Source organism: Trematomus bernacchii, unplaced genomic scaffold (assembly GCF_902827165.1).
Source record: "Trematomus bernacchii unplaced genomic scaffold, fTreBer1.1, whole genome shotgun sequence".
Taxonomy (NCBI): domain Eukaryota; kingdom Metazoa; phylum Chordata; class Actinopteri; order Perciformes; family Nototheniidae; genus Trematomus; species Trematomus bernacchii.
In genome coordinates, this window is record NW_022987588.1 from 6,325,208 (window position 1) to 6,384,199 (window position 58,992).

A 58,992-nucleotide genomic window follows, 5' to 3' on the forward strand; every position below is an offset into this window, starting at 1 on the left:
CACACAAGGGGACGGGTAATAACCGGAAAAGCATGACATGGGCCCTTTAAGATCGATATTCAAAAATACAGATTCAAAAGTTGAAGCGTTTGTTTTAACAGTTTGCAAGAGCGCAGGTACTTGCTTTCAAGCAGAACATGGGAAAACAAACTTTGCGGGAGTGTTTACGTGTTCGGCGTAATGACGTACAACGTCCTCGACAACTTCTGTAGTCCTATTCAGCCACTTGTTAACAACCATCGTTTTTCAGACACGTAAACTCTTCAAACATCACCAGTGGGGTCACTGCTGATGTATTTAATGTCGCAGAACAAAACGTGATCCGTCTCTTACATTTGTGTCAACCACAGACCTTATTTCCAGCTATTTTCCTAAATCCTATGGAGAAATCCCATTGGCTCTGAGACGAGGGAACCCCGTAGTAGTAGAATGCTAACTCACTTCCGGGTTTTAGGACTCGTCACTGCACCACTCTATACATACCTGCTAAACCCTCAATTCATTAAAGGGTCCTGTTAGAAATTAAAATCAATGTTTTATGGCATGATTTAGTCTAAAACATACCGTCAGTTTAAAAGCAGTCTTATGAAGAACTCATTGATTTCAGTATTGTGTTCACACCTTAAAAGGTGTGAAAGGAGGGATTGTTAGAAATTAAAATCAATATTCAATGACGTAATTTAGCGTAAACACATAGTAAGCTTTAAAAACTGTTTTATTCTGAAAACAGTTCAGAGTAAAGTTTATTTTGAAAAGCTGTATCTAAGACGTTGACAACAATGACGACTTCCTGTGAAGATCGAGGTGGGCGGCCCCCTATGTCACAGCCCCCAGAGAGGAGGAGCGAAGGAAAACGGGAGTGAGTGAGTTTATACATAAACACACTTATTCACAAACAAACTTGAATTGACTTGATAAATACGTAAAGACCAAAAGATTTATTAGCCATGAATTAATAAATTGGTAAATTAAAATAGTAATAAAGAGGAAACTGTTAAAGTAAAATGAGGAATTAATCCTAAAACACACTGAGGGTACTGTGAGATAAAGGGGTAGACATGATGGAAATATTCACCACACTTTACACTATAAGCAGTGAGTGTTTTGGGATTTAGGAGTACAGAGTAGAACATATTTTTCAATCTTTCCATCATGGAAACGAATTATTCCCTAAGAGATTTTATTCATGGGTGAATTTGGTAGAGATCTAATGTGTTACAATATTGATCTGCAGCTAAAGGGATAGTTTTAGAGACCACTCTATAAGAACAGACAAATCTGTGTTAGTTGGACAATGTTAAAGGGAGAGCTAATACCAAGCCAAATATAGTATCCCAATCTAAAGTATTGTTTTCGCCATTGTAGCATAGTTATTACCATAGGAGAACTGTTAAGGTGGAAATAACATTTGTTTGTCCAAGATGTAGAGTTTTATAGGACACTGGGCAAAGAGCGATTGCAAATTTAATTTTGGAAAAAGCAATATAATTGGGAGTAATACATGCGGGGCCTTGGATCACTCATTGCAATGATGCATATTTTTGACAACCCATATCGTTTAGGGAGAAGGGGTCACTCAACCCACCCAGCAGTTGTTTAAATCTTACTTGTAGCTTCACAGGGAGCGCACGGCACCAAATTATGAGTTTAAAAGACAAGCGCCACCACCTCCTAATGGTCATCCATTTAATCAAGGATGACCTGAAATTTAGAGATGTTATTTAAAGTAGAAACATATCCGCCATAAGTGAAAATTCCTAAATTGAACTACAAACCATTGACATGCTCGGACACCCAAGGTTCCACACACTGTTAAAGGGGTTAGCATAGTTCTTTAAGTAGACTAGAATTGAAGATAAATTAGTATAATGAGTTATTGATATTCCACCGGTTTTCACACCATTTAAGGAACTTTATCACTGCATTAGAACAGACCACCCAAAGGTAATGAAGTAGGAACCATAAGTGATGAAATTCTCCAATTGTTGTAACTGACCAAAATCTTCTCCCAGAAATGACTGTCTGAAATGCCGTATCCCAGAGTAGATGTTTGATGGTATCATGGAACTAAAACCTTGTATGCAGTCTTGCTACAGGATTAGACTGGGACCTGTGCACTTGTACAGCCAGTGATGTTCTATATATGCAGTACCAATGACAGTGGGGCAGTTAATCAACATGGCGTAACACCCCAAAAAACCTGTAGGGCTAAGAGACCAGTCAAAGGAGGGAGTTTAGGCTCCACAGTGTACAAGGATAGCATAGGGGTGCCCAGGGGAGTGCTAGATGTTGGAGTTGCATTCCATGTACCCGCACCCTAACTTACCGATTGATCACCACGGCCTTTTCTAAGAGAACATATTATTTTCATACTTTAAAAAGTATGAAAGGGGGGCGGGTACATTTCTCATAAGGGAACAGTTTCAATTGCTAGCAGAACAAGACGACTCAACCCATATACAGATATTGATGAAAATGAAGACAGTGTGTAAATGATGTTAAATGATATGGATGATAAATGATGAGATTGTTCAAAGAATGTCCAAATCATGTGATATTTCAAATGATGAAATCATTAGAATGAAGAACCAGCTACAAAGTGGTATTACTTTCCACTATTCCAAAAAGGTTTCTAACTTTTATGTTTTATACTGTTATTAGTGATGCGATCTTTAAATAGTATGTTTTTATACTTCGTAAAACAAGTGCCTTAACACTGAATGTGGTATGGGAACGGTTTCTGTGAAAGGAGGGAGTAAGAAATGTTCTAATACCACAAGTTGCTGCTATTTTAAAAAGTGATATTGAATGTTAAAACTAAAAGTTATGCACAAGGGAAAACTTTTACACCAGAAGACCAACCAATGTATTGTTTGTATTTTTGATGACGGTTATTTGAACCATTCCATTTTGATAGTATGTTTTTGATATGAGTTATGTACTATGCAAAGTTCAGATGAAGAACTCATTGATTTCAGTATTGTGTTCACACCTTAAAAGGTGTGAAAGGAGGGATTGTTAGAAATTAAAATCAATGTTTTATGGCATGATTTAGTCTAAAACATACCGTCAGTTTAAAAGCAGTCTTATGAAGAACTCATTGATTTCAGTATTGTGTTCACACCTTAAAAGGTGTGAAAGGAGTGATTGTTAGAAATTAAAATCAATATTCAATGATGTAATTTAGCGTAAACACATAGTAAGCTTTAAAAACTGTTTTATTCTGAAAACAGTTCAGAGTAAAGTTTATTTTGAAAAGCTGTATCTAAAGACGTTGACAACAATGACGACTTCCTGTGAAGATCGAGGTGGGCGGCCCCCTATGTCACAGCCCCCAGAGAGGAGGAGCGAAGGAGAGATGCAGGCGGGAGAATCAACGTGTGCTCGCTCTCTTCCCTTGGTACCAGCTGCGAGACAACACCGGCTTTGTCTCCCAACTACCCTTTGTTTGTTTCACTACCACGCTGCTTAAATTAAAGTAACCAATTTGAACCCTTTCAGAGACTCATTTGTCTCTTAATCTTTAAAGGGCCCATGTCATGGCCATTTCCACTGATCATAATTACATTGTTGAGGTATACTAAAATAGATTTATACTGTGCAATTTTCCAAACTCACATTGGTTTCGCATACAGCATCTCTGTCAAGCATGTGTATTCAGCAGTATTCACTTTCTCCACTAAACGACTCGTTGGAGCTCTTGCCCCCCCCTCCCTGTGAGCCTAGTGTGCTCCGATTGGTCAGCTCGGCCACTCGTTCTGATTAGTCAACCACCAGAGAGGCTGCGCCCATGTCAGTGCTTTTCCCGGCTGCTCTCAGCGTAACATCAGTCTTATCATGGCGTCGGTACAGCGGTATATTTTATATACATATATATTTTTAACTGTTGTTATAGAAGAGTGTGACGGCCCCAGGGCCTTTGTCTTACGATGGGGTGGAGCTGAAGAAGCTAATCAGCACGATCACGGACACCTCCGGACACTACGGCCCCAGTCTCTCTCCAAAGCGGCTGCAGGAAGACTAACTCTGCGATCCTCTCAACCACCTATCTTTGCATTTACCACAATAAATGTGCCGTGGTTTTGTAAACTCGTGTATGTCTCCTTGTCTTTCCGTTGTGGCCTACGAGCCGCTCATAACAAAGAGTAAGTTATTTTTACCCGTTATAAACTACTACTGTTTGATGAGAAATCAAATCATGGTTTGCTATATATGAATTCAGGGAAGAAAGGATAGGCCTACTAAGTATTTCCATTAAACTTTATTTTTAGAAATGTACAAAATGAACATAAATATACATATATACACGGTATATCATCCATTCCTCCTCCTCTTGCCTGCGCACAGCCGGTGCGGTGCGGTGCCTTTTAGCACGACGCCTCAGTAGTAGTAGAATCCCTTCCCCGTCATGGATTGTCCGCCAGGATCTGGCTGGACGAAATCAAATGCAAATCACAAAATATTAGAGAAACTTAGTTGTTTTAGATTCGTTAGTAGTAGTTGTGTAATGAACAGCTTGCCTGCTAATATGCTAACCTAGCTTTGTTTACCTTGGTAGCTAACACGATATGAACGTTAGCTTGGAGGAAAGGCAACTATAATGCAGTGTAATAAAACTACTATGAACAAAAGCTAGTGGTTCATATTAGGCTAGCAATAACGTGTTTATAATTGCAATCGTATACGGGTATTCTGCTACCATACAATGTAACTTGCATGAATACATTGTTTTGCGCTAGCATACAGCTAGCCTCGTTAGCTACATGCAGTATATGTACGGTCACAATGTACGGTAAACCGGAGTATACTGTATGAGTATTCCGTGTGTGTGACTGCAGACATTCTCCTGCCATGACAAACATGTAAGGCCATCTGCTGACATTGTAGTTGATATATTTAAACGCTAGCAACGTAGCATCACAAAAATGTTTTTCTGACCAAAACTAGCTCAAGCTCCGTGTGTTAGATCGCTACGCCAGCTATAATGTAATTACGTTTCGCGACTGACCGGCAAATCACCCGCAGTATACTGTCAATAGGTATTTTGTGTGTGAATGCAGACATTCTCCTGCTATGAGATACATGTATGCAAGGCCATCTGCTGATATTAGAGTTGATATATGGAAACTCTAGCAACTTAGTTAGCACAGTTAGCACTGTGTCAATGGCTTAGCAGTCCAACACAGTTTACACATTTAAACAGTCTTGTTTGATAAATACACAAATAACAATGCAAACTTACAGGTTGTATACCCAGATCTTCCCCTGCTCCAAACGGTCCAAACAAGCTGTGCATATCCGGCCTCAAACTGGGCAATGTTTTTGGAAGCTTTCGTCTGTGAAATGCCGGTTCATCGAACCTCTGGAGGAGGAACACGCCGCTGCTGGTGTGGCCATAGCTCTTCGGGATTGGTCCATTTCGTTCCGGGTACCGCATGACATCAGGCGGTACCCGGAAGAATCAAATGGGCAGTGACGTATCTCCAACGAGGCGTTTTGGGGAGGTATTTTCTGTGTTAGAGTTTTACTCGCTACAGGGTGTACTTTGAGGGTTTTGACTCTGCACACCGTTTACATGCATAAAAACCTTCATAACACACAAGGGGACGGGTAATAACCGGAAAAGCATGACATGGGAGCTTTAAACTTCTTCCTGGACGCGAGAAAATCAGCACACATCAACAGTCCCTATTATGTTTGTGGGGTTTTCCCTTTCCTGTAGTGTGTTATATAGGTTGTTGTGCATGTAAATGGTCTGCAAAGGCTAAAATCCTTTTTATTAAACTGCAGTATTACTGAACCCCTGTCTCTGACCCACATGTATCTGGTCAGCATGTTGCTTTGTTCCCAGGTTACGACAATGATTAAAAGCCTCCTGTGCCCATTTTCACTTTTTCTTTGCACCATGCCAAAGGGATGTGATGTGCGTCTATATATGACACAGCAAATCTTCAGTCATTTAGCCGGGTGTTGTATTCCCATGCCGCTAAGTCTCCGTGGAGATTCGTGGGATGTTTCAACCCCCACAGTCACCACACACTTTATTTAGAGGCTGCAGTTTGTTTTTTCTCTTTGTTCCTTTTACCCATGTATGTAGACACCAACACATACACAGATATAATGGTCTACTTTCCTTTGAACCAGTTGGATGTTACTGTGACATAGGAAAGCACACAGCATTTAACAGGTGGAGAGTCTCAAAAAGTAGAGCATAAATTATCCATATAATGGATATATGATAGCGCTAATATAATATAATAATGATATTGATATTTTAATGTTCAAGATGATTGAAAACCTCTCTTTTACACTCCCAACGTGGGTTTGGTGATTCAATTTTGGGTTAATTTATTTTATAGCAATCTGTTTTAGGAACTGGGTGGGACTCCATGCACATTTTTAGGAGTTTGTTCCTGTGCTAAATTGTTAACTACCATTTGTATCCCCTTTGTATGACGCCTCATTGTCTATAGTCCCACTAAAAGCCCAGTCTTAATAACTTCTATTTGTTTTTCACGTGGTCCCATCACTTAGAGGGGCTGAAGTCTCATCTGACCTCACTTATCTGGACAACAACTGGGCCCCTCTGTCTCAGGCTGCATTTATCTTACTAATTCTGTCCGTTGCAAATCAAGGGCAGCTGTCATGGTGGCACTCTGGCAGCTAGCACCAAACCTCATGTCCCAGAATACAGATCCAAAAGATTCAGGCGCTGGTGGAAGACCAAAGCTGGTGATGTGGTGGCAGCTGAGGGCCAACTGTGCCTAAAAGCACCACTTTGTAATGCCGCTGGGCTTTTATTATTCAGCTACTCTGACCACAAAGTCCATTAGGTTTGGTGAAAGAGTTGTTTTACTTGTGTTGTGTCGGAAAGATTTTAACACGATTTGTTTTCAAATGTGTAAAACAAGCCAAATGAGTTTGCTGACATGAATAGTTCAGTAATCATTTATTAGAAATATGTCTGTTTTAATGCACGATGCCATGATAATCTATAGGCATAATGCTGTGTGAAAATATTTAAACATTATTAAGCATTTTACTGTATAATGACTTAAAGGGGCCCTATTGTGATTTTTTGATTTTCCCTTTCAAAGTCAACTTTAATGTCAATCTTTCAGTTTGTGTGTACAGACAGAGAGATCGAAATAACATTTCCAACAATCCCGAATACAAAAATACAAATATACAAATATGTATACAAATATCACACCACCCCCTGTCTGAAACGCCTCCATGTGACATCACTAAGCGCTTCTATTGTCTAGCGCTCCAATAACTTGTACGTGATAGGCTAAGGGGGCGGGACATCTCTAAGAGGTTGACCAATCACAACAGAGCCGGCCAGCTAACCAATCAGAGCAGACTGGGCTCTGGTTTCAGACAGAGGGTGAAAAGAGGTGCTGCAGCACATGCAGTATGAGAAAAATAAAGAGCTTTTTGAACATTAAAGCCTGTAAACATGTCACAGTAGAGGCACAACATACACATATGAACCTGAAAATCAGCATCATAGGGCCCTTTAAGTCAAATCCTAATACTTCACGATTAATGGTAATTTGACTTTTTTCATAATCATATCATCAGTCAACGTTATAATATATAACAATGTGGTTACAAGTTACTCTGGTCATTGTGTGATTTGAAAGAATTTTAAATGAACTAAATATCAAATGAAGCACACTAATACAATGATCAATGATTTATATAACGAATTAAGATAACATAAATTGTTTCCAAATGTATTTATTGCAGGGTTGTTTTATTGGACCACATTCTCTTGGTATATTCGATAACGTTTAATAACTGATAACAGTGTGTTAAAAAAATTCAAATGTATTCCCAAGATTAAATCAGTTAATTCAATAATTTGTCTAAGGGTTAAGATAGACATGACTTATTTCCCTAACTTTTTATTTTCAGATCTTTTGTCCTCAGCATTACTCCCACTAAAAAAGGTTGGGAGATAAGAAGGTACATTTCATCTTGCAAATCTCCAACCATGTGTGTGATTCACATTTCCCTGGGCCTGCAGACCTCAGACTAACAAACATAGCACAGGAGCCGCCGGTTCATCACGTACATCACCACCCTCAAACAGGTGCTCTTAAGGATGGCGCCTTTCTGCCAAAATAAACATTTAGTTTCATCAGCGTAACTATAGCTCAGCTGTGGGCTCCCAGCAGTCATTCAGTGGGATGGGAATACGAGGAGCGTGGATCTAAAATGGAAGACATCCTGGTTATAGCTGTGGCAGATAAAGTGTTGACAAGTGCTACTCAGCCTTGATTAAAAGTCAAGCTCTCCTCAGGCTTAACAGAGGTTGGAGAGGTTTCAGATAATGTTGCACTTTTACCACAGCGTTGAATCTTCTATACAGCATGTCGCACAGATGTCAAGTCATTTTATGGGAAATGAAAATCAACCATAAAATCGAATTATGCCTGTTATGACTGTATGTGCAACTCAGCTCTTTCCAATTAGCCTTGGGTCAGCTGGGTTTAAAAGAAAACGTTAATGTAATAAGCATGAGCTTGAAATTCCTCGACTAAATACTTTGTAATCAAATTGAATTATTGAAGTATGAAAGTCGGGTGAGAGTAGAAGAATTGGGTGAAACGTGCACCCGTAGGTTGACTATTTAATTACACTTGTGTCATATAGGTCAGGGTACAAATGATGGTAACAGTTTTTAACTTCTCTGCAGGGATGCTCTGCCCCCTGGTGATAGCAGAGCCAAATATATTTTTGTTTTTTTTAAATATTTTACTCTAGAATTAGAAGTTTTGTTTCAAACTCTGTTCTAGCATTTACATTTTTTGGACCCCAAAATCTAAGAGGAGTATCAAAAAATACTTTCCTTTTTCAGTGTAGGAATAAAGATTAAACATGTGGAGGCGCTGTGGAACAAGGAACAATAAAATGATATGCATTAGTGTAGCTTTCCCAACTTATAAAGGGATCGGCTTATCACTCTGAAATAGAGAGATTTGTGCAGTGGTGTGATTTTAACCATCTTGTGCTGAATGTGAAGAAGACTGAGGAGATGGTGTGGGACCCAAAGGCAGTGGGTGACCTTAGGCCGGTGGTTATCCACAATGAACCCATAGCTCAGGTCAGCTCCTATAAGTACCTTGGTGTTCAGATACACTCAGCTGGAAGGTGCATGTTGAAGGTCTGTGCTCTAGACTTCAACAGCGATTGTATTTTCTGCGTAGACTCCGGGCTTACGGAGTTGAGCAGAAGTTCATGTTACTGTTCTATCATGCAGTGTTGGAGAGCATCATAAGGTATGGTATCACTGCTTGGTATGGTAACTTGACAGTGCAGTCAAAGTCACATATCGCTCGCCTGGTACAGACTGCTATGAAAATTATTGGGGTTAAAAAACATCCATCTCTCCAAAACATATATGAGCAGTCCATTATTAGACAGGCACAAAAAATGGTGTCTGATCCCACCACATACTCATTCCTACCTATGTCCACTAAGCTTCTTAACATTCACATGTAATGAAATGAAAGGAAATTTACTTTTTAAATGTTGACCATGAGGGTTGTGCAATAGGTCGCCATTATCAGTATGTGCGTCTGTGTATTGTGTTTGTGCAAACGGTGTATGAGTGATGATATGTGTATGTATTTTAATGTTTACTATGTTTGTATATGTACATGTATGTGGAACTGCAGGATGGAGACCAGAACAAATGTCCTTACGGGGACAATAAAGTATATCATATCGTATTTGCACATATTGCACATGATAGACATTATTTAAATACATGGTTACAAAATTATGTAATACTATGGTTTTAAGTTCTTCATTTTCAGTTTTTTTCTCATGATAAACATTGGAAAAATTAGACAAATATAAAGTTTGATAAGAAACCATTTGTATTTAATTTAATACATGTATGACTTGATTGAGTAAACACCATGGTAAAAACAGACAATATATTCTTTAACTAAATGACCTCTTAAGAAGCCCTACTTACTGTTTTTCGTGGTTTTAACTTGTTATGAGATGTATTTCATTAAATGGATACAATTCCAAGTTAAAAACTGACAATATATTCAAGACAGTTTTCAACAAAAGAGGCCATCTGTGAATGATTTTTTTAGGTCTGAGATTAAAGTCAGATCCAAAAACTTGATATGGCCGTTATCCTCTATCATAGTTTAGTTTTTTTTGGTTGATTCCTTCATTAAACCTTTATGCCATCTGTAATGTCTGAATGTGTTTGACATGATAGATGACACATCATGATAAAAAAACTGAAATGTTGGCTTCCATAGACTATAAATAAATAAATATATTTATAAATAAATAAAATAATACATAAATAAATAAATGTGGAAATAAATACAGGAATAAATAAATACAAGAATAAATAAATAAATATGGAAATAAATAAATGAATGTATAAATAAATAAATAAATACAAGCTGAGAATGAAACAGTACACAAATTATTATATATATTTAATATATTTCTACATTTACGTTCACTTACATTTATTTATTTATGTATTTCTGTGTCCGTATGCTAATGAGGTGGGCGGTCCTAACCTCAGTCTGAAGCAGGATTGGTCAATTGTTAGAGCCAGGCAGAAGCAAGTGATTCGCCACATCTGTACATCCTGTACACACCAGGGGTGTCCAAACCTTTTTCACCGAGGGCCACATACAGAAAAATATACGAAGGGCTGGGCCACTTATAGAGGTGAGGTATATCGCCTCGTAAGTTAAGTTATAAGTTAGCAAAATGTAGGTCAATTAGGCTTGATACATAAATAAAAAACAGCCTTCATCACAGCTCTCTATAGGGTTTCATTTATCTTCTTGGCAGCTCATCCCTTAAAACAGAAGCCTCAGAGTGATTATAATAAGGAGAAACAGGAAGGGTGTATTTCAAGCTTGTTGTGTAAATAAGTCATTGGGATTTTTTTTGTTCAACTAAGATTTGTTAGAAAATGTTTTCAACATGAATTGACTGAATTTATTTAAAAAGTGGTCTTATAAACACATGAATACTACTGTGTAATATATTTTTACATATTTAAGAAGTAAGAAAAGCACAAGTTTCATTTGTGGGCCATATTTCATTGTACTTTTTGAATTTGCTGAGGGCCTATTCTCCCACTTCCTTGTCTTTACCGTAAAGCCCCCCCAGAGGGAGACACAGTCAGAGTAACTGGAAGACTGATTGATTGATTGATTGAAAAGTTTATTAACAGCTTGTATATTGGGTACAGTACAGTACAGCTCAAAACATACAATTGTTAAGGGGATGCAGACCAGAGAAAGACTTTCGTCTTGTTTACATCAGGGTCCCCCATTTCCAATTCATCATATCATTTAAGACATATAAGACATATTTGACATACAGATGGCTTATTTACAATTTACATACAGGTGGTTTTTTACATACAGATGGCTTATTTACAATTTTCATTTTAGATTTCGTTCTAATACATCCTAACCGGACATTTAAGACATACCAAGTCTACAGATATACAGTTAGTAACAGAGTCTAAAATGCGAGTATATACATAGATGGGGGGGGGAAGCTGTCCATTGTACGACAGGTTGAGATTTGTACCATTACCGGGGCCAGTTTTGCAATGCTTTCCCCCGAAGGTGCTCTTTAAGAGAGGTTTTGAAGGTAAGTATAGTTTTACTTTCCTTTACAGTTGTGGGAAGAGCGTTCCACCTTGATGTGGCATAATTGCGAAACGTGTATTCCCCTTTTTTTGTGCCAAATCTGGGTTTTACATGATTTGTGGAGCTCCCTCTGGTGTTATGATCATGGTATTCCTTGACCTTTGGGAAGAATTTTGACATGTACATTGGTACCATAGAGGTGTAGTGGATCTTGTAGACCAGGCCCATTGCAAGTAGCTGTACTCTGTCGTCTACTCTAAGCCATCCTAGGTTGTCAAAGTGGGCAGAGGTGAGGTGGGTTCTAGATGAAAGGTCAAGCAGTAGTCTGACCAGTTTATTTTGCGATGTTTGAAGTTTTATTTTTAGCGCCTTGGAGGTGCTATGGTACCATGACGTGCAAGCATAGTCATAGTACCCTTGAATGAGTGCTCCTGCCAGAGTTTTCAGGGTGTTTTTGTTTACCAGAGAGGAGATCCGGTATAGGAATCTAGTTCTTTGATTGACTTTTTTTATTACATTGGATGCCATTTTGTCACAGGAGAGGTTTGCCTCAAGAATAGATCCTAGGTATGTAATTTCCTTCTTACTTGTGACAATAATGTCACCCACTGCAACTGAGAAGTCGTCGGATTTGCTGAGATTATGTTTCGAACCGAAGAGAATGGACTCTGTTTTACCCAGGTGTAATGATAATTTATTATCGGCGAGCCAGGTGCAGATTCTGCCGAGCTCGGAGCTGAGGGTTTTTTCAACCTGCAATCTGCTCCTGTCAGAGACCAGCAGGGCTGAGTCGTCCGCGAACAGGAACAAGTTGCAGTCACATGCTGATGACATGTCATTTGCATAAATTAGGAACAGTAACGGACCTAATATGCTTCCTTGTGGAACACCACAGCTCACTGGGAGGGGGGGGGACAGAGTACCGTTTACCTCCACCATCTGTTCTCTCCCCTCCAGGTAGGATTGCATCCAGCTCACCGATAGTTTATCAAAACCAATTGCTTTTAGCTTGTCAATCAGAATGGGGTGATTGACAGTGTCGAAAGCCTTTTGTAGGTCCAGCATCACCATGCCGCAGTATTTACCCTCGTCCACCTCTTGTTTGATGTGGTCGTTCAAATAAAGAAGGCATGTGTCAGTGGAGTGGGATGTTCTAAAGCCAGATTGAAATTCATAGATTAGTTTCTTTTCTGCGAGGTACTTTTCGACCTGTTCATATACTATTTTTTCCATGACTTTCGAGATGGAGGTAAGTATAGAAACAGGGCGGTAGTTGCCTGGGTCCAATTTGCTGCCCTTTTTGTGCAGGGGGGTTACTCTTGCAATTTTGAAGTCTTTGGGTACTTTTCCCTGTTTTATGGAGAGGTTAATTATGTGAGCTATGACTGGTGAGATGGCGGTTGCTGTGTCTCTGAGGAATTTGGAGGGGATATTGTCGTGGCCAGTGGCCTTGTTAGGTTTGAGGGCGCTCAGTTTAATGAGTACCTCTGCTGTTGTAGACCACACTTTAAAAAAGTTACTCTTACAACGAATGAGTATTTGCAGTAATCAAATTAGTAATCTAAGATACTCATAAAAGCACTTGAAGTATGAAATGACCGAAGCACTGTTGTGATGGGGTTTTTGCATGTAACTGTAACCTTTGAGCAAAGCATTTAATCCCCATTATTAATCAATCATTATCATTACCATGCGATCACTTTGTTAGAAAAAGTGGTGGGGACAATTTCTCCATATTTAACATCAGCATACAGTAGCAGAAGACAAAAGCAGGTATTGAGGACAGAACATGACATAAGTAACACATAAATAAATGCATAAATACAGAATAAATAGAGGAATAAATAGAGGAATACAAAAATACAAGATAAATAAATGTGAAAAAACCACAGTAACAGGAGTGTAAGGGATGGGATTTCTAACAGGTTTGAGATTTTAGGTTTTGAAGCTCTTCTCCACCATAGCAGTGAGATAACACACACATTTAACAAGCAGCACAATACACAGGATAAATCAACATGAAAACGGCATGGCTGGGATTGAACCCACCACCTTCTGACTCAAAGACAACAGCTCTTCCTCTCAGCCACAGTTCAGAAATGATGAATTAATAGCCGGAATGTCCCAATCGAGATAACCGTTTTGTTGTTTGATTGGAGGTTTTTTTTAAATGGGAAAAAACCCTGAAATGTTGGAAAGTTGGAAAGGTACCGAGGCTTTTTAGGTTTCTAAAGGACATATTAAAGAAACCTGACCCCAGTTGCCCTGGTAGCCTTGTGTTTTCTGAACAGATGTAAGACATTGGAATGTCACTTCCTGTGATGAGTTTCAACAGATGTTTTTACAATATCTCCTCTGACAAGTCCTCTCCTCCTCATGTCAAAGTGTACAATAGATAAAATGTCTAAATAAAAAAAAAGGTCATGTGATCCAATCAGTCCAAATCAATCCCACCTGCACAAGCTGCTGTATAAAGCAGGGAGTCCTTATCCGGAGCACTGTGAGACCCTAGGTTATGATCCAGAGCCTGGCAGAACATTTTGGGCTAAAAAAAATCCTTGATGCAAAAGTCTTTGTACCTTAAAAATGTGTTATTAACAGTGAAACCACCAGGGGAAGTGTTAGATGTGTGAAGTAATTTTGGTAGAACTTGACTTTATGGCAGGGAATAATTCTTTGGTTAGACGGTCCATGCAGATAGAAGCTGTACAGCTCAGAGGACGGTGTATATCGGCTTTGATTTCATATAAATAATTCTAATATTTCAATAGACCACAGATTCTCAGATATTTAAACACTAGAACATATTTTCTTTTCCTGCATTATTGTTCAACCATTTTGGGATGCTTTCCAGTATTTGGATAACTTACTGTGTGTATTGATCTTTGGATCAGGGGAGCACTAGTTCAATCCCCAGTGAAGTCGTTGTGTCCTTGGGCAAGACACTTCACCCCAAATGACTCCTAGGGATTGCTCACAATATTGAGTGAATGCAAGTTGCTTATTAGTTTCCAAACACCTTAATCCCTCAATTTCATTTTACATTTTTTTATTTGTTCCTGTTTTTTTCAGGTTTTGTTTGTTAATAATGCCCTCAGGATAAAGATAGTAAGATCAGATATACTTTATTGATCTCAAATTGGGATTGCTTTCGTCACAGCAGCACGTTCAAACACTGCATTGCACATAATTTGAAAATAAAAAGAGTAGAAAACAAACAAATACAAAATATAAACATTTAAAATAAAACATCCAACAGAACAACAAATTAAAATATATACAAGTTGACCGAGAAAGATAGAAACCTGTAGACGATCTGTCAAATAAACACTATGAAGGATAGACATTCTTTCAATAAACATCTGACTTTTAATTTGACACGTTATTAAATATTGCATTGCAGTCTGATTACTAGTTAAAGAAAGACAACAATTGAAAGGAAGCTACTGTCCTGTACCAGTCCCGGCGTCGGTGACGTCACCAACAGAACCGGTGATCAAGCTAACTGAAGACACCGGAAACCACGTGATGTTTCTTCAAAACAAAGGTTTTTTCTTCCCCTTGCTAAATATTTTTGAATGGAACAAAATGTATATAGATAATTATTTAAAAAATCCTGCATTCAAAATCTAAGTGAAAACATATAAGAATCAATATGTGCTTCAAGTACCAAAAGTAAGCCGAGTTATTTTGCAGAATAGTCACTAATTACTGTTTTATAATAAGCGATGCAATAATTAGTTGGAGAAAATCTATTTTATCTTATACATTGATGGGTTGCTAACAGTTAAAACTATATAAGTTCAACTTGTTGTTGATCTAGATCTGCAAAGTGTTAATATTAATTAAAGTTTTCATATCAATTAGAGAAGTAGAAAGTTAAATACAGTTCTCTCCGACATGTAGTAGAGTAGAAGTTCAGGTACTAACATACTGCAACATAGTACATGATATGAACCTTGAGTACATGTTGTTGTCTGTTTTTGTGTGTGTATATTATGCAATACTATCTAGATAAAATACAGAATAATATCAAAATAAAACTCGATATTACTGATATAGGACTGCCTAATGAGTACTTTGAATACTTCAAGTTCTTCTGCTTTTGCTTGACTCACGTAGCATTTTGAGGTCAGGACTGTTTTATAAACCATGGCATTTATACTTATTTATAAAATGTTCTGTTTGCCATCCAAGTGCTGCTTATATTTTGAAACTTGAGACCGGAAGTGGATTGTACGTCCTTACCAGCTTGTAAGCAGTGATTGAGGTGGAGAGGCACCACCGAGGCAGGCTGCGACAGAAATACAAACGAGGATAGGTCGAGCAGTTACACAGTACTCAGTCCATGTTTTAAAAGAAAAAAGACATAGTAAAAACCCAAAGGATATGTGGATTTAAACGTTATTTTTGTCGTTTTTACGCGGTTTCAGTTACTTCTTCTTCTTCTGTCTTCATTTCGGCAGAGTGACCGTTTGCCCATTCTCTCTGGAGTGAGCACTAAGGTAAGCCTGTAACCGCAGATGAACTGTGTAAGTTGGACGGGCTACTTTGACTACAAAAGCGCTGTTAAAATGTCTGTTTAGTTTTTTCTGTCATGCAAATTAAAACCCCAAACAGTCGTAAAAGTTGGGACACAAAAAACGGTAGTTCGCTAGACTCACTTTCTAGATTTGACGCTGGGTCTTTGTCCACTCAGATGTGTTTCACTAGACATTGTGCTGCCTTTCGTGTGTTAGGAGAAAAAAGCACTCTCTAAATGGCTTTATTTTTCATTTTTACAACAAAAAGAAGTACTTTAAATGAACCCCTTTACCCTTTTTGTAATATTTACATAGGGCACTTCTTAAAAGGCCTGTAAGCGCAGGCTACTATAGCAGCTTTTTTAGGCATCTCTGTTCTCCAAGACATCTGTTTTGTTTGACTTATTTTCTTCACTTGTGCTCTTTGTTTACTTATTTAAAAAGCACACTTGTTCACCTCTACAGCGCGTGGCCTGTGTCGGAGCTCATTGTTTAAATCGCAATAATGAACCACATTTGCCATAACACCATAGATTGGCGACTGTTGCCACATGCCGAGCTTGTCAATGTTCCTAGTGGCTCTTTGTGGTAACTACACCTTTTATCCTTTCCATTATTTCCAATAGGCATTGTCTTTCTTGATTGTCTGGAGTAGATGCTCATTAATTGTCCACACTTTTATTTTCTTATAGAGACAATGATATGTTCCCCCCCCCCCCCCTCATATATTGTATTTTCGCTGTAATTATTCAAGTAACTTTGAAGGTGGAGGTTTTGGTGCTTGTACACTTTTATGACACACCTTTTCCTGCAGACACACCCTCTGTAAAGGAGAACTCTGAAAGGTTTGCGCAGCAATGACAGGTATGTGGAGGGAAGGTGTGATAATAGAGCAGCCTGAGCAGAAACTTCTTATCTTACGTCATGTTAAGAAGTCTTAAGGAAAACAAATTGTGATTCAAAATGCTTTACATAATTCAGATAAGTACTCATTGGATTGGGCTACTTGTACTATAGTTGATCACTTTTCCTTAATGCTGCTTTATTATTTGTCTCCCTCACATTTATCCCAAAACAAAGTCTGTAAATTACAATTACAATTTTAATGTTGGACATTTACTTGTAGCAGTTTTTTTATTCCAGCGATGACTTTTTGTAGTCCAACATCCAGTTCTGCATTTGTTGTCCTCTTGACAAAAAGCCAGTTTTACAGAAGCACACATATACACAACCTTTAATGATTTGATGAAAGTGTAAATGCATTTTAAGTCCACTATGAACTAACATTATGTTGACTGAAACAAGTAATAGCTGTTTTTAACATTATTCAGACTCAGCTCTCTGAACTAAAGCTTATTTTAAATGTTGATAAAACCAAGGTAATGCTCTTTTCAAAAGCTAAAAAGACACCAGAGCCTGTTTTAGATATTGTAACTACGCAAGGAATAAAACTTGAAGTGGTTACCTGTTACAAATACCTTGGTATCTGGCTTGATGACTGTCTCACTTTTAAACGTCATGTCAATAACCTGCTTAAAAAACTGAGGGTTAGGCTAGGTTTCTTCTTCAGGAACAAGTCCTGTTTCTTGCTCGAGGCCAGGAAAAGGCTAGTCACTGTGACCTTTTTACCTGTGCTGGACTATGGTGATCTGATCTATATGAATGCACCTGCCAATTGCCTGGTCAAGTTAGATGCTGCGTATCACAGTGCACTGAGATTTGTGACAAACTGTAAAGCATTAACCCATCACTGTACCCTGTATGCAAGGGCTGGTCTGCCTTCACTAACTGTACGGAGGCTCAGTCACTGGTACATTTTTATATACAAAGCCATGTTAGGGAAACTTCCATCCTACATCTGCTCCCTGATCTCACGGCGAATTGTAAGTGGCTACTGCCTGAGATCGCATGCTGTGGTTTTATTAAATGTGCCAACTGCTAGGACTGTCTTAGGGAAGATAGCATTTAGATGCGCAGCTCCACTGTCTTGGAATAGTCTGCAATTGAAATGGAAACTGAGCAATCTGGTGCCACTAAATGTTTTTAAAGCTCGGTTGGATGCTACTCAATCGGAAGCTGTTGGTACCTGTTCATGTGGATAGTTATGTAAATTGTAATCCCTGTAATGATGCAGTATGATGTCCTTTTTGTTGTTCTGTTTATGTTTTAATGTTTCATGTGGAAACTACTTGAGCAGGTCTCCCTTGAAAAATAGATCAATGATCTCAATGGGATACACCTGGATAAATAAAGGTTTGAAATGAAATGAATAGGATTAGACCTATGTCCTAACTTGGAATGTGGGAACCTGCTGGCTGTTTGTTTACACTATACTATTTACACTATTTAATCACAAAAACACTTAAGCAATTCAATGAGACAGCAGATCAAAATAATAGTTGGTTACTTTCTAACCTACCGTGTTTGGCTTTAACATGAGTTGTAGCCTTCATGCGAGGTATTTTGTCAAGAGGTCAAGACTCGGCCCTTCAAGTCTCGCTGTCAAACTCGTTACTACTTGTAAATATTGAGAATACTTGGAGTCAAATACATGTGAAAGCATGAATCATGTTCTAAATACAAGGACATTATTCATGCTTTCACACAAATTTGACATGACCCATGGCAGTTAGACTCCAGGAAGTTGGTGTAGAATACCAATAAAAGCTAGTTTATAGTAGGTTGTATGAGGTTTACTTCAAGGCATAATGGAACATTGGCAAACAACACTGCAGCTTAATCATTAATATATTGGCATGACGTCATAACTCTGTGTGTAAACGTTAACACCTACATGTTAATCATTAACATAATCTCCAGGCAGATAAAAAAGAACAAACTCAGGTGTTAATTCGTGACTTTCATTGTGGCTTGCAGGGTCATTTTCATTAATCCGGTGCGTCTGATGTATTCGCTTTCCAGTACAATCAAAAAGTGTTCTTATGTAATACAGAATCAAGGTTTGTAAAACACCTCTAAAGGTATTAAATTAAGGATGCACTTCTAGTCAAATATATTATTAAAACAAAATACATTTCAGGGTGCATAGTCAATTTCAAAGTCCTGAGTCAATCACTCGACACCAACATGTGTTATTTGAGTCACATCTTTACAAATGGGATAAAAAGCCACATCTTCTTTAAATGTGATCGAACAGTCATGAGCTGAGACTAATTCCTCTGCTCGTCTCTCTCTCATATGTTGCCTAATGGGCCAACAATCCCCACGCTGTAAGTGATTCAATATCAAACAGTGTGTTGTTCATATTGTACGAGTAGGAGTGGAATTAGACGGCGTTGTTAACAAGGAATAGTTTGCTTTTCGTATTGAAGTTCATCTTTGTGTAGTGTGGACATCATGGTGTCTTTTTAATTAAACGAGAAGCAGCGTATTGTATGAACGAGGTAATATGAGTCTAGTATGTTCATTTCATATGATATAGTATACTCATTTAACATTGATAAGTCTATGATCATTTAACACTGATACATTCCTACTTTAATAATGTAGTTGGTACTTTAATACTTTACAATTTCAGAATTAAGTGAGATGTTGTTTTTCTTGGAAAGTCCAAATAGATTTCCTTTTTAAAAGTAAGTCAGTTAATATATTTAAAGCTCATAATCTCTATTTTGATATGTAGTTTGCTGACTTTACCGTGGCTGTACATTCAGCTGCGTCATTTTACATTTTTTCATTTCTGCCTGGACATCCAACACAACATTTGTATGTATCTGTGGCGAGCTCAAGCTCTTTCTATGTTGATTACAAATATATATCAGTCCCTTTTTGTTTTATGAGTTACCCTACACTTTGACTATCTCCTGCTGTCCTTCAGGAAGCTATCGTGCAGCCGGGAAAAGTAGGAAATTAGATCAGTGTTAAAAATGTGATTTCTTTGCTTTATGGAAAGCTCAATTTCTGCCTCCCTGAGGAAATCCTAATCTCTGTTACAGGAGAAGAGAAGGAATTAATACATGCAGCACAGATGGGTCGGTCAGCAGACGCAGAGTGATACTCATAAAGAGCATAATGTTGGAAGCGAGATAAAGGTCACTCTATTGTCATTGTAATGATCTGTAATCCGGGGAATGGGGCAGCCATTAAACTGACAGTACATACATTTATGACAATGGAGCCCCTCTCCGTGACCCCATGATCTACGTAGAGCGAGAGGATTTGTGAAACTATTAAGCAGAAGGCTGGCAGTGACCCTTTGACAGGATTTGTGTCCATTTAGAAACATAATGAATATTTCAGACTATATATAGCCTAGATATATCTTGTAGTAAAATAAGTGACGCCTCGTTTCAAAATCAACCACATTTTTACTCCCAGACAAAAAGGATGCTGAACTTTATCAAAACTGGACAAGCAGCACACAACTGTGGAGATATCTCTTGTCTGGTTTATTTGCATAATAACGGTGATCTGATGTAAAACGTCCTGCTTTAAATGCAACCACTAAGTTCACGCAAAACCGCGAAAAGGAGTGTTGAACAAAGATGGTTGATTTTAGGGCTTACGCGTTTTTTTGCTCACAGAAAACAAAGGAATCTTTCCATACAAATAAATTCTCCTCTGCAATGCACTTTGATTATTTTATCAGTATTTTCTCCTACACTCATACATGCACACGTACATGGCAATTACAGATAAGGAGGACGCTTTGTTTTCTGTGGGTGGTTTTTATAGTAATGTGATGCAATAATCCAAAGTCTCCAGGGATGGAAATGTGGGTCGGTCCACCATTTCTGTCCCGGCTGCTTATTGGGATGGATTGGGAAGACATACTTGGTCCCCAGTGGATGAATCCCAATGACTTTATTGATCTCCTGACTTTTCCTCTAAAACCACCATGAGGCTGACCATTTTTCATTATTTTTTTTAATGGAAGGAGTTCGGATAAATATGTTTATGGTTAGGGTGAATCCTATTGGTTCAGAGATTTGGTAATTAATCTGATTACCTTTACTTTTCTGGAATCACCATCAGCAAGTCTAACGTTTCTCTTCTGTAAAATATCTATAGATTTAGAAACAATGTCTTCAGGGCCCATGATGATTCTTGGTCTTTTCTGTTTGTTCCATATTAAAGGTCCCATGTCATGGCTATTTCTACTGATCATAATTCCATTGTTGAGGTCTACTAGAATAGATTTACATTGTTCAATGTTCCAAACTCACATTGGTTTCTCATACAGCATCTCTGTATAGCATGTGTATTCACTCTCTGTCCTAAACGGCTTGTTGGAGCTCCTGCCCCCCCCCCCCTCCCTATGAGCCCACTGTGCTCTGATTGGTCAGCTCGCCCACTCTGTTCTGATGAGTCTACCACCGTTACAGCGGAACATCAGTGATTACGTGTTACAATGGCGTTTGTTAGCAACCAGGAAATGACACCAGTAATGACAAACAGATGAGAATGCTGCGTGGGGTCTGGGTGCCGTGTTGGTGGGACGTTGCGGGGCTCGCTGCTGGAGCGGACAGTGTGAGCTGGATTACTGGTGTAGTTTCCTGGTTGCTGCGTGGGGTCTGCGAGCCAGCGAGACACCGCGGGGCTCAGCCTGAACACACACACACACACTCACAGCTTGATCTCCGAGTGTGTGTGTGTGTACGGAGCTCCGCGCAGCACCGCGGCTGAGAAAAAAATAAGGCTGTGTGAGTGTGTGTGTGTGTGTGTGTGTGTGTGTGCGAAGCTCCGCAGCGTTACGTCAGTATGGGGCAGCATAGACACTGGTCTTTTCTGTGTTCGAGTTTTACTCGCTACAGGGTGTACTTTGAGGGTTTGTGACTCTGCAGACCGTTTACATGCATAAAAAGCTTCATAACACACAAGGGAACGGGTAATAACCGGAAAAGCATGACATGGGACCTTTAAGGTTAACGTGATTTTTAGTTCATATTTCAGACCATAAATAGATTTGAATGAAAATGGGTTACTATAATGTGCAATACTTTGACTAAGTAATTGCCTCAGCCTTAGCTGTTCTTTCTGTTTAATGCTTACTTGCTATAGTAAGATTGTGACCATGGCAAACCTGCTTAGCATTAGCATGTAAACAATTTGATAGTATGCATGTTGGCATGTTGATGTAAGCATTTACCTCAACCCACGGTGTCTAAAAAGGGCTGCAAGTTAAACTTTTAGTCTTGTTCAAATCTGTTTCCAACACAGTATAATCCTAGCATGACTGTGTCTCTCCTGGAACGTGAACTCTGTCCCCTTTTGTCTGAATGTCATACCTGAGTTTTTCTATGTCTTTGTGTTTAGCCTTCTTATCAGTAGTTTAGGGTTTCAGTCGCCGCTTCTGAGTGTTTTCTTTTGTTCCTACACTTTGTCCATTCTCCCCTCTTCCTCCTTTATCTCTATCATCACTTCTTTCTCCTCCGCCAACCGGCTTCAGTTCCTAAATTCATGCCCAACAGCCTGTTGGCTTCGGTGTCCTTGTGTCACCACTGGGCACCGGGCCTAATCCTACTCTGGGACGCTGAGGGGGAGACCATGACGGGGAGAGAGGGAGGAAGAGAGTAAAGCTGGGTGTAGTTCAGCGGTACAATATCTCAGCCTCTTTTAGTCCACAAAGCCACAGCCTATGTAATCTGTGGACGTTGCAGGATGATGTCAAAGCCTGACATGGCATGAAGGAACCATAAGAATGTGGGAGTAGCTCTTTGCTTATAAAAACAAGAAAAGCTGCTTCCTGCTGAGGACGGTGAAGTGCCATCTCTAATGCTCGCAGTGTTTCTTTATAAATGGATACGAAAGACATTTGGGTAGCGGGGGCTCTAAACCTCCCGAGGTCTTCAGGGAGATTACTCTGTAGATTGTATATTCGATTTCTGCTCCCTCAAACGAGAAACGTGACCGTAAATTCATAAGCACACTGCAACTGCTCGTTAAATTGTAATCAAGTGTCAGTGGCTCCCCCACACTTTCCTCCAGTGTGTATGGGGTTTGTATTACATGGCAGAACATTGGTACTTTGGGCCATGGAGAGAGATGGGGCGAGGGAGAAACCCAACACGTCCCAGCAGGAGAGGATACACAAAAGTTCAGAGACTTAGGTTCCACTACATACACACAGAAGTACACAAGTAAGACTTACTGATTCATTGAATAGAATTATAAATACAAACGTTGACCAGTTTTAGCTTCTCAAATGCAAGTATTGCAAGCTTTTAAAAAAGTGTATTCAAAAGGAGTATGAAGATCAGAATATGATCTTGCTTAGATGTGTTGTGTTGTTGCGAAAGTCTGTATTTCATGCATCATTGGTGTGACTCATCAAAAAGAGAATCTATTGTTGGAGTTTGTTCCATCGTGTTGTTTTCCAGACGAGGCTTCGACGGGCCCTTCATGCTCTAATTGATTTCATTAAGTGGACGTTGTCCCCTTTGGCCGTGCCCATGCTCAGACCGTCAGTGTGCACACAAACATTGAGTTATCTCACCCCGAGCACAAGCTTGACTTATCTGTATTTCACAGAACGATCCACGTTCCTAGTCCCCCCCCCCCCCCCCCCCCCCCCCCCCCCCCAGAGCCTCACAGCCCACGCTACATGCATCCCTCTGAGGATCGGCCTCATTAACAATCTCCCCATTCCTGTGGACGCTTCCAAAGGCATCGGCGCTGTTATATCGAGCGATGAAGACGCTTTACACGCGCTGCTCACATTTTGGGATGGGCAGACACATAAATGCTGGTTTTCTTTATTTCTATACGCTTGTCAGTTATAGTCATTTTTCTTTATTTCTATACGCTTGTCAGTTATAGTCATTTTAACATCATTTCTATTGAAGCAAACCAACCTGCAAATCTCAAGATTGATGCCATGCAATCTTTTCATTCCCTCTTTTTTTTTTATTCTCGTGTTTACTACTAATGTGCAGTGCCCAATGAACTATGAACTGTAAACTCTAATGTTGGCCGGGGGTGAGCTGCACGCTGACTCGAGCCTCCTCCTTGGCTCGTGTGTTTCCAGCTGTTCTTTTCACCTGCCAGCTATAAACTTCACCAAGAAGCAGTAGTGTGTGTATAAGCTTCATGCAAACCCCTCGGTTCCTCCCTATCCGGTATGTCTCGCTAGGACAGCGGCTGTTACAGACACAATGTGCCCCTCACTTCAACAGGTTGACATTACTAACATTTCTGCCTGCACGTTTTATCAGGATTTATCTTGTTAAATGTTCATTTAGTTGACGAAAAAGTCAAATCAGGTTATTTTAATATAGACTGGTTAATGTGCTTTAAGTTGGGGTCTCTTTCCCCAGTCCAACAAGACCATAACAGTCTTCTTAAGCTTTGTATCGCTGCCTGTTATTTCATAGTGAAAGAAACATATTTAATCTTCTGCCGCTCATTTCATTTATAGATTGAAGCCACAATCCTTCATGCCCTCCCTCTATAATATTAAACAAGAGCTTAGTCCTTGTAGTGTTATTGAGCGTAAGTGAAGAATGGGTTATTGTTGATATTTCTAGTCAACGCAGCATTACGTTTTTAGCAACAATACAAACAATTTCGCCAGTTTTGTAGAACAAACATTAGTGAATTGTCCCGTGTCTTGAGAATTGAATCTGTACTTTCATTGTGTGGACTCTCAGCTGCTGATCTCACAATTTGCACACCTCCATCCATGGATCATTGAAAAGCTTGTTTTGCAAATGGTTGGATTTAAAATAGTGCACTGTTTGCTTTCTGTGCAACACTGTGTGAAACGTCTGTGTTACAGGATCTATAAGCACACGTCTGATGACCAATTGCTTATCTTAAATTCAAAGTATTGTATTTTCCTCATAATGAAAATCCCTCGAGAGCAAACACATTGACTCAGACGGCTTAATCCTGCAGAGAGAACAGGAAATGTTTCTCCAACTTAATTCCCACAGGATAATTAAGAAATCTCCCACTACACCCAGAGAATAAGAAAGTTTCTGAAGGTGTAACAATAGTGTGTGTTTGCTGGCTCGTGCGCTACGGCAGGGATTATATGGATGAAATTGAACTCGAGTGAAAACCTACCACCCGCCCTGCTGCTTCTACAGTGCAGCCGCTAAACAATGTTGTCAGAATTACAGAATGAGAAAGACGAGACACGGCACAGAACAGCTCCATTGTAGCTGAGAGCTGACAGGCGCTAGTGTGCAGATCTAATATTATTACATGGTAATACTTTCTATCTGTCTCTGCTCTGTGTGCAGGACTAACAGCATGAGACGGCTAAGCACCGCACGGACATCCAGCCTCTGCTTTCATGTGAATGTGATGGATAACCCTGCGTTGTTAACACAATAACATGGGTCAACAAACATGTAACCAATCGTGCTATGATGTTCTGTAATATTATTAACAATAGAGTGGTGCAGTGACGCGTCCTAAAACCAGGAAGTAAGCTTCTTCCCGTTCCCTCAACAAAAAAGCAATGCAATTTCTCCATAGGATTTTGGAAAATATCTGGAAATAAGGTCTGTGGTTGACACACATTGACGAATCACGTTTTGTTCAGTCAGATAATCTCCACATGTCTACCCTACTTTTATCATTTTTTAATCATAAATCTATCGATTAGATTTATGATCGACACACATCTTAAATGTGTGTGAACCACAGACCTTATTTCGAGCTATTTTCCAAAATCCTATGGAGAAATTGCATTGCTTTTTTGTAGAGGGAACCGGAAGAAGCTTACTTCCGTGTTTTAGGACGCGTTACTGCACCACTCTATTGTATGTTAACCAACTGTTAAAGGACAAAAATAACATTGCACGGCTGATTATATTTGGTAAACAGTTGAAAAACAAGCTGAGAAAAACTCATAAGAGCAGCTGGTTAAGCTTCAGCCCACCTTAAAGGAGCATGAGCCAGAGTTTTTGCTAACTTCGGGGATTAATTAGTTAACCCTCATTCAAAGAGGCCATATTATGAATTTTAGGGTTTTCTGTTTCCTGTTGTGTGTGCATGTAAATGGTCTCCAAGGGCTACAATCTCAAAATGATATGTCCTCTTTAAAGTATGTTGATAGATAATATAACTTCCACAGTCATATTTCCATAGTTGTTAAATCCTTCCTTAAATTACTATACACTGATGCAGTGTTTGTTCTGCCTGATAAGCATTCAAATTCATCCATTCACCATTACCTAGCAACATTAGCATTACCCCACCAACACAGCCTCTTGCATTATTTTTAACACCGGGCTGTTTTCTGTCTTAACCCTTAAAGTTGACCCTTACCCTATCGCAGTAGCATTTGTGTCCTTATCTGCAGCTTTTACGAAGAGGTCCCCAAGCTTTTACATTTTTGATGAGTGTCTCTTACCTGACGCGTCCCACATTCTGGATCAATGTGTCTCTCTTCCTTGAAATTACATATTTGTAATGATTTCCTGCTATCCTGTAAGGTTATGATTCTATATTGGCTTGAACTGTGAAATAATTAGATTAGGTTACAACTGTATTGGAGTAGCTACATTAGACTTTTGGTATTTTTGTCTTAAGCATCTTTAGGGGCTATATAAATGTCATTTTTAATTTATTATTAATTGTATTTTTCAAGGTCAAATCTTGGCTCATACCTCATCTTCGTGAGGCAACATCAGTAACTCTGCATATAGAAATTATTCTACGAGCAAAAGCCATCTTCCAGACTCTCTGAACGCCAAACATTGGGACAAAGCCCGGTTAATCATGTCTGATCATTCAGCGCTCATGAAATGTGTATGAGGACTGATTAATGCTCAATTTTGCCATTTGATACATCTTGTTAATATTTAAAAGCAGAACCCCAGCAGTTCATTTATTTTTGAACATCAAGGCTAAGAAGATATTATGTCCTCATCTATTTGCTCTGAAATCTGCATGATGCTTCGTGCTTTGGAGTCGATTCAGTCGCTGAATGGAGCAATACGATAGGCCTCTTCGAATCCATTTGTGTCCTTTCTCTTTCTCTCTCACACACACATACACACACACATGGCTGCTTTATTTATGAGATGTATTGCTACAGGGTTCTCCTGAGAATTCAAGACTGCACACAAACAGTATTTGGCCTGTGGAGTCTCTTCTTTCATGCTTTCTCTCACACACAGAATGGTATACACTTGCTGCAGGACATATATTTGCCTTATCTGCTGTTTTGGCTTGGCAGAACTTCAGTTGTTTGAGTGTGACCCTGGTCTTCGTCTGCAGCGTGCAGAAAGCTGCCTATGCTTTCTGAATGTGGTGCTTCAGTGTTTCATGTGGCAGTGATATTATCTGCATGTCGAAAAATGGCCATCCTGTGCTCAGGCCGCTCTAAAATCACTGCGGCCGCATCGTATCGTAAAATGTCAAGCTAAGGAAATTAGGGATGTCCCGATCACCTTTTTTTGCTCCCGATCCGATTCCGATCATTTGATTTTGACAATCTGCCGATACCGATTTTTCCCGATCCGATCTTTATGTAACGCATTAAGAGAAAAAAAAGGTAACAGATAACGGCTGGTCATCCAACGCGATGAATTCAGCTATCTTGGCTGTTATTTTTTTGGCCTTTTCACTGTTCTGGGGCAGTTTCTCTTTCCTTTTAAAAAGTCTCTGAAAGTGTCGCTTGTTTCAGTGCCGTTACCTGAGTGGCCGCTGTGTACTCGTCGTGTTGTTGTTGGTCTTTGTATTAGATTGGTCGTGTTGAACGTAGCTCTGTTCTTTCCACCATGCGGAACCTCCGCCTTGCAAACATTGCATCTGGCTGTTACACTGCCTTCGCTTTCAATTTTATAATACTTCCAAACTCCTGACATTTTCTCTGTCCCGAGTCACCAGCTGAACGTAGCCTCTCGTTATACCAGCTGAACGTAGCCTCTCGTTACACCAGCTGAACGTAGCCTCTCGTTACACCAGCTGAACGTAGCCTCTTGTTAGCTTACTGCTACTATTAGACACTGCGCCCACTCTGTTGCCAGATTTGAGAGAAATAAGCAACCAGGTCTATGAAAACAAGCCCAAAAGAAGCAACACATACATGATGTTGTGTAATTTTAAACCAAAACTAAGGCCTCAGGATGACTTTAAGACGTGAACATGGTCATTTTTGTTTTGTAACATTAAATAAAATAATAAAAATATTTTATAAAAAAAAATTCCCGATCCCCGATTTTTTTCTCCCGATTCCGATCTTTTGAAAATCACGTGATCGGCTCCGATCCCCGATCACGTGATCGGATCGGGACATCTCTAAAGGAAATCCTTCAGTGGGATAACCATAATAGAAACAGGAGAGCTCAGAGGACGAGCATTTCAAATGTTTATCAGCCAGAGCACTGACCCGAGAAGTACACGAGAGCATGGAGACGGCATCATGGATTATCTTTGTTTGGCCCTTAGCTTAAGGGCACAAACAGAAACCTACGTTGTCCATATGATTTAGAGAGGGCAGGAAAAACTGTTCTTGTTCAAAGTAGGGAGCAAATATCCAGGTGTTACATTCCTGGTGTTGAACTTTCTTTGGAAATGTTCGCATTAACTCGATGCATTGATAACACATTTTCAACTTTTTTAAGGTGTAATCAAAGAGTCGCAAAGGTCTTAAAGCAGGGGTGTCAAACTCAAGGCCCGGGGGCCAAATCCGGCCCGCGACTTCATTTAATGTGGCCCCACAAGAGCTTGCAAAGAATATAATATGTTTATTATACGGTTACATGCCGCTTTACACATTGCCCATAAACTACATGTCCCACAATGCATCTCAAATTAGACTTTTATTCTCGGAATTTGACTTTTTTCCTTCAAAATATTACTTTTTTTTTCAAAATTTCACTTATTTTTATTTATTTTTTCAGAATTTGGCTTTTTAAAAATCATTTTGGGACATACGCACTGAAGAGACTTGCAATTATTTCCCCTAGACTTCTGCTTTCAGATGTAGTTAATTATGAAGTTATTACCCTATCTGATAATAATCCAATGCAGAGGCAATCATGTAACATAATACATTATTTTATATATATATTAAATATTTATATATATATATTTATATAGTCTTGAAGTTACAACCGGCCCTTTGAGTGCAACCATGATGCTGATGTGGCCCGTGATGAAATTGAGTTTGACACCCCTGTCTTAAAGCATGTTATAAGTGGGATTTGTTATGTCCTCTTGATGAAGCTACAGAGAGTTATCACCTGAGTCCCCCCCCTCATAGCGCTTATTTTAGGCCGTAACAGGCTGCTGTTTTCAGAAATACCAGCTCTAAAGCCCCTCCATCAGCAGACACACACTGTCAGAGACTAGCTGGTGAGCATAGCATGATAACTCAGCAGCTAAAGAGCCAGATATTTCCCTCAGGAGTTGGAATCAGGTGGCCAGAATCACGACTCAAAATGAGTGCTTTGTAACTGCTGCATGTGCAAACGAGAAAATGACTATTCCTTTTTTAGAAAAGCTTTTACGTTTCTGAAATGGCAGATTTGAAAGGGCAGAATATCAGTCTTCATGTGATTCTTCTTTGGTGGTTCCAAATATGTTTACTCTTAACCTTTACTCTACTAGCAGAGGTTAACGTCTTCTTCAGAGGTTTGGCAAAGAGTGGCAGCTAGAGATAGTTTGCATTGTCTTGTTTAGCTGGTGTTGAAACATACTGACAACAAGAACTAGCTTGTATGGGATTCATATATAGATGCAAATGAGATGTAGCTTCTACATATGCCATTTCTGTTTCATCATCTCCCCGGGGCTCTCCCATCAACACGAGGTTATGTAACGGAGACAAACAAACATGCAGGATACGGAGCTGGATACCAGGAACAACTCTGTGCTCCTGCTCCTCAGAAAGAGTTCCCATGTGTCTTGGAAACCTCGGATACATTTAGACTGTGTTTTCAGTCTGTCGTGGAAAATAACAGTCTCTTATGGAAAATAAATAGCATGGCAAAAATGTCCCAGGAGGAGACCCTGTCTTTCGTAAAGTATTTTAATAATTCTCATCATCTCTACTAGACTATTTGATCTCCTTTGACAGTTTAAAAACAGATCCTTTTCGGTTTACTGATGGTTTTTAAACACTAATTGAATCAAATGTACTTTTTTCATCTTCAGAAAACATGAAGATTAAATGAAAACACATTCGCTTAATTTTGATATGAGTTTTTATTGTGACTTTCTTTCATAAAATTAACATACCGTAGTTCCAGAATCTCAAATGTGAAGATTTGATACTTTTATTTGGCATATTTCGATAAATGTTTGTAATTTAGGTAATTGAAAAATATCAGGGGCATTACTCTCTATTTTCAAACATTTCATAGATGAAACAATGAAAAAAAGTAGTCTTTTTAACCAAGATAACAATTACTTACTGCCCTTGGTGGTAAACATTGTTTCTTTGTCAAAAAGTCGTTTTATGACTTTGTCCTTATCTCACATTTGGTACAATTTGTTGCCTTGTTTCTTACCTTTGGGAGTAGTAAGAAAAACCTTAACCTAAATAAAGAATAATTTCGAAAGAATGTATCCCTTCAAAATCAGGATAACGATAAGAAACTATGGCATCAGGACTTTAAGCCTAGTTTGAGACCCGGAGGATTGAAATGCCACTACAGTCTACTCAACAGTTGACTCTAAGTAAATGATCTGTACTGGTGGAGTCGTGTGAAGGCGTTCAACAGGTCTGCATCCCGTCTTTCTGCATCGCTCATGCTACATCAGTCTGCTCTCCCTTGGGAACCTCACCTGATCAAAGAGAATAATTCAGGTTCAGAGCCGAGGGAGGCGTAGAGAGATACCCGACGGAGCAGAAGGTACAAAGAGAAGGTGAAGCTCAAGCTGGAGAAAAGTCAACGTTGGTTTGTGTTGCGCGGAGAAGAATTACGAGCGTTTCGGAGGACTATTTTTGTAATCCCTGAGCTAGATTTTACAACATGTTCTTTTTGCAATTCATCCCCAAGAGTAGGTTGTTTTAAAAATGAATCAAGCAGAAAAATGATTTGCTCATACAGCATAGGGTCTTAAGTGTTGCTGCGTATTCATCACATAAATTAAAAAGCAGAAAGTGAATTAACTCTAATATGCAAATCGTGCAGATATCACAATCTCAACAGTATTCATGTCTTGTTAAGTTTCCCTCCCAAGTTGCCTCATTAGGATCAAATCACTTCCTACCATGTATTGCTTGCAGGGGTCCTCACAGATAGTATATTATTACCTGCAGGAAATGTAGAGTTACACGTTTGGGAGTAAACCCTCTCACTAATGCTCTGTTTTTCTGCTTTTTCTGTCCTTAATTTAATCCGTGCATATTCGGAAAAGAAACCCAAGCTGAGGTCTGTGCATTATTCAAAGTAACTGGGCCATCTATTCTGAAAAGAGACTTTGCTGTTGAGTGTTTTTGAATGCAATGTTTCACTGCGCGGAGCACCACAAACTACATTTTAAATCCCAAAGCAATGGAGCCAAAACCTTTCCGCATGACTAGATACCACAAAACATAATCGGGAAATATTTATTTTTTGTGGGTTAAGTCAACTGACCCTTAAAAATAATCAGGATGACTTTGTTTTTTATGGATTAGGCACCGTCTGTTAGGGCTGCTCGATTATGGCAAAAATCATAATCTCGATTATTTGGGTCAATAATTGATATCACGATTATTAAAAACGATCCATTTACTTTGAAAACATCCATTTATTGAAAAAGAAAATGTGAACAGTATGTTTTTAACAGTTGATTACCCTGAACTTCAATTATAATTCAACTGAAAAACCAATAAATTTTTTTTTTTTAATTTAATGTTTTTTTTTTTTTTTTTAATTTTGATTATGTTGTTTTCATAATCGTTGCAAGCCAAAATCGTAATTGCGATTAAAATACGATTAATTGAGCAGCCCTACCGTCTGTGTCCACTTCAATGTGGGATCCTCAAGATGAGGAGCTGTCAGGGCTGTGAGGAGAAGGAGAGAGTATTGGGAGGCTCGCAGGAGTACAAGACCATTTGAAAGTACAACCACACGCCCACGCTGCTGCTCTGCATCCCTAGATGGGAGATGTCAACTCTCTAACAGAAGCAAACAGTATTATCTTTCTCACAGAGGTCCCCTTGTGTTTCCATGTGTGTTGACAGTTGTAAGTGCATGTGGCCTAGATTGCTTTAATCCACAGTGAGAAGACAAGCAGTCATGTGTAGTCCTTTTTATTGTTAGGTTGCATGTCTAGTTCAACAGTTTGTTATACAGTGCTGCTCTTCAGTGGACTGGAGACTGAATGGTTGCAGGAGAGGAAGCTGTGGGAAGGGAAAGAGTCAATTGGACACATTTGAGGAAATGGAAGCAGTGATGTTTAGAATCTGACCCTTCATTTGTCAAAAAACTGCTCTACAAACTCACAGTATATCACCAATATACATCATTATAGTTTTAAATTTGATTAATTGAAACCACACTTTATTTTGTTATTGAGGCATCATCTAGATAAGTGGACGTTGAAGTGATAACAATTAGTCTGCTCTCCTATATCGTGAGATTGTTAAATAACTTGTGTATGATTGCTAAAAAACTTAAGTGAACTCGCAAATAGCAACTAAACTACATATGTCACCTTTTGTTATGAAAATGTGTTTTAGACCTCCTTAGAAATTACAATCTAGCACAAACCAATATTATATATAATAAAATCTGTGTGTTTAAGACGCAATAAAACACATTTTTGAATAAACCAAACTTCTCAAAGGAATTCAGAGCCATACATGAACTTGGCCCAGATAAAGTAGTCTACTTTATAACCCAGTTCTTCTTTAACCAATTGTATCACTGGTAAAGTAGGCAACAGAAGCACAATCAGCAAACTGTTCATATCTGCAGGTAATTATCTGTTCCTAATTTCCTGTGATCAATTCAGAAGTCTCCCCTGGAAAAGAAAAGAAGCTGGAACTATGTTGACATTAATAACCTCATTTCCATATCAGAATTGGAGTGTTGTCAGATTGTCTGTAAGTGGTCTGGACAGCTGTAGAGAGGCGCCTGATTACTCACCATATTACTATGTTTCTGTCCATAACCCTGCTCCTGCAGATGTATAATGAGCGTAGTGTTGTTACTCTTCACTGGCCTGACTCACAGGGTTATTCATTCATGAAGAGCATCTTCAAACTCTGCATGAATACAATCTGGTCACTCCTTACACTCACAGCAAGTGTATCTTCTTTCTGTAGAGTGCTCCTGATTGCTTTAGGATTACTTCATTGACTTTATTGATCACATGCGGGGTGTATTAGAAGCTGAAATGGATTGCTTCTGTTGCTGAAGGCATTTATGTGTTCTTGATTATACGAGCTTCTCATACTCGACAAAGTCTCTAAGCCGGTAAAACACTGCAGTGTGGAAATGTTTCTCAAAATGCTCAGCGTGGCATAGAGCATCTCTTGTTCTCTGCACAGCCTGCAGCACTTTCTGTGTTGGATGGTCTTGTTAAAATCACCCCCCGCTGCAGGTGAAAAAAAAACTACCAGCGTTCGGTTGTGTTTCTCTCCATGAAACATAGATTTGCATGTTCGAGAGAGAAAACCACAAGTTGAGTCTGTAAGTCAGAGATATTCTTCAGATGAACGGTCAGAAAATAAAGGAGAATTCACGACGAATAGTTCATTTGAAAAGCATACAGTAGCTCTTACAGCTGAATTGTTGTTATTTGACCTGGAAGTGACCCGTTTTTCACACACATACTTTATTTCTCTCTGAACTCCCCCTCTCTTTCCCAGACTCAAACGCAACATCACCTCGGGTTTTTCTCCGTCTCTTCTACTCCAGGGAGAACGCGCAGCATTGTACATCAAAGCTGTGTTCACTACATTTTGCCCGGCTGCGCAATACAGCGATTGCCTTTTGTTGTTGTGCCAGGGGACATGGATGCCAGATTGTCACACACAGAGTTAAAAATAGAGACGGTCCTTCCCATTTTGCTCCTCAACCAAAGATGCAATAATGGATCAAAAAGACACGAGGACAATTATGCTAATAGATGATGGCTTCAAATCAAATCAAATCAAGTTTTATTTATATAGCACATTTTTAAAACGATTTTTGGTCGAGCCAAAGTGCTGTACATGCAATAAAAACACTTCACTTTGTTTGTTGACTTGTGAAGCCCTCTGAGACAAATAGGATTTGTGATTTTGGGCTATATAAATAAACTTGAATTGAATTTACTACAATTGCAAACGGAAGACAATAAATGACAACAGCAAAAATAAAAATCACACACAGGGAAATGTCAGGAGAGAGAGGCTGTGAGAGGTTGTTATAAACTCTACAAGCTGCTCAGGAGAGACGTCTCACCGTGTGTTTAGAGTGCAGGGAGGTGTGCAAAGTGAACAAGCAGCGCAGTGTTGTGGAAGCAGGTGAAGTGGCCATCAAGGAGAAGGGAAAACAACCAACAAGTAGTCTATTTATGGCTGAAGTGAAAAGAGGAAAAGCGTAAGAAGTGCAGTGCAGTCGGGATTCAAGGTCTTCTTTCCATGTGATCATTACGATGGAATAATAACATCAAATGAACATGATGCACTACTCTGTGTCCTAAAATAAGCAGAAACTAATTAAAACGGCAACTGGTATAATGTGATCTCTAACAGACTGGAGGTTGATGCTTCTGTAGAAAAACATATCTACGGACCATCTGTCTGCACAGATCATGTGAGACGCAAAGGATTAAATAACAGTGATGCACGTGATTATATCCCACTGTCACTCTGCTGTCAAAACACGGTGTCAACGCATATTCTCATGTGATTCAACATGCGATACATACAACATGTTGGAAACACAAAAAAAATATATGAGGAAACGTATTGATCCTAAAGGGCGAATAACGATCTTTGTTCAAAGCACCACTCTGTGCGTGCAGAGCGCACCTCGCCCTTTGTGTGGATTGAAAGTTGACCCTTTGTAAAGGAATATCGAGCATCGAAGAGTAAGGGGATAAAAGTCACATGTCGGTGAAAACTGGACCACCCAACGACTGTTGTCATGGATACTCCCTCAACAATGTTGGCTTTCCTCAGGAGAGGAGGGCTGAAGCAATGACAGAAAATGAAAGTGACATGTGAAAAATTGCTTGTAAAGAGCAGAGGGGGGAGGAGAGGCCGGATGGAGAAAGGAGGGGATTCCACATTTCTGTCATCGCCCGTTTAGGCAAGTTACGATTAACGGCATCTGTCTCTGGAGGAGTGAGAGTGCCGGGTCAACACGGAGACTAGTTAAACCACTTCTCTGTATCCTGTATCATACAGGCTGCATTTCAGATGGACATAAAGGCATACAATACAACAAGGCAGCAACAAATAATTGTAGTTGTTGGTTTAATTACGATTTCTCTTCACATTTAATCATTGGTATATAACATTTTAGAAGAAAACATTCTTCACAAATTGTTCAAGCCCAATATGAAGTCTTCAGATTATTGGTTTTGTTTTGATCAACAGTTAAATAGTCATTTCAGAACTGACATACTCAAGCTTAGAGAAGTTTAATTTGGCTGCTTAAAACCAAACACCATCGGCCCTTTTTTCATTTCTTTGCATATTGTAAAGCAGATTTTCTACCAAAGAAAAAGACAATCTCTCTCAACTGTAAAATGTTTTCCAAAAGCAAGCACCTGTACAAGTTATTTAACAAAGCTAAAGTTGTTAAACATTTATTTTGTTAGGTATTAAGGACGGATGAGGATGAGGACTACCCACGTATGTAATAAAAGCTTTCAGCCCGTAATGGATTGAAGTTTTGAGGTTTGATTACAAGGTCTACCTAAAACGTATTTCACTAATAGCTTCCTTTGCAATGACAACAGATCAATGCACTTACTAATGCCCGCACATTATACGCTTTTAATATGAGTAAACTTGCCGGATATCATTTGGTGCTTTAGAGAAGTATACTGTCCTCTGTGGAGCCGATGCCATCTGTGAGTGTTGGGATGCAGCTCAGGCGTCGGCCCCACGAGGACGCATACAGTAGTTTCCGTTACAGTTTTGTGTCATATAGACCGTTCGGCCACACTAGGACGACAGAATATGGCAGTAAACGACTACGGTAACGATAACGGGTCCTGAGGTGGATAGAACGGCATACGGAACGCTCTGGGGGGTCCAACGGCTCCGTGTGTACGCCTCTATACGATCATTTTCTGATAACGATGAAATGGCCCCGCCTCCCTCTCCCCACGTCTCCTGTGATCAGCTGCTGGGCTCTCAGAAGAGGGGGAGGAAAAGAGAGGCTCCGTTCGTTTATTATTCTCATATTATTATACAGAGTCGTTATCAATTTGTGTTAAAGCTCAATAAATAACAAAGAAGACCTTTGACCGGCACTTTTCTAATTTTGTACGGATTTAAACTTTAACGGACATGTTGACCGGCGAAAAAAAATGTTAACGGAAACTCTGCCGCACGGTTCCCTCGTCCCTTGGAAGAGGCGGAGAGGTGGGTGTTTTTCATCTGCTGGTGGACTGGATTTACAGCAGGAGCACACGCCATCCACCGCGGAGAATAAACAGAAGGGCAACCATGTTCCGGGGTCTTCTTCGCTGCTTTGGTGGAGGAAGTTACAGCGCCACGTACAGGCTCGGCATATGTACTGCAGCTTTTCCAGCGGTTGGAGCTAAACGGAGCCGTCTCGTGTGAACAGACACTTTCCGGTGTCTATTGCGTGTGGACGGAAGCCTTTTTTGCGATTGCGTATGCGTTTTACCGTATGCGTCCTCGTGGGGCCGCAGCCTCAGGCTCTTGAGAACAATCAGGAGGGTTTCTGCCAGAGCAGCAAGAATCATACTAAGACTAAAATAAAACTTCAGCTAAAGTCTCCCAGTTTTGAGATACATACAGATGGAGAAAACAGTAAGTCTGCAACCAACAATTGTTTATGTTATGAATTAATCTCCCAGCTGTTTACATGGTTAATCATCTGTAAAATGTTCAGTGAAAAATGTCCATCTCAGTTTATCAAAGTCCAAGTTATTGTCTTTAAATATCTTGTTTTGACAGTCTGAAAACACCAAATGCACTGATGTAAAAAATGACTTTAAAACAGCATTATCTGTCATATGAATGAAGGGCTAATGATCTAAAAAATAATCGATTAGTCAATTTAGTGTTGCATCTCAAATGTGCAGCATGATTTGAAGAGCACAGTCACTTGTGTACACACATTGTACTTCACATTAAGTAAGGGCATGTTTAAATGCACATGCTATTGTGAAATAGTCTGTAATCATCATCATTAAGAGCTGGACTTTTTTAGGAACTGTATTTCTGTTCTTCGTTGTGATTGGTCTCTGGTTTCTCACCACAGTTTGAGGATACGGCTTCTTGTTCTTCCCTTCATATGTTGTGGTGGTGATGGCCGCCCTGCCTCTCTCTGTGTGGTCTCACTGCTCCTTCTTCTCAGACCTATTTTTAGCCGACAGCAGGGAAGCTCTGTGTTGTGCTTCAGATGTCCTTGTCTGCTTTTTGGGCTTTTTTAGATGGCATCCCCAGAAGCTCAAAGGGAGCATCCACTACCCACATCACAGTGAGGCAGATGAGCTCATATACCACACCCTCAGTTTCAGGAGTGTGTGACAGGACTTGTACCGTATGTGTGTGTGTGAGTGACGGTTGTAAATCATTGTCACAATAAAGCTGTCGCCCTGTGTTCCTTATGGCTTTGTTTGTAAAGGGAAAATCTGGCAGCAGCAGCCAAACAGGTGGAATAAAATTGTCAACTGCGTGTTAAAAGGCACTTCATTCATGAGGATGGAAATTAGCTCAAAGCTAAATCTGGCACTGTTACGCTTGACACATTTGAATGTTTTAAGTGTTCATTACTGTGCATTGTCCCTGCCAAATAAACGATTACATGAAAAAAATCCGTCCACCTCCTCCATTTCGGCTGCAAAATGTGTCTACATTTGATCTAAATTGCAATATGGACTAATGAAATATCCAAATTCAACTAAGTGCAATATTTGGCGAAGGCAAAATATGTAAAACTGTCTTCAGACCTAATAGAACATCTTTGTTTAGTACAGATAAAACCCACACGATGATCATTTTAATATATTCTCCAATAAAAATGTATACAAATCTTCCAAAAATGATCATTCTCTCTTATTTTGCTAATCATTTCGCAATGGTGAAGCCAGTCAAACAATCGCAATCAGTTCAATTATTTCAAAAATCTTGCAGCCCTATCCTTCTCTGTTCTCGTTGTAATGATAGAGAAGCATTTCTCTCCAAGAGAAGGCAGTAGCTGCAGCAGAGGGAGTGAGGCTTCCTCATGTTTCAATCTGTGCAGTCCACTCCAAGTGCTCGAGACACTGATTGCCAGAAGGGAGTGAAGCAGTCCTCCTTCCTGTGAGGAGCAGCTCCTGCAAACAGCTCAGAGTGGAGGAGGGGAGGAGGGGAGGAAGGGAGGAAGAGACCCCCCCCCCCCCCTGAATCGTGTCCGTCTTTGACCTGAAAGCCAAACACAGAAAGCTCTGCCAGACGTTTTTTTTTTCTTCTTTAAACATCCCCTCTTTTTTTTTATAATCCTCTTTTACTTTCCCTTTCTCTTTGTGTGGTGTTGAAAGAGCTCAGAGCGTTCCCCCCCTCGGTTGTGAAGTGCCGCTGAATCCCAGCTCAGCAGCCTGTCGCTCCTATTTCCTCTTTTAACTCCCAGCGGAGGAATGGGGGGTCAAGAGGACCGTCGGCTCTCAGGCTTTCCCCCTTTTCCCTCTCAGCCATGTCCCTCCCAAAGCTGTTTGTTTTCCTTTGTGTGCGTTTTTATACACTCTCTCACAGGAAAATAGTTTTTTATTCATCCATCTGTCTGTGATATAAATCAAAGAAACCAAGTTAGTGGCTCTGATTTAAAAAAGCAAATCTTCTTTCAAGCATCTCCAGTTTTTACCGACTGTAGAAAGAAGCAAAACATGTGATCTTTAAATGCATTTCATTGGCATGCCAAGAGCGACTGGCATCAGAATGAACAATGTTATAGCTGCCACTCTGATATACATTCGCCCATAGAGGAGGATGGTTTTGATTCGTAGTGGCATTTACATCATGCTGGCTAATGAGCAAGGTTGTCAAGGAGACGGGGAAATTGGTCTAATGGGTGAGAGGCGGGTGAGGGGGGTCGCTAAATATGTAACGCTGTTCATTTACATGGGGTCAAGTGGAAATAAATGACATTTAAGCTGGAACTATTGTCGAAGGGTTTCATTGTGGAGCTCTCACACCTAGCATGTGTTGGTCTTTCCTGTAGTGTGTGTGTAGCTTTGCGTGCATGTCAATGGTCTGCAAAGGCTAAAATCCCAATGTTTCTCAACTCAATTTCTTAGAACATGACAAGCAGCAATATACAAATCAGGCTGAATTTAAAGGTGGGGTAGGTAAGTTTGAGAAACCGGCTCGAGATACACTTTTTGTTATATTCCATGGAATGCTCTTAACATCCCGATAGCAATGAATATCTTAAGTGCTTTGACAAAAAATCCATAAAAAAATGTCATCTGTGGAAGCCGTAATACTGTAAAAAGCATGACCAATCATTTTAGCCGGCACGGTTAAAATGCTTTTTACAGTACTACGGCTGACAGGCAGGTAGGCCATCCAATCATTTGAGCCCGCCCGGCTAAAATAACTGGATGGCCTACCTGCCTGTCAGCCTTCCATCTGTGCACAAGCTTATCTCGTGCCCTCATTGGTCATGTGCGCGTTCGTGTGTGTTGGAGGAGGTGCTCTGTAAGGAAGTGGCAGATTTTTTCCGGCCGTGTATTTTCAAATTCTAGCGATCTCGAGCCGGTTTCTCCAAAATTACCTACCCCACCTTTAAGGTCTGGCTCGAGTTACTATCACCCCGTAATGTTAACGTAGAAGTTTCCTTGGTTTGGTCTTGTTTGTCATTATGTTTTAAAACAAGGTTAAATGAGAATAAATGTTAGTTATTTATATGTGAGCAGGGGACAAAATGAAACCGTTGAGAGTAGCACACCCTGCACTTAGTCACCAGCTTCCCATTTGTCTTTCTACGTAGAGCCGATGATACAGGATGACCTCACTAAAACTGTCCAATGAATCTTTTAGCTGTCACATGACTCCACATGCCGTATGACTTCATAACTGCTCATGCTCTGTTTATAGAAAGTCTACGTGATCAGGCAGCGGGAAATAAAATAAAAAAATAATTGAAAAGCTTCAACCACGGGTGTGAAGGTGACCTTACGGTGCGAAGCCTGGGATTCAATCTGCATGCTGAAGGAATATTTTAAATCGTTTCTGCATAGAGGAGGAAAGTAATAAGAGTATCCAAACAGAGCCAGGAAACAATACTACTGACATTTCTGATTTGTATTTTAATATCTCACACGTAGTGACAGTTAAATACCGTGCAGCATTTTCCCAACAGGCCTCACCGCGGTTTACTCATCCATCCTCACCAGGAGGAATAAAGGCAATAAAAGGAAAGGAAAGTAATAGCCTGGCATAATCCAGCAGCTGAAGCCCGAGGGGATAGAGGCTGCGGCACGCTCACATACCTCCGTCTCCTGGAGGAGTTGACGTCACCGTCCCTCATCTTGTCATAAATCTGTCCTTCTATATACTGTTCTCTCTGAAGAATCACAGCTGCTGCTCTTCTTGTCTCGTCCTGTCTCTCGAACTGACCCCTCCGTCGTCTCCTTCCTGCCGCGGTAAAATGGAAAGTTGGACTAACTTAAACATCCCGCGGCATGTTGCACAACTCCCCCCACCCCCCCCCCTCTTCTGTCCCTGTCCCGGCCTGCGGAGAAATCCAGTTTGACAGCTTTAGTGACGGCAAGCAGAGGCACATTCACAAGTGCACAACACAAGCTGTTGCACTTGCATTCGTACTGCTTGTTGTACAGATAGAGGTTATTAGACACTCTCATGCAGTGTCACACCACCCTGCGACTGTAACTGTAAGAATGTATTCAGGGATGGCTGCGCTGTCTCTGTGGCTGTGGCCTAATTGAAGTGGAATTACATTTCTTGGGTTTGAAATAACAGCCATTGCTTCATAGCCCCCCCCCCACCCCTCCTCCATTTGCATTTCATGAGATGTAGCCAACACAGAAGATATCAATCTTTCCAGCACTAATGGAATCTTTGATTTGGTCTAATTTGTGCAGCAACACTTCTCATGAGTCATAATTCTCTTTTGTGGTTACGCTTTATCTGCCCTCTCATTAAAGAATAAAATGGAAATGACAACACGAGTAAGAGAATTTACAATCCCCCTGCATCTTAAATGTGTTCTGCTGTTTCTCCTCGTGTCTAGTCGGTGGAAAAATCTTTATTTTTGTGCACATGAATATAGATATGCTCTCCCGTCTGCTTTCTCTTACACTTTCCATTTTCTAAAGTCATAGCAGGGGTTTTTCATTTTGAAAAATAAATGTCTTAACCTATCTCCATTATTAAACGGCTCCATAAAAGGCATGCATTATATGTAATTGTGTTATAGAGGATATTAAACCTGTCAGTTTTAGCTCCCGAAGGATCCTGCAGCCATAAATCCCAGCGTCAAACAAAAGCTCCTCATGGCCTTACACGAGATTAGATATGAAGAAGACCGTTTTATTTGATTATTCAGACCGTGCAATCACCGACATAAAAGCTTTACAACTTGCCTATTCATTCTGTATCTATACGTGTCCCCTTTTCATCTGCATCCTTTTTATTTCCTTTTATTTATTCCAGAGATCTTGTTTCCAGCTGCAGACTTTTAACAAGGCGCTGAGCTATAAATAAATCGATTCTGTGGATAGTTTCTCATGCCGTGAGACGCCTTTTATCACGAGGAGGTTTTCACAGAAACTGGATTACATCTTACTGTGTGTGTGTGTGTGTGTGTGTGTGTGTGTGTGTGTGTGTGGTGTGTGTGTGTGTGTGTGTGGTGTGTGTGGGTGTGTGTGTGTGTGTGTGTGTGTGTGTGTGTGTGTGTGTGTGTGTGTGTGTGTGTGTGTGGGTGTGTGGTGTGTGGTGTGTGTGTGTGTGTGGGGGGGTGTGTGTGTGTGTGGTGTGTGTGTGTGTGTGTGTGTGTGGTGTGTGTGTGTGGTGTGTGTGTGTGTGTGTGTGTGTGTGTGTGTGTGTGTGTGTGGTGTGTGTGTGTGTGTGTGTGTGTGTGTGTGTGTGTGTGTGTGTGTGTGATGTGTGTGTGTGTGTGTGTGTGTGTGTGTGTGTGTGTGTGTGTGTGTGTGTGTGTGTGTGTGTGTGTGTGTGTGTGGCAACTGTCCTAAAACCTGTTGGCTTTGTCATGTTTTCAACAGTTGGTTAAACTTGATATCTTCCTTCAGGGGTGTGTTTTATGAATCAAAATCTGTTTCATTACCAAGTAGGTTATCACAAGGATGTATATACCATACTTTGGTATAAATAGTGCATACAAAGACACAGAAAGAAGAATAAGTAGCAAAAAATAGTACTAATATAAACAAATATTTTAGGTCTATTGTTACAAATTAAAGACAGTATTCAAGCAAAAGTATAAATATGAGAATGTGTGTATGTGTTATGAATGTGACTCTTATAACTGTTAACACAGATGATTATGTGGTAAGCAATGTGAGTTTTATTGTGCGCTAATCTCTATCAAAGTGCCAGTTTAGGCAGTGAACACAACCACAAACTTCCAACTCATATTGAGGGAGGTTATGTAATTTAGCTTTGTGATAAACTGGCAACCTGTCCCCAGTGTTTCCTGTTTGATGTCCACTGTGAGCCGGGATAAGCGCTTTAAAAATCCTGTGCATGGATGGATGTGGATTAATGTGTAATGACTTGTCACTGCACTGAGCCTCACACACACACACACACACACACACACACACACACACTCCTTGAAATCACCCTGTACACTAGAAATAAGTCATTTACAGAGAAATTATTGTGGTATAATACATTTGTCATTCAGTCTCGTTTCCATCATTATTCACAAAAATATTATTCATGAGTGCTTGCCTGATTGTTAAATGTATATTACCTAATAAATCCAGTCACTAACTCATTCATAACCATCATTCCTTAATGCTCAATTACTTCTTAATTGATTTAAATACCCACGATCCACCTATCTGCCCCCTAGTGGCAGTTTGAAGCAGTGCCAATGATTATGATTATGATTTTACACACGGCATCTATTGCACGTCTGTCCGTCCTGGGAGAGGGATCCCTCCTCTGTTGCTCTCCCTGAGGTTTCTCCCATTTTTCCCTTTAAACTGTGGGTTTTCTTCTGAAGTTTTTCCTTGTACGATGTGAGGGTCTAAGGACAGAGGGTGTCGTATTGTCATACAGATATTCTGTACAAACTGTGAAGTCCACTGAGACAAATGTAACATTTGTGATATTGGGCTATATATAAATAAACATTGATTGATTGATTGATTGATTGATTGATTATAAATGGCTTCACTCTGTGATAATTGTTCCTGTGTTACTCCTCGCCTCACCTCACTCCTCTTCTTCTCCCCAGGAGGACTCCATGAAAGATGACGGAGGAGGTGATTGTTGTAGCCAAGTGGGACTACACGGCCCAGCAGGACCAGGAACTTGACATCCGTAAAAACGAGCGTCTCTACCTGCTGGACGACTCCAAGACCTGGTGGCGAGTCCGCAACACGGGGAACCAGACGGGCTACGTGCCGTCCAACTACGTGGAGCGCAAGAACAGCCTGAAGAAAGGCTCGCTGGTGAAGAACATCAAGGACACATTGGGTAAGAGAACTCACTCTCATTTTGCTGAGAAATGAACAGGTGGGTGTTTTGACCTGTGGAGGAATTTACTGCCTGACTTCTTGAACTCACTACTGAGTAAAGCTCGACTGGTCTCCAATCTGCGTTCTCTGCGTCCGATTTGCTCGCTACTGCGTCACCTCTAGTTATACCCAGGTTTCCCCCACTGCAAGCACACTGTTGTTTGCTGAACTGATTGATAACAGGACAGCGTCAAATCTACATCTTCTGTCGCAGGCTAAAAGTCGGGCGTCTTTCAACTCCACCTCTCTCTTCTGTAGCACGTGCAAAGGTTTGGCTGTTTGATAGATTATATACCTACAGGATTCTTGTTTTTTTTTAGTGTGTATTTCAATGGTTGAATGCACAAATTGTAAGTCGCTTTGGATAAAAACGTCACATATAATGTAAGACAAGATAAAATGTACTTTATTGATCCCAGTTTGGGAAATGTTTGCGTTGCAGCAGCATAAAAGACAAGGCATTGCACATAAAGAGGCGAAGTCCCTCCCTTTCCGGGGGAACTCCATGGGACCTTATTTAGGAAAAAGTATATATTGAAGTCAATGGAGAGAGAAAGATTATCTTTCGATCCCGTTTGAATTGTGCCACGAATTACACATATGATGTTTGTCAATTTAAAAGATAATTCAAAAAAATAAAAATGTGTCGTAAAACTGTGAAGTAACACTTTTTTTTGTGTGAAACCGCTCAATGAACTACATCTCCCGTCTCGCACCACACACCAAGACGGCCGTCACGTTGGCACATTTCACTTCTTTCTTTCAGAATGAGGTGAAAAGCATTAAAAGAGGTGAAAATCACTACAAGTCTGGGCATGTTGAGAGCTGTACATACACACAAGGGGAGTTAGTCGGTTCCGTAAGAGCCAGCATGCGGGACCGGGATTCTGGGATTTGTAGTCTTTCTAGTTGCGTATTTTTCATAGTCTTGTATTTCAACAGTTTTACGACAAACTGATTTTTGACATGGAAATTATTTTTTTAAGATTGACAAACATCATATGTGTAATTCGTGGCACAATTCAAACGGGATCGAAAGATAATCTTTCTCTCTCCATTGACTTCAATACATCATTTTTCCGAAATAAGGTCCCATGAGTCGGAAGTAGATTGGCGGGACTTCGCCTCTCTATAAGATAAATTAAGAGTAGAAATAAACAATTCTAAAATGTAAACATCTCAAAATTAAAATAAAACGGCAATAATAAAAGTAGAAAATATACATATTGAAATAGCAATTTACAGTAAACAAAATATAAAGGATATTATATACATTAAGTGTGTGAGGAATGGAATATTAAATAAAATATAAGTGTAAAATGTACATTGTGAGTTTAAGTCCATTAAAGGTGTGTTTATGGTACATGGTAATCTAAATGCATTTAAATAGGGCTTTGCTAGTGTTTGCGACAACTCAAGGCGCCTTTGCATATATATATATATATATATACAGTCAGTATTCATCCCTTTACACACATTCATATACAGAGATAGAGCCTGCCACATGCTAAGGTCAAGCTAACATTCACACACAATTTAGGGTTAATTTGGTCGATTTTAGGGGCTGGATATCAAACCCTCGACCCTCCACTTTACCTCCTGAGCCTCAGCTTCCCCCGGCATTTAGTTTTAATGTCGGCCAATTATTATCCGTAGAAGTGGAAACTCTTTGCACTTCCCCTGCTCGCTGTAAGAGGAGCTACGATGTGGTCGTGAGCGGTGGTCAGTGTGTGTGCGCATGAGAAGTAAAATGATTCCTGGCTGCCTGCTGGGATCCTGTCTGCTGCTCTCAGCTGTCAGCACACTGTCTCAGTCCACAGTCAGGACCTGAATACATTACATTGTGTATATAGCCTTGGCTGCCAACCTATATGATGATACCGACCATATGTGGTATAATGAGGGGGATATAGCTTGATATTTCTCCATGGAATTTGGTAGAGCAAAAATTACATTTTAACAGACTAGTATTAAGCCACTCAAAAAATACATTTCTTGTATTAACAGATATCAAAAAAATAATCAGAGTTTAAGAAAATTAAATACAATATGAATTCCATATAAAGAGATGGCTTTCATGATGTCTTTATAAAGGTCCCTCTATGATATTTGACCCAAATATTTATTAAAATATTATAATAAATCAAATAATAAAACAGGAATAACCTTTCATCCAAATCCAAAGTATTACACGTTTGATGCATGTTTAAAAAAACATTATTAAATAAAACATAATTATGCAACTTGTCACATGAGGACATCTCAATGGGCTTTGAGTTTTGACCCCACTGTGATCATGGTATGGAGTACAACAAAATAATTCAGTGGATAACAATATTGAAATGCTTGCTGAGGTTAAATATCTGTATTCCTTCACTGATGATCAGATATGAGGTAGTTGTTCTTTGTGTGAATGTGTGACCAGCCCATTACTACAGTATGTTTCCATAATCCCTAGTGATCTGAAAGGCTTCTTAAACAGTGAGATTTGCTGAAAATAAATCATTCACTCGTGGACTAGAAGTGAAAGTATATACACTCTGCATACAATGTTGAACCACTAAGATGTGCGCTAAACTTGGAAGCGTTTGTATAGTTCATGTCAAAAATGAAAGTAGGCTAAAAAAAAAAGAAGGCTAGCTGTACTTTCTTAAAGCAGGAAAAGAGCAGCATGGAGCATGGCACAGACATTCATCTGTTTTGACATTTCTAGCATCAGTTCCCCCTTTTTGTCATCCTAGTAGTCAAAGAAAGTAAGACAGAGCTGGGGGGAGAACATCAAAACGTATGTTAGAAACGTTAAAACGGTTCAATTGAGATAAAAAAGTAGTAACTGTGTGGCCCTGAGATGCAGGAAGTGAGCGTAGATGGAGACGGTCTAATCTCTGATTCCTCTCGGCTCTGTGGACAGCCCCCCCGAGGGGAAACAGCAGCGTTATGTGGGCCGCATGGCACAGCCTGCCACTGTCACCCTCAGCAGGGATCATTGTGTGCAGAGACAATATGCCCCCCCCCCACACATCCCCTCTGTTCCCATCAGCTCCATTCCCTGTCACTGTGTACTTTTTCTATTACCAGTAGATTGATTAGTGGATAAATCAGCCGCCTAATGGTAGTACTGCAGCGATAGATTACCTCTCTGTCCCTGACTTCGTTACATATCGACTATAACATTATGGCCTAGTTCCATTTCAGTCTAAGTAGTTTTTTTGTTTCAGTCGGTAGCGCTTTGGTGTTAAAAGCCTGATCAAATCCAATAAAGGAGAACATTTTCACGATGAGCTATAGGTGACATCAGGGGCTAATGGAAGTTACTCACACACTTGAAACTGATTGGCTGACAGCGTGATTGCTTCATCCCGTCTGGATCTTTCTTTAGCTACTCAGTACGTTATGTATTGCGGTTATCTATATTTATTCTCCTTATTTAAAGTCTTTCGATGCATTTGTTACATCCACATTCACCCAGGCAGAATTGAATTGTAAATGGCTCCATGCTGCTTTGTGCCCCAGTTTCCTTGCACAGAAAATAAACACAGTAATGGGTGAAAGAGAACAGCAAAGGTCTTCCTTATGTGGGCCACTGCTCTACAGTGTGACGAACAAGTTGCAATTCTGTCCACCTGAGTTTGTACATGGCAGCGATGTGTGAGTGTGCGTGGGCGAATGTGAGGTATTTTAAAAGCACTTCATCCTGTCCGTGGGTCAAAAGGCATTATATCTCTGGCTGCAGCCCTTTTGACTCTCTAATGAACAGTTATTTTAAGTGTCGAGCAAAAATAGACCCATTTCCTGTTCAAACAAACTGCGAAAGGAGGCAAAGAAAATGTGCTGCTTTGTAAAAGTACAATATGTGGTCGACAGTAGTTCAGTCAGTAAGCTCCTAATATGACCACGAATCCATTCAGTACATGGTCTACAGAGAGCATGGCCGGTATCAAGGGTCATGTGAGTTGATTATGATAAGAATGACAGATTATTGAGATTGTCTAGTAATGGCTTAGTGGTCGAAGAGGAATACATTAATTGAATATCCCCAGTGTGATTCCACTGACCCCTATTCAATAGTTAGTTAGTTAGTTAGAGACATTCATTGTTACCTGCCATTGGTTTTAAGTGAAATGTGTCCAAAACAGTTAGAAATCTCAACAACTATCAGACAGATTGCCAGATTCTTGTTCTCTTCAGGGTGAATTTTAAAGGTCCCCTATTATACTGTTTTTCATCAATATATTATAGGTCTCAGATATATACAAAACATGTCTCTGAAGTGTTTGGCTCCAAACACCAAACAGATCATTGCAGCATCCCATAATCCCCTCTGTTTCAGCCCTGTTTCCAAAAGTGCTGATTCTGTGTCTGTTACTTTAGATGAAAATAAGGAGCCCCTCCCCACGCCCCTCTGAGAGATATTTGGTTAAAAATAACTCAATGGTGCTCTAGGAGGAGATTCAGGTGATAAGGGGGTGGGGGGGGGTTACCTTGGTTGCTGATTGACTAATGGTTACACAAGCCAAAAAATCGTTATGACATCATAAAGTGGCCAAAATCTGATCAGCTCATTTTCAGACTGTTTTTTATATAAATGGATCAGGACAAAAAGAGAGGGGGTCTTTGTTCCTGACACTTTCAGAATCTCTTTAAACAGAGAGGAAACATGTTTGTGTATAAAAGACATGAAAAAGTGGATTTTGCATAATAGGTGACCTTTAATATATTTGTGGTACATTACGTTTTCATCTAGCTCGACCATCAGGTCAACATTTGTTTAGAACCAAACAACTTCCCATTCACCTCTGCTGCCTAGTGCTAATAAGCAACTATTAGCATGCTGTCTCTCTAAGGAAGAATGCAGCTAAAAATCAACACGTCTAATAAAACTGCTAGCTTGGCCGTAGCCTCTTAACGTTTCAGCGCGGTCAGCAAGTTTCACCCTTGTCCGCTTGGGAATTGTAATTCTCTCTTACCAGGTTGTTACCAAATCTACTGCAACACATTGAAAGACTGCTGTAAAACAAAAAAAGCAGGGAAAGTTGAAAGTGACAATATTTATTTTAAACCTTTCACAGTAGCTGTATGTCATGTTTTTGTAATCTCAAGTGTTTTGAAAGAAGCGTTAGGGGAGGGTTCATCATCATCAGGGAGGTGTGCACAGTCAGCATTCCCGCCATCTAGTCTTCTTCATCTGCAGCTCCAGTAAAGCAAAACATGTTCCTTTTTAAAATAGGAAATGTGAACCTTTCAATATGAACTCTTGTGCATAGTTTGTACCCTCAAATGTTGAATGTGCATGCCATGTGGGCTGCTTGCTTTTAGCGTTTCCAATTCATTTTCATTTGTCTGCCCCGGGGCTTTTGGCAGGTTTTACTGGTTTTACACACAGTAATGCATTAAGTATGGTCCCAGTGACACTTGAGGAATGTAGAGAAGAGAGCAACATGGCTAGGGTTACTTTAAAAGGCTGCATAGCTCATCTGTGATTCACTCAAAGTGCTCCTTTAAATCACAGCGCAGTGCTAATTCTCTGCCTTTCCATCGCTTCACACTTAATATGTCTGCGGTACAGTGTTGACGCATGTATTAAAGCAATTTCCACAACAACTGCCCTCCAATGTAAGCTTTACACTGAAGCAATATGCTGCAACGTGCTTTCATCAACTCTCCCCCCTCTGAGGTGATGTCTTCTGGGTTTGACAATCTAGTCTCCTTTCCTGAGATGAAGCGGTAGGTGAAGGTTGGGAGTGAGTGAGTGTGGGCGGAGGGAATATATCCTGCTGCTGCGCCAACGTGTGTGTGTGTGTGTGTGTGTGTGTGTGTGTGTGTGTGTGTGTGTGTGTGTGTGTGGGGTCCTCGCAGCGAAAGTCAATTTAATATTACAAAGAAAACCCCCTGAAGTAGGCCTGAAGAGTCTTTGTCTCACAGTCAGGAGATATGGAACACACACACACACACACACACACACACAGAGCTATCCATAAACATGATCTGATTGTTATTCCCGCCTCATCCTCCGTCTTCTTCCTTGCGTTTTTGTGTCAGCTGTGGCCTCTGATGTGCTTGGTCTACTGTTTGTGTGAGAAACAGCTGCCAAGGCACCCCTCGTCTCTCTTCACACAACTCTTCTCCTCTTCCTCTTCGTCTTCCCTCCGCCAACACGTTTCATGCTACTCTGAGTGAACCCGGCAGTTTTCCAACAATGTAAATGTTGTATTCTGCAGTGACATTTCCGTGGCATTTCAGTGCAGCTCTGTGGGGGAAAAAGTGGGTGATTAGCTGTCAGGAAACTCACTGCAGCTATTAGAAGCTCAACCCGTCAAGTGAACGCTTTAAATGTTGTCAGCCACATGGTGTATCATTATTATTTTAAGGGGGGACCTCCTTGGGTGTGTTCTGCTGAGAGACTTTAGACACTTAAAGCCTAATTGAAGTTTGCAAACACATACGTCTTGAAAGTACACGGATGGAAGAGTCAGAGACGGGTTAGACAGCCGCAGACTTTGATCCTGGATATCTTGTCATTATCAAGCCCAGGGTGCCTGCTCCACTTCTCATTCCCCGTCTACACCATCTATTTCCAGCTTTTTGATTAGTATAGATGTGTACATGGTGTAGACAGAATCCCAACTAGATAAGGAGCTTTTAAGTCTTGAGTGAAAGGACACGGGGCAGTGCAGGTGGATGTGTGCACCTCTCATTCTATTATCTGGAGTATTGATTGGTCTTTTTCACCACAAAGGTTTCTCGTAGGATATCCTGTTTCCTCTGTTTCTAAAGTAGTCTGTGTGCTTGTGAGGGTCCATGAGTGCAACTTGCAGCCTCAATTAGTTTCCTGCTGACCTAAAGGGCCCCCGCTCCCCGTGGAGCTCAGGCTTTACAGCTCCTTCACCACCACCCCGATGTTTTTCAATTATACATCTCAAACCGCTGCTTCGATCGATACTTTTATATTAACCATGGATGAAATGACTGCTCGTGAAAGGGGTTGCTTGTAGGGGCAACCCACAGAGAATAACCAGCTGACTCAGCAGCTCCCGTTTAAGCATGTTAGCCTCTTTCAGATTCTTGTTTTGATTTGACACACTGCAAAGGGAACTGTAGGGTTTACTGTTATTCAGCAGGCAGCAGGAGAAAATCCACTGAAAGCTAGTTCAGCTGGTAGCTATGTGGAGCATTTAGGAGAACAAACACAACACATTATTACACTAACATCATTATAATAAGGTGCATGATGTCTGCAGGATATACAGATACACACAAATAGATTGTTGTATAAACTCTGTGAGGTGATAATGTCGTTTTTATAGCCGTGGTCAGAAAGACTATTACTTCATGTTTCGGATGAATTTAAAACAAATGAGAAGAAAGACAAATAAAATATCTGTTAATACAGGTGTACATTTGTTGAAATGAGAAGGGAAAACCTGACTAATAAAGACTATGAAAAACAATTATTGAATTAATGCAGGTACAATTTTTTTATTTAAAACGAATGAGAAGGAAAAACCTGATAAAAATGAACGTATTAAGAAAAACCTGAACCATTGAATGCTGATCAAATGTAAATTCAATACATCAATAACTGAGGTTTAAATCTCAGAATCAGAATAAAACAAATCTAGTTATCAATCGGTTTGACCTTTATCCTTCTGTTCATGCTGCAGGTTTGGGAAAAACGAAGAGGAAGACGAGCGCCCGCGATGCTTCCCCGACGCCGAGCTCCGACACAGAGTCCCCCTCTAATGGCAGCGGGGGAGGCGGAGGAGGAGGAGGAGGAAGGGGAAGAGGAGGAGGAGCGGCTGAACGCATCTACGACCTCAACGTCCCCGCCGTGGTGAAGTTCGCCTACACGGCGGAGCGGGAGGACGAGCTGACCCTGACGAAGGGCTCTATGGTGGTGGTGATGGAGAAGTGTAGCGACGGCTGGTGGAGGGGCGGCCAGGGGGGGCGCGTGGGCTGGTTCCCCTCCAACTACGTCCTGGAGGAGCTGGGGGGGGCGGACGACCGGGAGGAGGGAGACTTCTCAGAGGGGTACCAGGGGCGCGGGACTTTGTTGGCCAACGGGCAAGCTGGAGGAGGAGGGGGAGGAGGGGGGGCCGCGGTTCTCCACCTGGTGCAAACTCTCTACCCCTTCAGCTCTGTGACGGAGGAGGAGCTGAACTTTGAGAAGGGCGAGGTGATGGAGGTGGTGGAGAAGCCTGAGAACGACCCCGAGTGGTGGAGGTGTCAGAACTCGCACGGCGTGGTGGGTTTGGTGCCTAAGAACTATGTGGTGGTGCTGGACGAGCGGCCCGAGCTGCCCCCCCCCCTCTCCAGCTCCCCCATGAAGGGCTCCGTGGCCCCGGCCCGCTCGGGGAGGTTCGCCGGGCGGGACTGGTACTACGGAGACGTCACCCGGCACCAGGCCGAGAGCATCCTCAACGAGAGGGGGGAGGAGGGAGACTTCCTGGTACGAGACAGCGAGTCATCGGTGAGTCTGGGGGTGACGTCATGGTGGAGTGGCATCATGGAGGCAGAACAAAAAGGCCTTTTTATACATTTAAGTGGAAGAGGAAGTTCAGTCAAAATATTTCTGCATCACCGTCTCCAACTTAGAGTAAAATGGTTATTTATAAAAGAAGGGAAGACTATGACACATTTATCGAGAAACTCACACTTACAAGGAATTGAGTAGCTTTTAAGTGAGACAATTATTATTAGCATGTTATTTTAGAGCATTAGGAATCAGTCACCAAAATGACAGTTACATGTAGTTGATATCATTTGGTTAAAACCTTAAAAGGACCATAAGCACTTAACATGTAACATATACATTCATATGTTAGCAAAAAGAAACTAGACAAAGGAGGAAAACTGCTGGTTGATCAAAGACATTTAGAAAGGAGCAGTTTAAAATGTCGATTCACAATGACCATGCACTTCAACATTTAAGTACACACATTTACAAGAAAGCCGCAGCAGCTCTTTATAATAAGAGCTACCCTTTTTTTAAATATACATGTTGGACAGATATTATAATGACCAGTGTTGAATTGTTGAGTCATTAAAGACATGTCTCAGAGGTGTGCTGTGTTGTAACTCACTTAAAAAAGATCTATAGGACTATCATGACTTTCTCCCCAGAATCCACTATTTAATTTGACTTTCCTCTAAAGGTAGCTGCAGTCTCTCAATCCTCAAGAGCCTACTGTCTTGTTTTTCTGCCAACGAAGCATTTATTGTTTACATAACTCATGAGGAAAATAAAATAATGCGGGTGATGCGAGGGCAGCAGCAGGATTTTCCAGTTCTGTTTTTATGTTACCTAAACGGGAGGTTTATAAACTCAACAGGAAACCTTTAAAGAACTGCTGGAGCTCTATTAATCTATAGGTTTTCGTAATAAATGTTTCTATAAGTAACTGGTATTTTAAAGTTTTGGACTAGGAGTAGTGAACATAATCTTTTAGAACTTAAAATGTTGCAGTGGTCTCAGGTTTTCAGATGTGATAACACACTGCCCCCTGCTGGATTAAAGCAGTCGGTGTTCATTATTAATTTCATTTAGTCTTCTTTCACGCACATGTCAGTCTTTATTTTTAACATCTGTGTATTAGATTAAGCGTTTTTTTTTCAACATAAACAATGTATCTTCTCCATTGTTCCTAATCACATCATCAACTGTCTCCCTCTTTTATTTATTTCAGCCCAACGACTTCTCCGTGTCTCTGAAGGCGTCCGGTAAGAATAAGCACTTTAAGGTGCAGCAGACGGAGGGCGTGTTCTGTATCGGCCAGCGTAAGTTCGGCTCCATCGACGAGCTGGTGGAGCACTACAAGAAGGCCCCCATCTTCACCAGCGAGCACGGAGACAAGCTGTACCTGGTCAAAGCGCTGCTGTGATTCACACACCCTCACACCTACACTGGATCTCACACACACACACACACACATGATACTAATGCCACCCCCTAACTGTCTTAACTCAAGCCTTAGCTCTGGTCCCTGTTCCAGTTTCATCTGTCGCCCCCTACTGGTGGTCAGGTGACATTTACAGCTCTACAACGGAGCCTTTAACCTCACATCTGCCGGCAAAACACACCCTGATACGTCCTCTAATTACGGCACAGTGCTTAAAGAGCCTCTGTCCCCGGGATGTGAACATGTGCAGCGACCACATCTGCTGCTAACCGAACGCCTGAGGCCTTGTTGGGGTCGAGCTCTCCAGCTGATGTCATACATACATTTACTACCACGCACATCGTAGGTTACACCATTGCTCTTAATCCACACAGGAAGTCGAAACGGTTCACAGAGGAGTCTGATGGACCTTATTGCTGGCCATTGTTTTATTTTCTTGCTTTATTTTAAACCTCGTTTTTCTTTTAAAGGTCATTGAAACTCCTCTGCAGAGGTTTGAACCACACAAGGACTTCACAAAGTGACCAGAATCACTCTCTTGCCTTTTTCCTCCTCATTTTCACCTTTCCTCGACATGATTTCTTTCCCCATGTGTGACTTTTGTTCAACTTCTGTCTCCACAAACCAAGTCATTATTAGTGATGTTGTTGAAAATCTGGATACAACACTTCCTGTAATATTTGTAATGGCAGCGAGTGGTGCGTTAATGCAATAGGAGACCTCTGATTTCCTGTAGAGTTTGAATGTTTATCAATGTAACCAAATGTGCCACCCTGTACCCATAGAACTGGCTCCAGGTCTGCACTGCACTCACCGTTCATCCATAGCTCTGTGCTCATGCTTTATATCGTGTCACGGTGAAAAAGGTCCTCCAGTATGCGTCTGTAGATACAGTAGGATACTGACTGAAGAATAATTAAGAAATAATAATAATTATTAGGTAACACTTTTGAGTAACTACACTTGATCTGCTCCTGCAAACAGTTATACAATAATATCCCTTTTTTTGTCAAAGGTAGGTACATGTTTGGGAATCTTGTGAATACAGAGAATTGTGAGGAAAATTGTCATTTACAAAAAAAACACTGATTGAAAGTGGTGATGGACCTTTATAATTAACAGATAAAGAAGGGATGGCCCTGAAATCTACACTTATGTATACACACATACTCCAACAAAGGTCAGAAAATAATTTGGAAATGATAACTTATTCATGTAAACGGTCCAACACCAAACTTGTAAGGCACAGCTCTTGACTGTATGTTAAGCCCCTCCCCCAAGCAGCGGTTGTCCAATAACAGCTTAGCAGCCGTAACTCATTCTACGAGACACAGTTTGGAGGGAAAATATGTCTCAAACTAAAAGCATAAGGTGTTTTTCTGCTATTATGTTATCATTAGCATGTCTTGCTAACTTACTACCATCTGTAGTAACTGTCCCTCCTCAGCTAGCTAAAGCTAATAATATGCCATAAATAGATCTGAATTAAGATGGCAGAATTATGGAAGCCTACCGCCATTGTGATGAAAAAACATATATTCTGTACGCCTTTATAATGAGAAACTTTCTTAAGATATTATCTTAGTATCTCAGAGAAATGACTTATCTCTTTTAAAATATAACTTAAAGGCTCAAAATAATTTAAAAACGGTCTAAAATGATGAGAAAATGTCTTAAAAATAATACCGTAGGATCTCAGAATAATTACAAAATGTTTGCTAAGCTAATTCTTCAGTTACTTAGTCAATAGTTTGAGAAATCTTGTAATTATAAAGAGTTTCAATTTTGATTTTTCTCTTACTGCTGGAAATGTTTTCTATACAAAATAAACCGTTACTAGCTAAAAAAAGAAGACTGCTGCTTTTGTCTCCCTCTGGCTGAAATTGAGGACCTGGTATTTCAAAAACACTATATATTTTGAGCGCTAAAATAAGTATTTATTTCATGTGCTGCTCAGTGTCGGAACTTTGGCATAGCAACAGGAACTAAGGGGGCGGGGCTTAACCCACAGTCAGTTTATAACGAGTCATTTTACCGCCAAGAAACCAAAAATACCTTCATCTGGTTTATAAAGAAAATATATTCTAGTCCTACCAAACAGTTTCCTCGTCGATCTTCTTTCTCTTTGTGCATTTGTTTACCAATGGAAGTGTTGTTGACCACGGGGTCCTCAGCTTTTATAAGATATATCTGAATGTTATTGAGCATTGTTATTTAATTCTTGTCTCCACTGTATGTATATATTCAAAAATAAGATGAGGTGCATATATGAATCGCTCAAGATCAAACTATGGTACTGTATCACCGACAACGTGATGAGAATTGAAATACTTTTGTTCAATACATTTTTTGAAGAATACTAAAATGACACGTGTTGAAATGTGTGATTGGTTTTCCTCTTTTCTTTCCTGCTGGTTGTTGATGTGTAGTTTGGTGGAAATATCATGTAAAAAGTCATAGTATAGCAAGTCAGAAATGTTTTTTAAAGTGATAGGCCTATACTTCATTTAAAAAAGAAATGGTCATATATTAGTATTTTGAATAAAACTCACAGTATGTCAAAGAAAAAAGAAAGAAAATGATATAGTAGTTATAGTATAGTATCTCAAATAAGTTATAGTTTAGTATGTCAAATAAGTCATATAGTATGAAAAAGTTATTGGTAAAAATATGGAAAAAAAGTCGTAGTACAAGTACAGTATGTTGAAAATGTGAAAAAGCTATATTTTATTATCGTGAAAATAGTATGTTGTCATAGTAAAGTATGTTTGTAAATATTATTAAGAAAATCGTAGTATAGTAAGTTTAAAAAACGATAATAACTCTTCGGTGTCCCTAAAGAGTCATGAAAAAAACAAGAGAGAAACTTACCCGTTATCCTGACCTTTTTTTCAATTGTATTTTCCATGTCCCTTTAGGGGCTCCGTAAATGTAGAAAATCAAGGGTAAGTAATAAAAAGGCCATAGTATAGTTTGTGGAAAATATTACAAGATCGTTATATAGTATATTAAATCAAATGAAAAAGTCAAACTAGGCTATAATATGTCAAAGAATATGAAAAAAGATCATGGTGGCATAGCATCATGTCGTATAGCCTTTGATTAAAATGTTCAGCTTTTCCTGTATAATAATTGCCTTTAAGTATATTGTAGTTGAATTTATGTGGCCTAAACAAGATTTCAAATGAAAATGCTATTTATTCACACAATGCAATACACACTTAAAATATGTCATTCTTAGAAATAAGTAATTTAACTTTTCAGTGACCTGAGACTCGCTGTGAAACCATCAGGGCTTTGCTGTGTTTTATATTGTAGTTCTTTAGTTAAAGTGCTGATCTGAGACTAGTTTGTTAAACTGCACTCTGTCATATATTTAACGCAGTTACCCCTCACACTGTCAGTCTGTGTGATGTTTGAGGTCGGTGGAGAGGTACGTCCATTAAAGCTCCATCTGCTCCTCTGTGAGCTGCCAACACGGAGAGTGTGCTTAATGTGGGAAATGACTGTATTTCCTTTTTAATGAAGAGGTTATAATGGGTGTATGGACCAAATTGCATTTAAGGAAGGCCACCTGTCACAGGACGATTAACCCAGGAAAGCACTGTTATTTTATTATCATATACTCAGGTGCAGGGCAGCCAATAGGTCAGGGCCCTGCTTAGGAGATATGATAAGCATCAGAGGAGGTAATATAAATCCTGAAAGGTGGGTATCTTTTAATGTCCACACAGTGGCAGCATTGTGCTTCCTGCTGTGCTTCCTGCTTTGCTTCCTGGCAGCTGCTCACATGAATCCACATTTGCTTTTAGCAAACGGGAGATATTTACTAAAAAGAGGCACAGCTTTAATTTATTTGGTTATCAGAATATTCAATTTCCTAAAGGGACAGTGGGTTTAGGTGCTTCATTTGTTTTACTTAAATGTTTTAGTTTGCCTCTATGTCTTCCTGCTGTTTGGACAGGACTGTTTACAATTAGCTCAGATAAGTAAACAATCAAACTACAAACGTCATAATGTGATAAGTCAGTGGTGCCTCCATGCATATTTAATTAAATATGTAAAAAAGGTTTGATTTATGGCTGAATTGTGTCACATTCAGAGTTATGCAAATGCAATTACTATACATTACAACGTTTCTATGAAAACCACACAGAAGTCATTGCTTTTGTTGCCTCATTTAATTAGAAAATGCACACAAAAAAACTAAAAGGAAATGAAGGCAGGGAGGAGAGCGACGTAGAGTCATTTCTGGTTCAGTACAGAATATTTCCATATCTTTTATTACGCTATACATCTGTTGCCAGTTTAGTGTTTACCGCAATCACAGTTGCAAAATTGAATAGTGCTGCTATAGTATAGAGCAGACCCCTAAATGAATAAATAACAGAAAGCCAAGGGGAATAAATGAGGTTGTACTATTTGGTTCTGCTGTAAAAGGCAACATCCCACACCTGTGAGAACAGAAATCACCGTGATGAAGCCAAACTCCACAACACTCTGGCAACAAAACAACCTTTAGAACAAAAGGGCATCTGTCACTTCACAAAACTAATTCAACAAAACTATAAAAATACTTCAGGGCCATCTGTCACACAAACTGAAGTCCCTCCCAAAACTCAGCTCTATTCAGGCAGTTGGGATCTTGCATGGCGGCCGGTTCGAGTCCCAATCAGAGTGTGGACTGGTAGCTGGAGAGGTGAAAGTTAAGCTGCTGTGTGCCGTCCTTGAGCATGGCACCGGACACCAAACTGCTCCATGGCGCCAGAAAACATCAGCAGCATCTTCATTTTGGCAGCTCTCTATATAATGCATGCGTTCGTGTATATCTGTATGCAGACCCAGTGTGTGTATAGCTCCTATGTGTGTGTCATCTGGACAGGGTTAGTGCTAGATCGTATACCTGCCACCCAGAACAAGAGACGAGCATGAATACATAATTTCCCCACAAAAATATCATAAATGTAATATTTTGAGAATTCAAAACTTTGGAGGACAGCATGCTATTACCAATATTACAAAAATGACATCTCACAAGAAGAAAAGCACAGATGGGATTTAACACTCAGAGTGCGTTTGATTTCGGATTACAGTGACACACACAGTACGAGGTTTATTTAAAAAAAAAGGGGGAGATTTTTTAGGAGTGTG

The 58,992-nt window shown here is 40.1% G+C and overlaps 1 protein-coding gene across 1 annotated transcript; it reads left to right on the forward strand.

The window, feature by feature from the left end:
- The first annotated feature begins 15,947 nt into the window (after positions 1-15,947).
- Positions 15,948-56,228, forward strand: nck2a (NCK adaptor protein 2a). The gene is made up of 4 exons (XM_034128829.1): positions 15,948-16,168; positions 43,663-43,904; positions 51,607-52,412; positions 53,629-56,228. Exons 2-4 carry the CDS (start codon positions 43,679-43,681, stop codon positions 53,821-53,823), a joined length of 1,227 nt encoding a protein of 408 aa, XP_033984720.1. The 5' UTR covers positions 15,948-16,168; positions 43,663-43,678; the 3' UTR covers positions 53,824-56,228.
- Positions 56,229-58,992: the final 2,764 nt, after the last annotated feature.

Bases quoted from the DNA above. Each gene is read 5' to 3' on its own strand.
- nck2a (XM_034128829.1), top strand. From the start codon at position 43,679: ATGACGGAGGAGGTGATTGTTGTAGCCAAGTGGGACTACACGGCCCAG. The intron at 43,905-51,606 runs GTAAGAGAACTC...TTCATGCTGCAG, and splicing joins GAACATCAAGGACACATTGG to GTTTGGGAAAAACGAAGAGG. The intron at 52,413-53,628 runs GTGAGTCTGGGG...TATTTATTTCAG, and splicing joins TACGAGACAGCGAGTCATCG to CCCAACGACTTCTCCGTGTC.